Genomic DNA, 68,427 nt, shown 5'->3' with positions numbered 1-68,427 from the left:
TATAAGGTCCCACAGTTGACAATACATGTCAGAGCAAAAACCAAGCCATGAGGTCGAAGGATTTGTCCGTAGAGCTCCAAGACAGGATTGTGTCGAGGCACAGATCTGGGGAAGGGTACCAAAAAATGTCTACAACATTGAAGGTCCCCAAGAACACAGTGGCCTCCATCATACTTAAATAGAAGAAATTTGGAACCACCAAGACTCTTCCTAGAGCTGGCCGCCCGGCCAAACTGAGCAATCGGGGGAGAAGGGCCTTGGTCAGAGAGGTGACCATGAACTCGATGGTCACTCTGACAGAGCTCAAGAGTTCCTCTGTGGAGATGGTTGTCCTTCTGTAAGGTTCTTCCATCTCTGCAGAACTCCACCAATCAGGCCTTTATGGTGGCCAGACAGAAGCCATTCCTCAGTAAAAGGCACGACAGTCCACTTGGAGTTTGTCAAAAGGCCCCTGAAGGACTCTCAGACCATGAGAACCAAGATTCTCTGGTCTGATGAAACCAAGATTGAACTCTTTGGCCTGAATGCCAAGCGTCACGTCTGGACGAAACCTGGCACCATCCCTACGGTGAAGCATGGTGGTGGCAGCATCATGCTGTGGGGATGTTTTTCAGGGGCAGAGACTGGGAGACTAGTTGGGATTGAGGGACAGACGAATGAAACAAAGTACAGAGCGATCCTTAATGAAAACCTGCTCCAGAGCACTCAGGACCTCAGACTGGGGCGAAGGTTCACCTTCCAACAGGACAACGACCCTATGCACACAGCCAAGACAACGCAGGAGGGACTTCGGGACAAGTCTCTGAATGTCCTTGAGTGGCCCAGCAAGAGCCCGGACTTGAACCCGATCGAACATCTCTGGAGAGACCTGAAAATAGCTGTGCAGCGACGCTCCCCATCCAACCTGACAGAGTTAGAGAGGATCTACAGAAAAGAATGGAGAAACTCCCCAAAAACAGATGTGCCAAGCTTGTAGCGTCATACCCAAGAAGACTCGAGGCTGTAATCGCTGTCAAAGGTGCTTCAACAAAATAATGAGTAAAGGGTCTGAATACTTATGTTTCTTTTTAATATGTGCAAACATTTCTACATCTGTTTTTTGCTTTGTCATTATGGGCTATTGTGTATAATTGATGAGGGAAAAAAACAATTTAATCCATTTTAGAATAAGGCTGTAACGTAAAAAAATGTGGAAAAAGTCAAGGGCTCCAAATCAGTGTGCTGAGGAAATATATTTCATCCATATCTCTCTTTTCTCAGAATGGTCAATTATGTAAAACAGGAGAAATGTGCTGGAATGCACTTTGTCTAGACTAGAGCAGTCAGCAACTGTATATTATAATGACATAACTGAGGGTTATATTGGGTAGCTACAGTAACATTACAGTTCCAATAGGTGGCTGCTATCTGGGAAGGTCCAGAGCAGTCTTGCACATGTGTACAATGCACTGTAAAATACTTCAGCGTTCCTATTTAGGAATTTAGCATACTTAATAATACAATACATATGGGAAAAAACAGGTTGGATCAATGTGATTACGTTGAATCAATGTGGAAAACTGATTGGATTTGCCAAAAGTCATCAACATTAGGGCATTTCTGCCTTTTTCACCCAACATTTAACCTAAATCCAATGACGATTGTTTTGTTGATTTCACATTGAATACACGTTAGTTGACAACTCAACCAAATGTAAAAACTAGACATTGAACTGACGTCTGTGCCCAGTGGGATGTCATCTCACTATTTCCCTCAAAACAATTCATAGCTTGATAGAGAGATGGCAACTACAGCACAGCTCCTCATGTAACATGCAATGTATTTCAACCAGGGCTGTCAAATGATAAGAAAATAATTGAGTTAATCGCAGGATTTGCTGTGATTCATCATGATTAATCGCAAATTCAGAATTTGCTCAAATTGAACTGTAATTTATGAATTATTTTTATACAAAAAGCATTACAAGAATATTGACGTCTTGATTTTGTCCAAAGTAACAGTTATCAAAATTAGGTACATTGACAAAGTATAATTTCTTTAACGTCAATGTCAACTTGTTTTGACATCACCTTGTCCTGATTGTTTTAGCTGTATTGATGTACTTTGGATATTTTCAGTGTATTTTGAACGCTTTCAGACAATACGATTAATCACAATAAAAAAAACAGTTTTGCACTAAAATGAACTAGAGTTATTTGATTAACTCTGACAGCCCTAATTTCAACACATTGTAATTGTTGAGTTGCATGGAATTACACTTCCTTTGACAATTGTGGCTCTCAGCACCCATTGTGCCCCACAAAATCAGTGAGATGACTTTCTTCTGCATATAATGACTCATATCACACTCTGTATCACACAGCTCCTGTGGTGTATTTTAATGTGTTTCCTTCCCAACCTCTGTATTGTTATTCTACTGAACATCTATTTTTTCTCAGCCTATTCAGATGCCCTATTTCCTGTTCGCATTTCTTCTTTTTTTATGCATATTTTCACACTCATTCCCCCGTGTCCTCTTTTACCCCCACCTCTCCCTCGTTTAATCTATTCTTCCTGGATCACTCCCCCCTGTTGGTCACTGAAACCCCATTGAGCTTTATGAGTGGTTGAAGACAGAGTGGCTGATGGGGCCTGTCTCCTGTCTTGTCACCTGACCCAGCCTGCATGACTCCACCTAGGAAACTGGGCCTTGGACTGTTTTACCATTTGTTACCTGATATGAAATAAAATAGGAAATAACAATATTAGTATCAAAATCTTCCCACTGCCCAAAAACTGGTTGAATCAACGTTGTTTGCATATAATTTCAACCCCAAAAATCTATTTGATGACATTGATTCAATGTGGGAAACTGATTGGATTTGCAGTCATCAATGTAAGGGAATTTCATCTTTTTTTCACCCAATGTTTAACCTAAATCAAATGTCATGGTGCCATTTTTTGTTGATTTCACATTGAATTAAAATTAGCTGACAACATTACTAAATGTATTTAAAAAATAGACATTGAACTGACTTCTGTGCCCAGTGGGATCCTTAGTAGCATATACAAACCTAACCGTTTATAACCTCAGCCTATACAAACCTAACCGTTTATAACCTAAGCCTATACAAACCTAACCGTTTATAACCTCAGCCTATATAAACCTAACCGTTTATAACCTCAGCCTATACAAACCTAACCGTTTAGAATCTCAGCCTATACAAACCTAACCGTTTATAACCTCAGCCTATACAAACCTAATCGTTTATAACCTCAGCCTATACAAACTTAACCGTTTATAACCTCAGCCTATACAAACCTAACCGTTTATAACCTCAGCCTATACAAACCTAACCCTTCAGAATCTCAGCCTATACAAACCTAACCGTTTATAACCTAAGCCTATACAAACCTAATCGTTTATAACCTCAGCCTATACAAACTTAACCGTATATAACCTCAGCCTATACAAACCTAACCGATTAGAATCTCAGCCTATACAAACCTAACCGTTTAGAATCTCAACCTATACAAACCTAACCGTTTAGAATCTCAGCCTATACAAACCTAACCGTTTATAACCTCAGCCTATACAAACCTAACCGTTTAGAATCTCAGCCTGTACAAACCTAACCGTTTATAACCTCAGCCTGTACAAACTTAACCGTTTATAACCTCAGCCTGTACAAACCTAACCGTTTATAACCTCAGCCTGTACAAACCTAACCGTTTATAACCTCAGCCTGTACAAACTTAACCGTTTAGAATCTCAGCCTATACAAACCTAACCGTTTATAACCTCAGCCTATACAAACTTAACCGTTTATAACCTCAGCCTATACAAACCTAACCGTTTATAACCTCAGCCTATACAAACCTAACCGTTTATAACCTCAGCCTATACAAACCTAACCGTTTATAACCTCAGCCTATACAAACCTAACCGTTTATAACCTCAGCCTATACAAACCTAACCGTTTATAACCTCAGCCTATACAAACTTAACCGTTTATAACCTAAGCCTATACAAACCTAACCGTTTATAACCTCAGCCTATACAAACCTAACCGTTTATAACCTCAGCCTATACAAACCTAATCGTTTATAACCTCAGCCTATACAAACTTAACCGTTTAGAATCTCAACCTATACAAACCTAACCGTTTATAACCTCAGCCTATACAAACCTAACCGTTTATAACCTCAGCCTATACAAACCTAACCGTTTATAACCTCAGCCTATACAAACCTAACCGTTTATAACCTCAGCCTATACAAACCTAACCTTTCAGAATCTCTTGCAATAACTACGAATAGCTGAGACATTCCTTTCATCATCACTCAGTCAGAAGTACAACAAGTATTGCATGGTCATATATCAGTGATGTATCTTTTTTGTACATTTAGCTTTATAAGACTAACCCATCACACCTCTTTTTTCAATCCATTCATGTAACACCCATCTTATGCGGCTTCATATGCCTATGGACAACAATGCAAACTGAACTGGCTTTGTATTAGATGTAAGATGGAGACGGTGGGTAGGGTGAACATCTTCCCACTCGAATTGACTTTTTTAATGTCAATTTTTGCATGAATTATTACTTTGTTTGCTCCTGTATTTCTACTGAGCTCATTTAGTTTTTAGTTTTTTATTCAGATTTTTTACTATTTCTTATTGTTGTCGCATTATCGAGCGGGAACCTGCAAGTAAGCGTTTCATTGGACTGTGTGTATACTACAGTATGTGTATCCTGTGCGTACGACAAATCAACTTTGAACTTGTACTAGTGGTCTGCAGAAGCCCACAGTCAGTTCACTATCCTAGGGCACTGAGCTGGCTTTAGCTGAGCACGAGAACCAACCTTTTATTGGCATTGATGGTAGACTATCACAGCAAACATTCTACTCCATATAAGCTGTGCGGGCCAGATAAACAAGGCATGGATGTCCATTGAATGAGCGTTATCTTAACAACCTTTGAAACTGCTATCATTGCACCACATTTATCCTGACAGAGGTTGCCGTCGAGATTACAGGGCCATAAGACTTTATTTAAGTAACCTCTGCATTTACTGCCACAATTATTCAGCTAGGTAATTTATGATAGCAGGCTTAGAACAAGATAGTAGAATATAATTATTACATTCTATTAGAAGTGACATCCGTAAGAGCAACTATAAGCACAGTGACAAATGACAAGGTAACACTGTTATGGGTATTTCCACTGTCGTACTACAGCACATGGGGTAAAATTGCCATATGCTATAAATATTTAGTTAGCCAATCACCGCTTCATCAGATGTTGGCCTGAGTTCGAAGGTCAAGTTGTTTGATCTGCTCCATCCAGCTGTCCCTATGATTGAGCATTGCTCAGAACCAGCAGGGAAGGTTTTCCCACTAAAACTGAACATATGGCTGAATGGTGACCCCCTCCCTCACTTTTTACTGATTGATCTCCACTGTGACAAGTAGCATTGCAACCGTGCATCTGTTGGAGACCAGGTGACGTCTTCGACTTCAGAAGAGATTTGAATTCCCCTTTTCCCTATAAGTTTATCAACATGTAGAAATAACAGAAGCAAAGCAACAGAAGTTGTATCCACCCTGCACTTGAATAACCTCTTGAATGGTAGGATTCCCACTGGGTACAGACGTCAGTTCAACGTCTAGTTTTGATTACATTTGGTTGAGTTGTCAACTAATGTGAAGTTAACGTGAAATCAACAAAAAAAGTCACCATGTCATTGAATTTGGGTTAAAGGTTGGGTGAAAAAAAGACAAAATTCCCATACGTTGGTGATCAATCAGTTTTCCACTTTGATTTAATGTCATCACATTGGATTATGGGGTTGAAATTATGTGGAAATAATGTTGATTCAACCAGTTTTTTCCCAGATGGGTGTTGGCGATAAGGAGACTTTAGGATGAGATACGGTCACATACAACGGTCACATACAGTGCCTTGCAAAAGTATTCATCCCCCTTGGTGTTTTTCCTATTTTGTTGCATTACAACCTGTAATTTAAATAGAATGACTTGTTTAAAAATGACTTGTTTCAAAACATTCGAAAAAATAAAAAACAGAAAAGTGGTGCATGCATATGTATTCACCCCTTTGCTATGAAGCCCCTAAATAAGATCTGGTGCAACCAATTACCTTCAGAAGTCACATAATTAGCTAAATAAAGTCCCCTGTGTGCAATCTAAGTGTCACATGATCTCAGTATATATACACCTGTTCTGAAAGGCCTCAGAGTCTGCAACACCACTAAGAAAGGGGCACCACCAAGGAAGCGGCACCATGAAGACCCAAGGAGCTCTCCAAACAGGTCAGGGACAAAGTTGTGGAGAAGTACAGATCAGGGTTGGGTTATAAAAAAATATCTGAAACTTTGAACATCCCACGGAGCACCATTAAATCCATTATTCAAAAATGGAAAGAATATGGCACCACAACAAACCTGCCAAGAGAGGGCTACCCACCAAAACTCATAGACCAGGCAAGGAGAGCATTTATCAGAGAGGCAACAAAGAGACCAAAAATAACCCTGAAGGAGCTGCAAAGCTCCACAGCGGAGATTGGAGTAGCTGTCCATAGCACCACTTTAAGCCTTACACTCCACAGAGCTGGGCTTTACAGAAGAGTCGCAAGAAATAAGCTATTGCTTAAAGAAAAAAATAAGCAAACAGTTTTGGTGTTCGCCAAAAGGCATGTGGGAGACTCCTCAAACATATGGAAGAAAGTACTCTGGTCAGATGAGACTAAAATTGAGCTTTTTGGCCATCAAGGAAAACGCTAAACCCAGCACCTCTCATCACCCCAAGAATACCATCCCCACAGTGAAGCATGGTGGTGGCAGCATCATGCTGTGGGGATGTTTTTCATCGGCAGGGACTGGGAAACTGGTCAGAATTGAAGGAATGATGGATGGCGCTAAATACAGGGTTTTTCTTGAGGAAAACTGTTTGTCTTCCAGAGATTTGAGACTGGGACGGAGGTTCAAAGCAACAGTCGAGTGGTTTAAGGGGATACATATAAATGTATTGGAATGGCCTAGTCAAAGCCCAGACCTCAATCCAATTGAGAATCTGTGGTATGACTTAAAGATTGCTGTACACCAGCGGAAACAATCCAACTTGAAGGAGCTGGAACAGTTTTGCCTTGAAGAATGGGCAAAAATCCCAGTGGCTAGACGTGCCAAGCTGATAGAGACATACCCCAAGAGACTTGCAGCTGTAATTGCTGCAAAAGGTGGCTCTACAAAGTATTGACTTTGGGGGGCGGGGGGGGGGGTGAATAGTTATGCATGCTTTTGTTTTGTCTTATTTCTTGTTTGTTTGACAATAAAACTATTTTGCATCTTCAAAGTGGTAAGCATGTCGTGTAAATCAAATGATACAAATCCCCCCAAAATATATTTTAATTCCAGGTTGTAAAGCAACAAAATAGGAAAAATGCCAAGGGGGGTGATTACTTTCACAAGCCACTGTAGGAAGACTGAACCAGGCCAGCATTTGGTAACACGTATCTGTGAAGTGTAAATAATGTAAATAAGGACTCGACCAGAGCAACCTCGGTTCCAACGACTCACAGTGGAGTTCTCTGTATCCTGAACTGATATCTTCTTTGTGTGGAATTTATGGTTGTGAATCAGTGGGTCCAACTATTATCTCCTTCAGATGCCGTTCAACAACACAAAATCGTCCTTCTTGCTATTTTTTTAACCTTTCTTTACAACACTCTCGCACTGGTTCTATGCACACTCCCTAGACTCTACCCACACATACTACACTGTCACTCCAACATACACACGCAACACACACATGCATATTTATGCCACACACATACACACACATCGAGACACTTTCACACTCTTCACATAAGCTGCTGCTACCCTGATTGCCTAATCACTTTTACCCATATCTACATGTACATACTGTATTACCTCAATGACCTCAACTACCTCATACCCCTGCACATTGACTCAGTACTGGTACTCCTTGTGTATATAGCCTCGTTATTTAAATTTTGGGTTACTACACCTGTAGTCTACACCTGTAGTATTTGGCACATGACCCATATATTTGATTTGAATTTATGCATAATTTTTTTTTAAATCAATCTGATTTTTTTAATTCCTTGAAGTCTGAGTACTCGAGATGCAAGCACTTACATTTATAAGCAAGAGATGCTGTTTATTTAGCTGTGTAGATGTTGTTATTTAAGTTCCAAGGCCCGTGTTTGTGTACTAGTGCCTATCACTGCCGGGAATTAGGGGGCATTCACCTAGGACCTCGGCCAAACCACCTACACAATACTTAGTACAGAAAATAAAGATAAAGCAGTGCCCAATTCAGGGGCCAAAATACAGCAATGCAAAATTCATATACTGTTCGAATTGTTTTTGCTATCTAGAACCTTAGGAGAATCCTTTGAAGAACCCTTTTGGGTTCCATGTAGAACCCTTTTTTTTACAGAGGGTTCTACATGGAACCTAAAATGGTTCTACTATGGGAAAAGCTGAAGAACCCTTTGGGAACCTTTTTTTCTAAGAATGTAGATGCCATCTTTCCATTTTGGAAACAATTCGGCAAACTTTGCCACAGATCTTACACAACCGTGACATTGACCATCAGTCATTGACCTTCAGATTTGGCCGATACTAGATCAGGGATATGCTGAAAATACCAGTGGAGGGTTAACATTAGCGCCAATTTTTTTTTTTACAGGCATTAAACAAATAAACACCTACCACACAAACCGAACCAGTCATGCCAACTGGGTGTGAGGCTTGTATTCCATCAGAGTGATCTAGGCTATTTCAAGATCTTTATCTATTTCTCATAGCAACAGAGGACTGCAAAGCCAAGAATTTAATTACTGTGTAGATTAGGCTACTGTGTAGATAACATCTCACGTTCAAGTTCATGGAGGACATATTCAAAGACAGCTACATAATCATAATATTTCTGAAAATGTGATTGGCATTCATGCCTAAATTCTCTGCTGTCTTGACATACAATGTCACGCTGGTATAAAGGATTTGGAGACAGGCGCAGGAATACACAATAGGGGTTTTTAATACACCCAAAACAAACACGAATACAAAAACACTGGGCTGTACCTAAACAAAAGGGCGAGGGTAAACCTCGTTAAACGACACGGGACGATACTCGTAATACACAATATATACAGCACGCAGCTTAACAGCTGCACCAACGCATAGGCACTCACACCACCAACAGACATGGAACCAGGTGTGTGTAATCAGACAAGACAGTCCGGGGTTGATGATAAGGAATCCCGTTCAGTGAAGCCTAGAAAGCCGGTGACGTAGACCTCCGGAACTGGTGAACAGAATGAGCAGCAGTACCGGGGGGATCCGTGACAAACAAGGCCTATAAGCAATTAGCTCATTGATTTGTCTTCTGTAATTTTAGGAGGGTCTCACAGTAGAAATGGCCGGTGGGTGTTTTTTTTGCAGAGAAACTAGGCAATGATGGAAAGTGATGATGACACACAGGAGCATCTTTCAGGTTTTCATTAGGAGCAAAGCCAATGAATAGTCACTGCTCAGCGGCGAAAGCAGAGGATTTCTCTGATTGATTTGCTGCCACCTTATGGTAGATGCATGTGTTGCACTAGGGGCCAAACATACTGCATGTAGCAATACCCTGCAAAAGAAAAACTACATAGACCAGCATACATTTCAAGCTTGTCCATGCTGGTGTATGGTGGTCCATGCTGGTCAGTGCTGGTCAAGTTGGTTGGAACAGCATTGCCTAGCTGGTCAAGCTGGTCTTAACTGGTCAAGCATATGCTGGTCTACGCTGTTTTTTTCAGTAGATATTGTGACAATGTTTTTGAAATCAGATGATACTTTTAAACTATATTATTGTTATTATTGAAAAAGAAGCCCCAATTCATGGATTCAGAAAAGACAAACCAATCTATAGTGTTGCAATGCAGAATATACTGTAACTACAGTAAAAAAGGCATCATTTTGGTGACAAATTAATGGAGGCTAAACTGAGTGCATATACCTTTTGGTTGCTGTCAATAACATAACTTTGCCCACAACAAAGCAGGATGCATTTGTCAAGGAACCACTTCATTGAGAAGATGTTTTATGACAACTGTTTGACACCTCCTCATACCGGAAGGCTCCTATTTTTGTTGCACTGTTGTTGATGTCATGTGGAAGTGGCACTGCAATAATGTATTAATTGCATGCAAATTAGAGCCTTCAATTGTAACTAATCTGGCCTGTGTTTAAGAGAGAAACACTGCCGCTATCTCACTCTCTAACCAAGGCGCATGAATTGAACTAACACTTGGATAAAGGTTGGGTTTTACAGAAAGAGGAAATACATTTTCGAATGGACTACTATGGGCTCAGGGACCAATCACAGTGGTAATACAAAAACGCCTGATGTAATTGGTTACATTGCAGAAATCCGACCAACCATTTGTTACATGGACTGACCAATAGATTGTGGTTACATGTATTTTTCTAAGCTTATTCGTGTTTTATTACATTTTCTGCCAAATGCATTCATGTTTCCAATGAGAATGTGGAAATATGAAAACACTAGCATATTACACTATAAGATTACCTGCTAATGGGATTAAACTGTACTAGCTAGTAAATTACAGTACTGTAAATAATTTGAGGGGTGGTGATTAGGCCCAATGAGAGGTGTCCTCTGCATCACTGTTGTCCAATCTACTAGTACCGTGATATTTCTGAGTGGTAGGCCGGTGCTACGTGGTTGAAATGGAGTGGAGTGATAGGTTTGTGGTGATTGTATGGAGATTGTGACATCCGGTTAAATGGCGTCCCTTGACAAGGCAAGAACAAGATGTAAGTCAGGAGAAGTGCAGTATTATCATAAGGAGACGTATACTTGGAATACGGTGGAGGAATGGAGGGGAAAAGAGAGGCAGAGGAGGTTTAAGAGAGAGAGGGAGGAAGAGGGTGAGCTTGAGTCGGTTAAAAATGGTGGAAAAAAGGGAGATGGTTTGTTAAAGAAGAATGGTAGAAAGTGTAAGCAGAGTGAGTTGAAGACAGGAGGAGAAATGGAAGTGAATGAGGGCGAAGGATCGGAGGTGGTAGGTGTGGTGAAGTTCTCAAAGCCCAAGGCTTGCCCCGAGGGTCAGGATAAAGATTAGTCTGAGACAGTAGGAGTGACGTTTTTGGAAAAAGTGTACTCTTGCCTTTTGGCTGATCCATTTGAGGTTTCAGGGTGGGTGAAAACAGAGTTGGGTGCTGTGGAATTGCTGAGGGTAACCAGAAGTGGTCTTGTGATAATTGTTTGTGTTTCTGCTGGTCAGAAGGAGCAGGCACTCCATGTTAAACGAATGGGGGCAAGACGTGAATTGTTTTGGTCTCAAGAAAAGGGCGCCATTGAAAGGAGTGATTACTGGGGTAGCGGTAAATGTGAAAGCTGACAAACTGAAGGGGAAGATTCCCGGTGTTTGTGATGCTCGTCGTTTGGTGCGATGCAGACAGGGTGGCGTGAGTGGAGAAACAGAAGAGTCATTGTCTGTTCTTTTGAGTTTTGATGTTGAGTCTGCACGACAAAGGGATGTTAGGATATATAAATTAACCTGTCCAAGCTTTTGTGCCAACTACATTACATTGTTACAGGTGTCAAGCTTATGGGCATGTGGCAGCAGTGTGTAGGAGGGAGGTTCCTAGGTTAGAGAAGTGTGCAGAAGGGCATGAGACAAAGGAATGTGTAGCACTGGGGAAAGTAATGGTACAGCATGTGTTAATTGTAGGGGTGATAAATTAAAGGAGAGCCGCACACTCTAGGAGCTCAGATGTAGTAATGTAATAACCTAATATCGGTTAGACAGCTTGTCTGTCGAAATGTTGGATATTAGGTTATTAAATTACTGCATCTCAGCTCCTAGAGTGTGCGGCTCTCCTTTCATTTTTCAAGTGTTCTACTCCGCTAGCCAGCACCTCACCTAAATAGGTGTGCGTTTCTTTCGCCTCTAGATTAATTGTAGGGGTGCCCATGGGGCTGGGGATCAGAAATGCTCGGTGCGAGAGAGGCAGGTTGAGGTTTCCAGGGTTAGAGTAGTACAGAAGTTGTCATATGCTGAGGCAGTGAAGAAAGTAGAGGAAGATGGGTCAAGGGGGAGGGATCCTGAGAGGAGTGTTGTACAGAGGGATAAACCATCAAGTGATATATGTTTCAGTAAGATTGGCTTTTAGGCATTTATAGTAATGGTTATCAACTGTACTGCAGGGATGGAATGTAAGTTGCAAAAAATAGAGGTTATGGTGGCAGCTGCAGAGAGGTATTTGGGTGTGCGAGACTTAAAAATCAAACATTTATTTAACTAGGAAAGTCAGTTAAGAACAAATTCTTATTTACAACGACGGCCTACTCCAGCCAAACCCAGACGCCCTATGGGACTCCCAATCACAGCAGGTTTTGATACAGTCTGGATTCGAACCAGAGTGTCTGTAGTGACGCCTCAAGCACTGAGATGCAGTGCCTTAGACCGCTGCTCCACTCAGGACATCAAAATAATTACAGGGTGTGTTAAGTGGTGGTGTTCCATCCTTTCAGGCTGTTGGCCTGAGGTAGGACTAAATAGATTTAAATAGTGGAGTATGGTATTTATTAATACTTTTTGTGAGTGTAGTGTTAGATGGTAACACTTAGCAAAGTATAAGGGAGTTATACATACCGCACCAACAGGTCCACAGATGATGCAATCTCTATTGCACTCCACACTTCCCTTTCACACCTGGACAAAAGGAACACCTATGTGAGAATGCTATTCATTGACTACAGCTCAGCGTTCAACACCATAGTGCCCTCAAAGCTCATCACTAAGCTAAGGACTCATCCCTAACCCTGGGACTAAACACCTCCCTCTCAAACTGGATCCTGGACTTCATGACGGGCCGCCCCCAGGTGGTAAGGGGAGGTAACAACACATCCGCCACGCCGATCCTCAACAGGGGGGCCCCTCAGGTGTGCATGCTCAGTCCCCTCCTGTACTCCCTGTTCACTCATGACTACAAGGCCAGGCACGACTCCAACACCATCATTAAGTTTGCTGATGACACAACAGTGGTAGGCCTGATCCCCAACAACGATGAGACAGCCTATCGGGAGGAGGTCAGTGACCTGGCTGTGTGGTGCAAGGACAACAACCTCTCCCTCAATGTGATCAAGACAAAAGAGATGATTGTAGACTACAGGAAAAGGAGGACCCATTCTCATCGACAGGGCTGTAGTGGAGCAGGTTGAGAGCTTCAAGTTCCTTGGCGTCCACATCACCAACAAACTAACATGGTTCAAGCACACCAAGACAGTCGTGAAGAGGGCACGACAAAACCTATTCCCTCTCAGGAGACTGAAATGATTTAGCATGGGTCCTCAGATCCTCATAAGGTTTTACGGCTGCACCATCGAGAGCATTCTGATGGGTTGCATCACTGCCTGGTATGGCAACTGTTCGGCCTCCGACCACAAGCCACTACAGAGGGTAGTGCGTATGGCCCAGTACATCACCGCAGCCAAGCTTCCTGCAATCCAGGACCTCTATACCAGGCGGTGTCAGAGGAAGGCCCTAAAAATTGTCAACGACCCCAGCCACCCTAGTCATAGACTGTTCCCTCTGCTACCACACAGCAAGTGGTACCGGAGCACCATGTCTAGGTCCAAGAGGCTTCTAAACAGCTTCTATCCCCAAGCAATAAGACTCCTGAACATCTAATCAAATGGCTACCCAGACTATTTGCATTTCCCCCCCCCATTATCTACACATGCTCACTTTAATAACTCTTGTAAGTTTGTAAGTAAGCATTTCACTGTAAGGTTTACACCTGTTGTATATTCGGCGCACGTGACAAATACAATTTGATTTGATTTGATACAACATATGTAGCGGTAATGCAACATATGTTGGATGTCAACCGCCGTTAATCCTTATTGAAAAGAAGCAGAAGCAGAAGCAAAAGAAGAAGCAGAAGCAGAAGTCTACGTGGTTGCTAGGGCTGTTAGAACGGAAACTGAATAAAGCGTCCCTGGAAGCTCCATCAGCAGATTCTGTTTTAATATGTTGTGGTTGTTTAGGTAGCAGACCCAGTGCAACTATTATACTCATTTGTAAGGGAAAATGTCGATTATAATCGCACTTGATTGATCTTACCCTTACTGGGACAGGAGAAGAACTTGTAGTTAGGTAGGTAAATCGTCAAAATTTTTTGTCCAAGTTTAAAGCTAGCTAATATGCTAACGTTAGCTAAATACAGTAACGTTAGCATGCTAACGTTTTCCTCTGAGATGACACCTCCCTGCCTTGATCTGTCAGGGAACTTAACGTTAGCCAGCTATATAGCTTGTTATTCTAATTTAAACGGCCATCTAGCTAATGTAGCTAACTAGCTCGTTACGTAGCTAAACTGACGTTAGCCAACTACATTCACGTACTAGCTAGCTAAAAAGCAAAGTTAAAACTACTATACTGTGGTTTTAACTCGCTAAATTAGCGAATTAATGTTAACTCCCGCTACCCCCTTTTGTTTTCACTTGAAAACGTTTCCCCTTTTAACTGTGGCAAAGGGTTCTTCATTGTGACCAGATACACTTAGCTAGCTACCCAACTACTATAGCTAACGTTACGTGGATAGAGTTTGCAAAACCCAATAATAGCATAGACCCATATAGGCACTGGTGTAAAGTACTTACATATTGTTTAATATATATATATATATATATATATATATATATTTTACCAAGTAAGTTGACTGAGAACACATTCTCATTTACAGCAACGACCTGGGGAATAGTTACAGTGGAGAGTGGGGGATGATTAGGTGGCCAGATTGGGAATTTAGCCAGGACACCGGGGTTAACACTCCTACGATAAGTGCCATGGGATCTTTAGTGACCACAGAGTCAGGACACCCGTTTAACGTCCCATCAGAAAAACGGCACCCATCACAGGGCAATGTCCCCAATCACTGCCCTGGGGCATTGGGATATTTTTTTAGACCAGATGGAAGGGTGCCTCCTACTGGCCCTCCAACTACTTAAGTCGTTTTTTGGGTAATCTGTACTTTACTATTTATATTTTTGACAACTTTTACTTCACTACATTCCTAAAGAATGCTTAGCAGGACTGGAAAATGGCCAAATTCACACACTTATCAAGATCCCTGGTCACCCATACTGCCTCTGATCTGGCGGACTTATTAAACACAAATGCTTCATTTGTAAAGGAGCTACAGGCAGTTAGATTTGGGTATGTCATTTTAGGCGAAAATTGAAAAAAGGGTCCGATCCTTAAGAGTATATTTAAAACCAAATACCTTTATACTTTTACTCAGGTATTATTTTACTGGGTGACTTTCACTTTTACTTGAGTCATTTTCTATTAAGGTATCTTTACTTTTACTCAAGTATGACAATTGGGTGCTTTTTCCACCACTGCCCATAGGACTGTACACAAATAGAGGTCCCATATGGGATTTGGTTTGTAGTGATGCATGCGCTACTTGCAAATGCAATTCAACCCAGCTAAAATGTTCAAATGGCATCTACAACATGACTATTTCCCCCCCTTAGTAACCATGACAGCAGCTGCTGCTCTACAGATTGGAGACCAGCTGATCCTGGAAGAGGACTACGATGAGAACTATATCCCCTCTCAACAAGGTAGAGAGGAATGATACAGAAGGGGCAGTATGGCAACCTTTCTAGTTGACAGATCAGTAGACTGTACACCGCATTCCTGAAACAGAACTACACAAGCATGGTGCAAATTATTGTAGTGGGCATCAAACACATAGGCACGTCTCAAAACCAAGCAATGCTCTGTTTTACATAGACATGCTGTGCTTCATGACACATTCACTAACTTATTTTGGTTGTGTGAGAAGTCATGTAATGTTAGCTGGATACTTTCCTCACTGCTTTCTTCCCCTCCCCTGTCAGAGATCCACGAGTACGCACGAGAGATTGGCATTGATCCCAATCAGGAGCCGGAGCTCCTATGGCTGGCCAGGGAGGGCATTGTTGCCCCACTGCCTCCCGAATGGAAACCCTGGTAAGCAGGCAGGTGTCTGCCATTATACCAGAAATGGAGTCTGAACCTGGTGGCGTCGGTCGGTAACATCCACTCAAGTGAATTTGAAACCGAATACAAATATTCTCACCTGTGTGGTGAATTTGTGTGTGGATGGTCAACATATTTGTAGAGGGGGGATGCTTTTTGTGCTACGCCAATTAATTGCAGTAAAACAGTACTTTTTATTACATTTTTAACAGTACTTTTTTGATAGTGATTCATTAAGCAAAAATAACACAGATTTGGTCATACTTACTAGTCACAATGTCACCCTTCTCTTGCATGGATCAGTTGTGTCTTGGTCGGGGTCTCGATTCACAGTCTTTTTACTGTAATCTGAGTTTGAAGACACCTGACATTGACTCCATCTCTGGCCCCTAGCTGTGTAACAACAGTGGTAGACTGCCCAGTATTCCCAGACACCATATACACCTACAATCTACCTGTCAAAGGAAAAGTGCTTTCTCCACATCTTTCTTACTCTCTAGATCCTCCCTAGCTGGCCTAGTTCAGTAAGTGGTTTCTTAAATCCCACCTATTAGTGCCACTGTTATTTTAACGTTCACTGGTCTCTTCTCCCTTCTCTGGGTTCTGAGGTGCTGAAGTGACCCCCTCCTCTCCCTCCTCTCGCAGTCAGGACGTGTCGGGGGACGTGTACTACTTCAACTTCTCCTCGGGTCAGTCCACCTGGGACCACCCGTGTGACGAGCAATACCGCAGCCTGGTAAAACAGGAGCGCGAACGAGCCGGCACCCAGCCCCACGGGCCCCCCACCACCGCCACTAAGAAGAAGGAGAAGAAGAAAAAAGACAAAGAGCCAAAGAAGAAGGCGAAAGACCAAGAGCTCCTGAAACCACCAGGAGTGAGTGGGTGTTGTTATGTTCTGAAATACACCAAGCACATGAAGTGAGTCACAGATGTCTCAGAACTCTGCAGTGCTGTTGTGTGTAGATCTATTGGTCTGGAAATAACTTCAACTCTAAATAATGTCAAAGAAGCACGGCTATTCCACATAGTCACTGAGGCGTAGCAGAAAATACTATAAATAGTACAAAGGAAACAAAGTACAAAGATGAGGTCTTTAGAGTGGCTTGGCTGAACCAATACATTATTATATTATTGTCTTGGTTATCAACACAACAGTCACATACTCATGCTTGGTTGCTTCATGGCCCTGAGTTGCTAGGTGATACAGTTGTACCGATATAGGGATTGTCGTAGTGATAATAGAGTTGTAAACAAGTCATTGCCCTAAGTCATTCTCCATTTGCTATGTGTATCCTTTCTTAACAGTCTGTAAACAAAGGGGAAAGTCCTGCATTGAAGGAGAGCCAGACAGAAACAGGGAAGGCCACTCTCGGATTACAGGGACCCTCTGCACCCACCCAGCCCCCTCTCTCCCCCCTGAACGCCCTCTCTAATACAGCACCCCCCAGCTTGGCTCCACTATCCCACCTGTCCACCCTCCCTCCTCTCACCTGGGCTGTATCTCCTCTTTCCCCACTGGGTGGGTCTGTCCGCTGCAGTAAGGCCCTAGCGGACGCCCAAGAGATCCTGGGCCTTTCTCCTGGCTTCTCTAGAGCTTTCTCTGACCCAGTCCCAGAGACTCAGCCTCCACCTGCCTCCTCACACCCTCCCAACACCCCTGGGAGGGGGTTTGAACTGACTTGGGGGCTAGCGCCATACGATGAGGAATGGGACAGGGCAGTGGAGTTTGGCCTAGGGCCCACTGATGACACACAGAGCCAAGCTGATGCAGTTAGTCATGGTAGTATCGAGGGGGGAGCAGAGGGCTTTGTCACTGAGGAGGTGGTGGAATGGAGGGAGGCAGCAGAAGAGGGCAGGGAGAGCAGTAGTGATTTCAGCGACAAGGTGGTCTGTTTGGAAGTGGAGGTAGAGGAAGGAAAGGCTATTGAACCCCAATTGCCATCATGTGGTCATTCTACACCTGGGGCAGTGATGACCGAAACATATGAGGGAAGAGAAAGCCAAGCCAAGCAGAAGGAAAAGTTAATCCCAGGAGTTCACTTACTTGATGCCAGGGACAGTGAGCAGGGCCTCGTCCCCTACCTGGCCCCTCTCTGTCTCTCCCCGGGGCCCATGTCCACTTACTTCTCAGCCGAGAGACATGGAAAGGGAGAGAGCATGGCTGATCCCGCAGGGCAGGGCAGTGCAGGGAGTCGGCAGGTAGGACCACAGATTACAGACAGGCAATAGTAAAACAGGCTCAGAGCGTAAAGGAACTGTTGTAGTCATAGGAGAAGGATTGGTAGAAGCAGGTGAATGATGGGAGCAGTATACCAAATTTGACTCCATGATCCTTGAATATCATGATGATTACTATTAACCTGGCAACTCTATACAACAGATTTGTTCACGTGTGTCTCTCTCTGTCTCTCTCAGCCGTTGAGCTTGACCCTTGGGCCTCTGCAGGCCCCAATGGGGAGCCTGGGGAGCCTTGCTCCACTACGGGGTCTTGATGGCACGGCCTTGAGGGGGTCCCTGGGCAGCTATGGAGGGCTGGAGTCCCTGAAGAGTCCCCTTGGGGTAAGAGCTTTCACCTTGACGAAAAATAATGATAGTTATGTACTGTATTACCTTTATGCTTATAGTGTGCTGTTCAGAGTCCTTAACCTTTTACTTATCTCTTTCTCTCTGTCTCTCCTCGTTCACTTCCTCCCTCCCTCCCCCAAGGGTCCTCTCTCAAGCCTGGGGTCCAGCTTACTGGGAGGGCGACAGGAGGAGCGCGTGTCTTTCTCTCTGCCTGGGTTCGAGGATGACGAGGGTAACATCTCAGAGGATGAGCAGCCGGTACGTCTTTCAACTGGCAACGTGCATACCAGCCCTTTCAGGGCACTGTGAAGCAGAATTTTTGGAGAACAAAAGTGTTTCATTTGTGGAGTATACAGTGCCTTGCAAAAGTATTCATCCCCCTTGGTATTTTTCCTATTTTGTTGCAATACAACCTGTAATTTAAACTGATTTTTATTTGGATTTAATGTAATGGACATACACAAAATAGTAAAAATTGGTGAAGTGAAATGAAAAAAATTACTTGATACATTTTTCTTTTTTTAAGAAATAAATATGGAAAAGTGGTGCGTGCATATGTATTCACCCCCTTTGCTATGAAGCCCCTAAATAAGATCTGGTGCAACCAATTACCTTTAGAAGTCACATAATTAGTTAAATAAAGTCCACCTGTGTGCAATCTAAGTGTCACATGATCTCAGTATATATGCACATGTTCTGTGTGTAACACAGAGTCTGCAACACCACTAAGCAAGGGGCCCCACCAAGCATGTGGCACCATGTAGACCAAGGAGCTCTCCAAACAGATCAGGGACAAAGTTGTGGAGAAGTACAGATCATGGTTGGGTTATAAAAAAATATCCAAAACTTTGAACATCCCACGGAGCACCATTAAATCCATTATTCAAAAATGGAAAGAATATGGCACCACAACAAACCTGCCAAGAGAGTGCTGCCCACCAAAACTCATGGACCAGGCAATGAGGGCATTAGTCAGAGAGGCAACAAAGAGACCAAAGATAACCCTGAAGCAGCTGCAAAGCTCCACTGCGGAGATTGGAGTATTTGTCCATAGGACCACTTTAAGCCGTACACTCCACAAAGCTGGGCTTTACGGAAGAGTGGCCAGAAATAAGCCATTGCTTAAAGAAAAGAATAAGCAAACACGTTTGGTGTTCGCCAAAAGGCTTGTGGGAGACTCCCCAAACATATGGAAGAAGGTACTCTGGTCAGATGAGACTAAAATGTAGCATTTTGGCCATCAAGGAAAAATGTCTCATCAACCCGAGAACATCATCCCCACAGTGAAGCATGGTGCTGTGGGGATGTTTTTCATCGTCAGGGATTGGGAAACTGGACAGTATTGAAGGAATGATGGATGGCGCTAATTACAGGGAAATTCTTGAGGGAAACCTGTTTCAGTCTTCCAGAGATTTGAGACTGGGACGGAGGTTCACCTTCCAGCAGGACAATGACCCTAAGGATACTGATAAAGCACTGGAGTTGTTTAAGGGAAAACACTCGAGTTGTTTAAGGGGAAACATTTAAATGTCTTGGAATGGCCTAGTCAAAGCCCAGACCTCAGTCCAATTGAGAATCTGTGGTATGACTTAAAGATTGCAGGACACCAGCGGAACCCATCAAACTGGAGCAGATTTGCCTTGAAGAATGGGCAAAAATCCCAATGGCTAGATGTGCCAAGCTTATAGAGACATACCCCAAGAGACTTGCAGCTGTAATTGCTGCAAAAGGTGGCTCTTCAAAGTATTGACTTTGAGGGGGTGAATAGTTATGCACGCTGAAGTTTTCTTGTCTTATTTCTTGTTTGTTTCACAATAAAAACTATTTTGCATCTTCAAAGTGGTAGGCATGTTGTATAAATCAAATGATACAACCCCCCCCAAAAATACATTTTAAATCCAGGTTGTAAGGCAACAAAATAGGAAAAATGCCAGGAGGGGTGAATACTTTCGCAAGCCACTGTAAGGTAGATGTGTGACTGTGATGCTGTTTGCAGAGTCCTCGTGGCTCGGCCAGACTGTTACAGAACCTGCACCTGGACTTGGATGCGTTGGGAGGAGGGCTGCAGTATGAGGTACACCACCTTCTTCACCATGCACAACAACACAGCACAAGAACATCAAATAGGGGTCATTTCACACTTATAACAGAACACATACCATGCTCATAATGTTACATAGCACACCTACCACTCACCTTCAACTGTGAACCATTTCACTGAAAATGTCTATTTTATAGCATAACCCCCTTGGGATTTTTCACCTACTTTCAACTCCATCAGTGATACCAGTGCAGACAAGCCCGTGTCATTATTACATTAGAAAACCTCTCTGGGTGTGTTGTGTGGCTAACAGGACAGCGAGGCCAGTGGAGTGGCCCCACCAGAGGAGAGGACAGAAGCAGAGCTACGGGACCTGGCCCTGTCTGGAGAGCACAGCCCTGAGCCCACTCCTCAACAGGTAACACCAACACTACTGATGCGCCTCAATCTATTACGTCTCTCGCTTTCTCTCTTTTCATCCCACTGTCAATCCTGTGGTGTATGTCCGTTGTAGGACTTTCTAGTAGTTTAAACTATACACTTAAATATATTGAACCGTCTCAAACTCATGACTATGCTATCAGATCTGTCTGAAGAGAGATCACAAGATGCAGACCTAGATACAGTGAGGGAAAAAAGTATTTGATCCCCTGCTGGTTTTGTACGTTTGCCCACTGACAAAGAAATGATCAGTCTATAATTTTAATGGTAGGTTTATCTGAACAGTGAGAGACAGAATAACAACAAAAAAATCCAGAAAAATGCATGTCAAAAATGTTATAAATTGATTTGCGTTTTAATGAGGGAAATAAGTATTTGACCCCCTCTCAATCAGAAAGATTTCTGGCTCCCAGGTGTCTTTTATACAAGTAACGAGCTGAGATTAGGAGCACACTCTTAAAGGGAGTGCTCCTAATCTCAGCTTGTTACCTGTATAAAAGACACCTGTCCACAGAAGCAATCAATCAATCAGATTCCAAACTCTCCACCATGGCCAAGACCAAAGAGCTCTCCAAGGATGTCAGGGACAAGATTGTAGACCTACACAAGGCTGGAATGGGCTACAAGACCATCGCCAAGCAGCTTGGTGAGAAGGTGACAACAGTTGGTGCGATTATTCGCATATGGAAGAAACACAAAAGAACTGTCAATCTCCCTCGGCCTGGGGCTCCATGCAAGATCTCACCTCGTGGAGTTGCAATGATCATGAGAACGGTGAGGAATCAGCCCAGAACTACACGGGAGGATCTTGTCAATGATCTCAAGGCAGCTGGGACCATAGGCACCAAGAAAACAATTGGTAACACACTACGCCGTTAAGGACTGAAATCCTGCAGCGCCCGCAAGGTCCCCCTGCTCAAGAAAGCACATATACATGCCCGTCTGAAATTTGCCAATAAACATCTGAATGATTCAGAGGACAACTGGGTGAAGTGTTGTGGTCAGATGAGACCGAAATGGAGCTCTTTGGCATCAACTCAACTCGCCGTGTTTGGAGGAGGAAGAATTCTGCCTATGACCCGAAGAAGACCATCCCCACCGTCAAACATGGAGATGGAAACATTATGCTTTGGGGGTGTTTTTCTGCTAAGGGACAGGACAACTTCACCGCATCAAAGGGACGATGGACGGGGCCATGTACCGTCAAATCTTGGGTGAGAACCTCCTTCCCTCAGCCAGGGCATTGAAAATGGATCGTGGATGGGTATTCTAGCATGACAATGACCCAAAACACACGGCCAAGGCAACAAAGGTGTGGCTCAAGAAGAAGCACATTAAGGTCCTGGAGTGGCCTAGCCAGTCTCCAGACCTTAATCCCATAGAAAATCTGTGGAGGGAGCTGAAGGTTCGAGTTGCCAAACGTCAGCCTCGAAACCTTAATGACTTGGAGAAGATCTGCAAAGAGGAGTGGGACAAAATCCCTCCTGAGATGTGTGCAAACCTGGTGGCCAACTACAAGAAACGTCTGACTTCTGTGGTTGCCAACAAGGGTTTTGCCACCAAGTACTAAGTCATGTTTTGCAGAGGGGTCAAATACTTATTTCCCTCATTAAAATGCAAATCAATTTATAACATTTTTGACATGCATTTGTCTGGATTTTTTTGTTGTTATTCTGTCTCTCACTGTTAAAATAAACCTACCATTAAAATTATAGACTGATCATTTCTTTGTCAGTGGTTATACGTACAAAATCAGCAGGGGATCAAATCCTTTCTTCCCTCACTGTAGAACTGCTCTTGTGTACTAGATTGATTGCCTTGAACCAAAACCAACACTTGAGGGATGGAAACTGTAAGCTATCATTGGGAAACTGTGTATGCCTATTCATTCATTGAGACATAACATCTTTATCACTTATCAACTCTCATAAGTGTGTGTGTGTGACTCTAAACACGTGTTTCGGTTCTTGTCTCGATCTCTTCCTGGTTGTGTAGCTGCTGTGTCAGTGGGAGCTGTGCTATGGTCACGGCTGCCACTGTTTCTTTCTGTTGGTCCTCTTGTCCTCATACTGTCACTGTTATTGCTTTGCCGTCTGAGTCGTTCATTTGATCACCCCTCCCCTTTGGTCTTAGGTCTTTCTGTGTGTGTGTGTGTTTAACTGTGTACTTCCTCTGATTTGGTCACACTTCTCTGTGTTGTTTGTTGTTGTTGAGATGACTGCTCTCTTTCGATTACCTCTACCTATGGAATGCGTGAGTGGTTTGCATGCTGGTCAGGTCCCTGTGTCTTCTCCTTGTCACAATATTTTGTCCCCCCCCTACTTTCTTTTTGTGTTTGTCTATGCACGCCTTCCCTCTCTTTCTCTCCGGGTGCCACCATCCTCCTCTTCCAACCAAGGACTCCCTTCGTGGACGCCACCTCCCCTCCTGTCCACCATGCGGAGGCAGCAGGGACTGCAGTAGTGCTGGGGTCTGCCCCCCTACCCCAGACCCCCAGCATGCTAAAACTAGAGACAGTGGAGAGGAAGAGGAGGAGGAGGAAGATTATGAGGAGGGGTGGGGAGAGGACGGAGAGAGTGTGGCTGAGGAGGAAGGAGGTGAAGAGGAGAACCAGGGAGAAGAGGGACAAGTGAGTGAGAAGAAGAAAGGAGAGGAGGAGGAGGACAAGGACGTTGAGACTGAGGCCAGTGAGGAGCTAGAGGGTGTAGAAAAGTTGGAGGGAGAGGAGCAAAGTGATGAGGTCATAAAGAGGTGTGTAAAAAGTGAGGAAGGGGAGGAAGATGTCAATAAAAAGGAGGAAGAACAAGGAAGTGATGAAAAGATAGAGAGATATCTTGGAGAGCAAGAAGAGAGGGATGGGGTAGTAGAGCAATGTGTTAAAAATGAAGAACTTGATAAACAGGTAGAGGAAAGAAATGAGCTGGCTGAGAGCAGTGTTAAAAGTGAGGGAGAACAAAAAGCAGAAGAGAGTGATGAGGGAGTTGACAGACGCAATACAAGTGAGGAAGAAGGAGAGGGAAAAAAGGGGGAACAGGAGGAAGAGAGTGATGAGGTAGTAGAGAGATATATGAAAGAGATGGAGGGAGGCGATGAAGAGGTAAGTGAGATAGTGGGGGAGAGATATTTGAAAAGCAAGCATGTGGAAAGGAAGGAAGAGACTGTCAGAGACAGTGTAGAGGAGAAGAAAGAGGAGGAAGATGAGGCAAAGGGAGATGAGGATAGTGATGAAGTGTTTGAGAGGTGGTTGAAAGAGGAGGCTGAGGAGGGTGAGAGTGAGGTGGTAGAGAGATGTGAGGAAGAGGAGGGTGAGAGTGAGGTGGTAGAGAGGTGTGTGAAAAGTGATGAAGCGGTGGACGAGGAGGGTGAGAGTGAGGTGGTAGAGAGGTGTGTGATAAGTGAGGAAGTGGAGGAGGGTAAAGATGAACCTGAGGAGGTGTTGGAGAGATGTGTGAAAAGCGAGGAAGTGGAGGAGGGTAAAGATGAACCTGAGGAGGTGTTGGAGAGATGTGTGATAAGTGAGGAAGTGGAGGAGGTTAAAGATGAACCTGAAGAGGTGTTGGAGAGATGTGTGAAAAGCGAGGAAGTGGAGGAGGGTAAAGATGAACCTGAGGAGGTGTTGGAGAGATGTGTGAAAAGCGAGGAAGTGGAGGAGGGTAAAGATGAACCTGAGGAGGTGCTGGAGAAGTGTGTCAAAAGCGAGGAAGTGGAGGAAAGTGACAAAGTCTTCGAGAGATGCTCGCTGAGTGAAAAAGGAGCTAGTGAAGGAGAGGAGAGCAGTGAGGAGGAGGTGGAGGGGTGCGTCAAAAGCAAACGAAAAGAAAAGGAAGGAGACAAACTTGAAGAAGACAGCGATGAGGTGGTGGAAGAAGTGCAAGCCTCACCGAAACCCAAAACATCCACAAGCTCAGGCGAAGTAATCGAGAGATATGAACCACACACGGTCCAAGTTAGGTCACTGGGGCAGAAGAAGAAGATAGCGGACCTTAAACGAAGTGACAACATGGAGGTGTATGTGGGGAAGAAGAAGAATGTGCCCAAACAAAGCCCTGTACCAGCAGAGGTAGGGGTTTGGTGTGCTTTGACCATGTCGTGGCCCCTGCCCTGTGTGCTCCCCCTCTGCATGCACCTCCGCCCCTCTCTCAGCCAAAGGAGACACCAATCCACTCCCTGAGGGGCTGTGTGTGTCCCAAGTCCCATCCCTGGTGAATCCAGCTCCCATGGTCTCCCTCGCACATCACATTGGTGTCTTTGGTCTTTACACACATTTTTGCCAGTCCAGTAAACCTCCAGCCATTGGGCTTCTAACACTTCAGCCCCTGAGGACTGGATTGGAATATTCTGGTCCCCTTGTTGCCAGTTTTGCCTCCATCCCTCTTCCTCCAGAGCTGAGCTCTGCAGCCCCATCCTGTCAGCCAGCCCCAAAAGCAGCCCCATCCTCTTCTCCAGCCCCAAAGGCAGCTTTATCCTCTAAGACAAACCTCTAGGCAGCCCTATCCTCTCAGACAAACCTTTAGGCAGCCCTATCCTCTAAGACAAACCTCTAGGCAGCCCTATCCTCTCAGACAAACCTTTAGGCAGCCCTATCCTCTCAGACAAACCTCTAGGCAGCCCTATCCTCTCAGACAAACCTTTAGGCAGCCCTATCCTCTCAGACAAACCTTTAGGCAGCCCTATCCTCTCAGACAAACCTCTAGGCAGCCCTATCCTCTCAGACAAACCTTTAGGCAGCCCTATCCTCTCAGACAAACCTTTAGGCAGCCCTATCCTCTCAGACAAACCTTTAGGCAGCCCTATCCTCTCAGACAAACCTCTAGGCAGCCCTATCCTCTCAGACAAACCTTTAGGCAGCCCTATCCTCTCAGACAAACCTCTAGGCAGCCCTATCCTCTCAGACAAACCTTTAGGCAGCCCTATCCTCTAAGACAAACCTCTAGGCAGCCCTATCCTCTCAGACAAACCTTTAGGCAGCCCTATCCTCTCAGACAAACCTCTAGGCAGCCCTATCCTCTCAGACAAACCTTTAGGCAGCCCTATCCTCTCAGACAAACCTTTAGGCAGCCCTATCCTCTCAGACAAACCTCTAGGCAGCCCTATCCTCTCAGACAAACCTTTAGGCAGCCCTATCCTCTCAGACAAACCTTTAGGCAGCCCTATCCTCTCAGACAAACCTTTAGGCAGCCCTATCCTCTCAGACAAACCTCTAGGCAGCCCTATCCTCTCAGACAAACCTTTAGGCAGCCCTATCCTCTCAGACAAACCTTTAGGCAGCCCTATCCTCTCAGACAAACCTTTAGGCAGCCCTATCCTCTCAGACAAACCTCTAGGCAGCCCTATCCTCTCAGACAAACCTTTAGGCAGCCCTATCCTCTCAGACAAACCTTTAGGCAGCCCTATCCTCTCAGACAAACCTCTAGGCAGCCCTATCCTTTCAGCCACACCCAAGGCAGCCCCATCTTCTCAGTCAGCCCCCTAGCAAGCCCTATCGTCTCAAACAGCCCCCTATGTGGCCCCATCCTCTAAGTCTACCACCAAGGCACTCTTATGCTTTCATCCAGCCCCCAAGGCATCCCAATCCTCTCTGGCAGCCCCACCCCCTCTGACAGCCCCCAAGACAGCCCCACCCCCTCTGACAGCCCCACCCCCTCTGACAGCCCCCAAGACAGCCCCACCCCCTCTGACGGCCCCCCAAGACAGCCCCACCCCCTCTGACAGCCCCCATGACAGCTCCATCCCCTCTGACAGCCCCCAAGGCAGCCCCACCCCCTCTGACAGCCCCCAAGGCAGCCCCACCCTCTCAGACGGCCCCCCAAGGCACCCCCACCCTGTCAGACAGCCCCCAAGGCACCCCCACCCTCTCAAACAGCCCCCAAGGCAGCCCCACCCTCTCAGACAGCCCCCAAGGCACCCCCACCCTCTCAGACAGCCCCCAAGGCAGCCCCACCCTCTCAGACAGCCCCCAATGCGGCCCCGTCCTCTCATTCCAAACTTGCAGTACTGTAGCCTTTGTTTCTCTGTCTCTACTACCTGCTTGACCAGCCATGTGTTTGCGTGGTATGGGCATTTTGTCTGCCTCTTTGCCTCTTGTCTGCCCAAGCTTTGCTCATCAAGCCATGGGATGGCTGCTCTGTGCTGTTGACTAGTGTATTGTCCCTTTGCTGCTGTACTTGCTTTGCCCTACTACGAGAACCTTCATAGTTGCTGTGTGTCCTCCTGTGTGACTGGGTGTGTATCGCTGAGAATGGCAGCATACGTACATACATACATACATACATACATGCAGCGAGCACTGCTCTGTGCTGTTGACTAGTGTATTGTCCCTTTGCTGCTGTACTTGCTTTGCCCTACTACGAGAGCCTTCATAGTTGCTGTGTGTCCTCCTGTGTGACTGGGTGTGTATCGCTGAGAATGGCAGCATACGTACATACATACATACATGCATGCATGCATGCATGCCTGCCTGCCTGCCTGCCTGCCTGCCTGCCTGCCTGCCTGCCTGTCTGTCTGTCTGTCTGTCTGTCTGTCTGTCTGTCTGTCTGTCTGCAGTGTTGAGGTGATACGGTGGCACTATGCTTCTTGTCAGTGACTGAGTGTGTGTTTACATCAGCAGTCCGAGGCCAGCGAGCACATTGAGGTGACATCCTCCTCCACCAAGGACCTCAGGGTACTTTTTATGGCTTGACAACATGCTTTATAATGTACATTTAAACAGATATTATCAAGGGGTGTGTTTAGTAAAGACTAACAGTGTTGTGTTCCATTTTCCCTTTAGTCTGGTTTTGGCTCCAAGTTGTCAGAGAACGTCCTGGACCTGAAGGATCTCTCCCCTGCTGTTAGTCCACTCTTACAGGTACCACACTTTCTCCTCCTCTTCCTCTCCTTTCTTTTTCTCCCTCGCTCGCCCCTCTTCACCCTGGCTCTCCTCTTCACCTCCTTCCTCCTCAGCTACAGTCTCTCCTTCCTCACTTGGATGTTCTCAGTCACAGTGGTTCTCTGGCTGTAGAGTCTGTAGGCACAGTTTGTACCGTTGTTTTATTTTGAGAGTAACACTCACATCATGCCACGTAGAGTTAGATGTTAGCATTTGCTATTCATATAAAAAATATATATTTTCCGCAGGAAAAAGAGGGCAAAGTGAAAGTCAGTGCGGCAGAGGAGAAGGAACGGAGGAAGAGGGCAGAAGCTGCAGAGAGGTTGGCAGACTTTCTGATTCTGATAAATGCCCATACTTCAGTGGAATGTCTCTGAATTTGAAACACACATTGTGATACAAGCCTATTGTCACTGTCACTGGTGCAGTAGTATGTCTCTCGCACAGATCTGCAGTCTAGAGCTGAGCCAAATCATTTATCTGACTTCCCTCCCTCGCTCTCTCTTTCTCTCTCCCCTCCCTCCCTCCCTCCCTCCCTCCCTCCCTCCCTCCCTCCCTCCCTCCCTCCCTCCCTCCCCTGGCCCCCACTCTGCAGCCGTCTTCAAGCTGCAGGCAGGGAGGATCCAGCAATGGAGGACAGGCACCCCAGCCAGTCCAGTGAATCCCAACAGGACACAGGGTCCTCCCATTCTGAGCCGGAGCCCCGGCCGCGGGCCGAGGGGGTCAGCACCAGCGCCAGCCTAGGGGTGTCGGGGGTCCAGGGGGTCAAGCGGCCTGACACCTCCAGAGGCCGCCTGGTTAGGAGCCCCCACGCCCACTACAAGGAGGAAGCCCCCAGACAGGGGGAGGACAGCAGAAGGGCCCTGGAGGAGGAGAGGGACAAGGAGAGGAGGGAGACTGAGAGGGAGATAGAGGAGGAAAAGGAGCGTGCGCTGCGGGAGAGGCAGGAGAAGGTGCGCCTACTTCAGGAGGAGCTGCGGCGGGAGGAGGAAGAGGAGGAACAGAGGCTGAAGGAGGAGAGCGAGGAGAGGGTCAGGTAGGCATCCGGGCAGCAGGCCACGGAGTGGTCAACCTCCCTTAATCTCCATTCATGTCCACTTTTATAGTAGTATTTGTGAGCTGTGATGCTCCCTGTGATTGTGACAGGATATGACACTATGTTGATGCTTAGGGCTGTGTGACAGTGCTGGTTATCTCACCCGCTGCTGTGTGTGTGTGTGTGTGTGTGTGTGTGTGTGTGTGTGTGTGTGTGTGTCCTGGTCCTGACCGATCTTCCAGGAGCCTGAGGGAGAGGCTCCAGTGTAAGGGGAGGGAAGAGGAGAGCAGGCTGAGTGTGGAGTCTGAAAGCAGGCTACTGGAGCTGAGGGAGCTGGCCCGGAGGGAGAGAGAGAACCAGCAACGCAACGTCAGGTGACTCATCTCATTTCTCTCTACAATTCATCCATCTGCTTAAGCACACACACACGCGCGCACACACACACACACACTTATTCGCATGACAGCAATCGCCCTGGAGTGCTCCAGTGATCCATAGATCACATGCCCAGCGACCATAGCCGTATTAATATGACACTACTTCACATAACTATGCTGTGCTAAGGCAATACTATTCTCACTACACATACAGTAGGTATATCATATCGCTTGGCAACTGGAGAAAAACAAGACCAAAAAATATTTTTGTAAGAAATGATTGTGTTTGCTACGTTCGCGTGTGTGTGTTGTTTTTATCAGGGAGGAGGGCGAGGCGATGCTGAGGCAGCTGCGTGCCACCCTGGAGGCGGAGAGAGAGGCGGAGCGAGAGAGGATAGAGGCCCAGAAGAGGCGGGATCTAGAGCAACTGAGGGAGGAGTCAGAGGAGGAGCTACGTGTGGAGAAGCAGAGACTGCTTGGGGAGCGGGAGGAGCAACTCGACTCCCTCAGACAGGAGGTGGGGGAAGGGGAGGTGGGAGAGTGGCGATGGGGGTCGGAGAAGGGAGAGGTGGAGGTATAGGAGAGGGGCCTTCCAATACACACGTGTCCTTGAAACAACTGAATATGTACTGTCTGGACTCATGTGTTTGGGTTTTTGTGTGGAGAATACGTGGAGGGAGTCTAGGATAGTGTGGTGTGTGTGTGTGTGTGTGTGTGTGTGTGTGTCACACAGATGATGGTTGAAGACAGTGTGTTGTTGTCTTAGGGGAGAAGCAGTGCCAGTGAGAGGCGGAGGGAGTTGAAGAGCCCTCGTAGCCCAGAGCAGCATCTAGCAGAGTACCAAAGAGAGGTGATAGAGAATCCACACACACTACTTCCCACCTTTGGTACACAAAACCTTAGCCCCTCATCTCACTGACTACATATTACCATAACAGTATCAGTCTAAACCCTATAGGGTGTTGTGACATTATGTATCCCTCCCACTCACTGTCTTGGTCCAGTTGGGAGACGTGCTCCAGGAAGTGAGGGAGGAAGTGCAGCGTGACCACGGCAGGAAGCTGAAGCAGCTCAAAGACGACCACCGCAGAGAACTCAACTCAATCAGAGACAATCATCTGGACCAGGTGAGACACAGTTCAAAGGTCACAGCTTCTTGCAACAGACCTGCTGCTAACTCATTATCTATTTGTGTCTGTTTGTGTGTGTGTGTGTGTGTGTGTGTCTGTATGTCTGTGTGCGTCTGGATGTGTCTGCATGTGTGTGTGTTTGTCCTCCAGGAGGCTGTCCAAAGGGAGCAGTTGCTGTGTGCCCTGCAGGAGGAGAGAGATGGCCTGCTGGCCACCCACAGCGCCCAGCTGGAGAGACTCCGTACACAGCTAGACTCCCAGCTCTCCAAGACCCGCCAGACACACACACGCAAGGTGAGGACAGAGACACACACGTGCGGCACGAACACACACACACATACCGTGTATCATCTCCAAACACCTATGTCATCCCTTAGGAGGCAAAGATTCAGGAGCTGGGGGACAAGCTGGAGCTGAGGGCCAGAGAACTGAAGACCCAGGAGGCAATACTGAAGACCCAGGTAGTCAATCAATCACTGTGGTACTGATATGTGTATTCATGACTACCTGGAAGGGATGGCCTAGGCTATGGCATGAACTGTATGTGTGTGGTTGGGCACTATGGAATGAACTGTATGTGTGTGGTTGGGCACTATGGAATGAACTGTATGTGTGTGGTTGGGCACTATGGAATGAACTGTATGTGTGTGGTTGGGCACTATGGAATGAACTGTATGTGTGTGGTTGGCACTATGGAATGAACTATATGTGTGTGGTTGGGCACTATGGAATGAACTGTATGTGTGTGGTTGGGCACTATGGAATGAACTGTATGTGTGTGGTTGGCACTATGGAATGAACTGTATGTGTGTGGTTGGGCGCTATGGAATGAACTGTATGTGTGTGGTTGGCACTATGGAATGAACTGTATGTGTGTGGTTGGGCACTATGGAATGAACTGTATGTGTGTGGTTGGGCACTATGGAATGAACTGTATGTGTGTGGTTGGGCACTATGGAATGAACTGTATGTGTGGTTGGCACTATGGAATGAACTGTATGTGTGTGGTTGGGCACTATGGAATGAACTGTATGTGTGGTTGGCACTATGGAATGTAATGAACTGTATGTGTGTGGTTGGGCACTATGGAATGAACTGTATGTGTGTGGTTGGGCACTATGGAATGAACTGTATGTGTGTGGTTGGGCACTATGGAATGGAATGAACTGTATGTGTGTGGTTGGGCACTGTTGATTAAAGGACATACACGTTTGGCACTTTTCAGGCAGCGAATTTGAAGAAGAGGCGGCAGCAGCTTGGGGATGAAGAGGATGAGATAGACAGAGGAATAGAGGTGAGGATTCATCATCATCGTCACCACCTCTGTCTTCGTCATGCTGTAGATTTTAAGCCTGTGATCTTTTCAGGCTCTGCCTGGAGTCATGCAGGAGAGAGATGGACTGAGAGAGGATCTGGAGAGGGTGGAAGGACAGAGGGACAGGGCGAGGCAGGAGGCGGAGAGAGCGAGGGAGGAGAGGACCAAAGTGAGAGACGAGTTGGAGAGAATTAGGGAGGAGAGGGACAAAGCGACGGAGGAGAGCAGGAGGATGAAGGAGGAGCGGGACCGGCTGGAGAGCAAGGTGGAGCTGCTGCAGGAGCGCTGTGATCAGCTGTGCCGCAGAGTCAGGTACACACACACACCTGGCCTGTTAGTTGGGGTCAACCTCCGTTCACTCCTGTTTCATTGTCAACTTGCAGCTGACAGTAGCATGTCTTTCAGACTTAGTGGGAGACTTCATGTCAAGCTTGCCAGACTACTGAGCTATTTGTCAAGCGGTTGATCTAGTCATCAAATCTAATTGCATTAGTCACATGCGCCGAATACAACAGGTGTAGACCTTTCAGTGAAATGCTTACTTACAAGCCCCTAACCAACAATGCAGTTTCAAAAATATTAATAAAAATAAGAAATTAAAGGAACAAATAATTACAGAGCAGCAGTAAAATAACAATAGAGAGACAGGGGGGTCCCGGTACAGAGTCAATGTGCGGGGGCACCGGTTAATCGAGGTAATATGTACATGTAGGTAGAGTTATTAAAGTTACTATGCATAGATAATAACAGAGTAGCAGCGAGGGTGGGGTGGGCAATGCAAATAGTCTGAATAGCCATTTGATTAGATGTTCAGGAGTCTTATGGCTTGGGGGTAGAAGCTGTTTAGAAGCCTCTTGGACCTAGACTTGTTGCTCCGGTACCGCTTGCCGTGCGGTAGCAGAGAGAACAGTCTATGACTAGGGTGACTGGAGTCTTTGACACTTTTTAGGGTCTTCCTCTGACACCGCCTGGTATAGAGGTCCTGGATGGCAGGAAGCTTGGCCCCAGTGCTGTACTGGTCCGTACACACTACCCTCTGTAGTGCCTTACGGTCAGAGGTCGAGCAGTTGCCATACCAGGCAGTGATGCAACCCGTCAGGATGCTCTCGATGGTGCAGCTGTAAAACCTTTTGAGGATCTGAGGACCCATGCCAAATCTTTTCAGTCTCCTGAGGTTTTGTTGTGCCCTCTTCACAAATGTCTTAGTATGTTTGGACCATGTTAGTTTGTTGGTGATGTGGACACCAAGGATCTTGAAGCTCTCAACCTGCTCTACGACAGCCCCGTCGATGAGAATGGGGGCGTGCTTGGTCCTCCTTTTCCTGTAGTCCACAATCATCTCCTTTGTCTTGATCCCGTTGAGGGCGAGGTTGTTGTCCTGGCACCACATGGCCAGGTCACTGACCTCCTCCCTATAGGCTGTCTCGTCATTGTCGGTGATCAGGCACTGTTGTGTCATCGGCAAACTTAATGATGGTGTTGGTGTCGTGCCTGGCCGTGCAGTCATGAGTGAACAGGGAGTACAGGAGGGGACTGAGCACGCACCCCTGAGATGCCCCTGTGTTGAGGATCAGTGTGGTGGGTGTCGTTACCCACCCTTGTGTTGTTACCCACCCCTACACTTACCACCTGGGGGCGGCCCGTCATGAAGTCCAGGATCCAGTTGCAGAGGGAGGTGTTTAGTCCCAGGTAGAGGTTGACCAATTAATTAGGTCCGATTTCAAGTTTTCATAACAATCTGTAATCTGCATTTTTGGACACCGATTACATTGCATTCCACGAGGAAACTGTGGCTGACCACAGGCTGACCACCTGTTACGCGAGTGCAGCAAGGAGCCACGGTAAGTTGCTAGCTAGCATTAAACTTACCTTATAAAAATAAAAAAATCTTCACATAATCACTAGTTAACTACACATGGTTGATGATATTACTAGGTTAACTAGCTTGTCCTGCGTTGCATATAATCAATGCGATGCATGTTAATTTATCATCGAATCACAGCCTACTTCGCCAAATCGGTGATGATTTAACAAAAGCACAATCGTTGCACGAATGTACAGTTGAAGTCGGAAGTTTACATACACCTTAGCCAAATACATTTACACTCAGTTTTTCACAATTCCTGACATTTAATCCTAGTAAAAATTCCCTGCCTTAGGTCAGTTAGGATCACCACTTTATTTTAAGAATGTGAAACGTCAGAATAATAGTTGAGAGAATGATTTATTTCATCACATTCCCAGTGGGTCAGAAGTTTACATACACTCAATTAGTATTTGGTAGCATTGCCTTTAAATTGTTTAACTTGGGTCAAATGTTTTGGGTAACCTTCTACAAGCTTCCCACAATAAGTTGGGTGAATTTTGGCCCATTCTTCCTGACAGAGCTGGTGTAACTGAGTCAGTTTGTAGGCCTCCTTGCTCGCACATGCTTTTTTAGTTCTGCCCACAACTTTTCTATAGGATTGAGATTAGGGCTTTGTGATGGCCACTCCAATACCTTGATTTTGTTGTCCTTAAGCCATTTTGCCACAACTTTGGAAGCATGCTTGGGGTAATTGTCCATTTGAAAGACACATTTGCGACCAAGCTTTAACTTCCTGAAGGATGTCTTGAGATGTTGCTTCAATATATCCACATAAATTTCCTGCCTCATGATGCCATCTATTTTGTGAAGTGCTCCACCCCTCCTGCAGCAAAGCACCCCCACAACATGATGCTGCCACCCCCGTGCTTCACGGTTGAGATGGTGTTCTTCGGCTTGCAAGCATCCCCCTTTTTCCTCCAAAAATAACGATGGTCATTATGGCCAAACAGTTCTATTTTTGTTTCATCAGACCACAGGACATTTCTCCAAGAAGTACAATCTTTGTCCCCATTTGCAGTTGCAAAACTTAGTCTGTTTTTTTTAAGGCGGTTTTGGACCAGTGGCTTCTTCCTTGCTGAGCAACCTTTCAGGTTATGTCGATATAGGACTTGTTTTACTGTGGATATAGATACTTTTGAACCTGTTTCCTCCAGCATCTTCACAAGGTCCTTTGCTGCTGTTCTGGGATTGATTTGCACTTTTCGCACCGAAGTACGTTCATCTCTAGGAGACAGAATGCGTCTCCTTCCTGAGTGGTATGGCGGCTGCGACGTCCCATGGTGTTTATACTTGCGTACTATTGTTTGTACAGATGAACGTGGTACCTTCAGGCATTTGGAAATTGCTTCCAAGGATGAACCAGACTTGTGGAGGTCTATCATTTTTTTTCTGTCTTGGCTGATTTCTTTTGATTTTCCCATTATTTCAAGCAAAGAGGCGCTGAGTTTGAAGGTAGGCCTTGAAATACATCCACAGGTTCACCTCCAATTGACTCAAATGATGTCAATTAGCCTATCAGAAGCTTCTAAAGCCATGTCATCATTTTCTGGAATTTTCCAAGCTGTTTAAAGGCACAGTCAACTTCATGCATGTAAACTTCTGACCCACTGGAATTGTGATACAGGGAATTTTAAGTGAAATAATCTGTCTGTAAACATTTGTTTGAAAAATGACTCGTCATGCACAAAGTAGATGTCCTAACCGACTTGCCAAAACTATAATTTGTTGACAAGAAATTTGTGGAGTGGTTGAAAAACAAGTTTTAATGACTCCAACCTAAGTGTATGTAAACTTCCGATTTCAACTGTACCTAACAATAAACATTCATGCCTTTCTTAAAATAAATACACAGAAGTATATATTTTTAAACCTGCATATTTAGTTAAAATAAATTCATGTTAGCAGGCAATGTTTACTAGGGAAATTGTGTCATTTCTCTTGCGTTCATTGCACGCAGAGTCAGGGTATATGCAACAGTTTGGGCCGCCTGGCTCGTTACGAACTAATTTGCCAGAATTTTACGTAATAATGACATGACATTGAAGGTTGTGCAATGTAACAGAAATATTTAGATTTAGGGTTGCCACCCGTTCGATAAAATACAGAACGGTTCCGTATTTCACTGAAAGAATAAACATTTTGTTTTCAAAATGATAGTTTCCGGATTTAACTATATTAATGACCAAAGGCTCGTATGTCTGTGTTTTTTATAATTAAGTTTATGATTTGATATTTGATAGAGCAGTCTGACTGTGCGGTGGTAGGCAGCAGCAGGCTCGTAAGCATTCATTCACACTTTACTGCGTTTGCCAGCCGCTCTTATAGATGCTTGATGCACAGCGCTGTTTATGACTTCAAGCCTATCAACTCCCTAGATTAGGCTGGCAATAATATAGTGCCTATAAGAACATCCAATAGTCAAAGGTATATGATATACAAATGGTATAGAGAGAAATAGTCGACGCGTCATAATTCCTATAATAACTACAACCTATAACTTCTTAACTGGGAATATTGAACCACCAGCTTTCATATGTTCTCATGTTCTGAGCAAGGAACTTAAAGGTTAGCTTTTTTACATGGCACATATTGCACTTTTACTTTCTTCTCCAACACTGTGTTTTTGCATTATTTAAACCAAATAGAGCATGTTTCATTATTTATTTGAGACTAAATAGATTTTATTTATGTATTATATTAAGTTAAAATAAAAGTGTTAATTCAGTATTGTTGTAATTGTCATTATTACATATATACAACTAAATCTGACTATTTCATCGGTATCAGCTTTTTTTGGTCCTCCAATAATCTGTATCGGTGTTGAAAAATCATAATCGGTCGACCTCTAGTTCCAGGGTCCTTAGCGTATTGATGAGCTTTGAGGGCACAATGGTGTTGAACGCTGAGCTGTAGTCAATGAATAGCATTCTTACAAAAATGTTCCTTTTGTCCAGATGGGAAAGGGCGGTGTTTAGTGCAATAGAGATTGCATCATCTGTGGATCTGTTGGGGCGGTATGCAAATTGGAGTGAGTCTAGGGTTTCTGGGACAATGGTGTTGATGTGAGCCATGACCATCCTTTCGAAGCACTTCATGGCTACAGACGTGATTGCTACGAGTCGGTGGTCATTTAGGCAGGTCACCTTAGTCATACTAAAGGTTCAATGTTATTTCAATGCCAGTACAATTTCAGTTACTAACATATGATTTTATTGCAGTGATCTGGAGCAGAGTGAGATCAAGAGGCCTACTACTAGACTGGACCGAACAGAAGAGGAGGAGAGGAAGGAGGAGAAGGATAGCGAGGCACCGCCCTCTACTGCTGGACGGGAGAAAGTGCTGCATGTGGAAGATCTGAAAGAACCTCCTGTCTTGGACGAGTATGTGTGTGTGTGTGTGTGTGTGTGTGTGAGAGCATGCAGGTTGCACCCTTCTATCCTGACTAACTTCTATATGTGTGTGTGTGCCTGTGTGTGTGTCTCTCTCTCTCTCTTCCCTCTCCCAGCTTGCGTCAGTATATCTCCTCTGAGGGGCTGTCCCTGCAGAAAGCCCGGCGCTTCCTGGAGAGGGAGAGTGGTCGTCTGAGTGAGCGACAGGCAGCGCTGCAGGCAGCTCAGGCCCAGTCCAGCTCCTCTCAGTACCCCAACACAACCAGCCACGCCCAGGCCACACAGGAGATGTACAGGAACCTGCAGCAGGTACATGTAAGTGTGACTCCCTTCCTTATCCCTTATAGACTCCTACACTCGGCCCTAGTGCCCTTATGTTGAACATTCATGAAGTGAGAGAGTATGCATGACCTCCGTATGTAACTGTCCCTGGATCATCTTTCTCTCTCTCTTTCCCCCCCTCTCTGTCGTTTCCTCTTTTCTTCCTCAGGAGGCCAGTGACGTGGAGGAGTTGAGGGTGACTGTGCAGAGGGGGAACTCGCTGCTACGCAGGAAGGAGGAGAGACTGCAACAGCTAGAGAGCTCCGTAGCTGAAGAGGTGAATATACCACAGATCCTGCCCTCCCTGTACACCACCTGTACTACATACCATGCCCATAACGTTAGACATACTGGAATAGCTAATAAACACACTATACACTGAGTGGACAAAACATTAAGAACTCTCTTTCTGCTCTTTCCATCACATAGACTGACCAAGTGAATCCAGGTAAAAGCTATGATCCCTTATTGATATCACCTGTTAAATCCACTTCAATCAGTGTAGATGAAGGGGAGGAGACAGGTTAAAGAAGGATTTTTAAGCCTTTAGACAATTGAGACATGGATTGTGTATGTGTGTCATTCAGGGGGTGAATGGGCAAGACAAATATTTAGGTGCCTTTGAACAGGGTGTGGTAGTAGGGGCCGGGCGCACCGGTTTGTGTCTGCCAAGAACTGTATTTTTCACACTCAACAATTTCCCGTGTGTATCAAGAATGGTCCACCACCCAAAGGACATCCCGCCAACTTGACAGAACTGTGCGAAGCATTGGAGTCAACATGGGCCAGTATCCCTGTGAAACGTTTTCCATGCCCCGAGGAATTGAGGCTGTTCTGAGGGCAAAAGGGTGGTGCAACTCAATATTAGGAAGGTGTTCCTAATGTTTTGTAACACTCACTGTATGTATGCTTTTACGTAACATTTTGTTCATTTAGCAGACACTCCTATCCAGAGAAACTTAGTCAGTGCATTCAACTTAAGGTAGTTAGGTAAGACAATCGCATGCCACGGTCATTGTAAGTAAAACGTTCCTCAATTAAGCAATGATCAGCTAAATCAATGATAGTAAAAGAAAACAAGTGTTAGCGTTAGAGGCAAGTACAAATAGTTAGTTTTTTCTCTTGCTTTATCTTGCCCAGGTCTCCCCTCATCACTACTATGATGACCAGGACAGACTGGCGGCTGATAGGAAGGTGGCCTTTGATGTGACTGAATCAGATATGAGCAGCGTCAGCAATGGCCTTGATGGCCCCGGTGAGAGGGACAGACATACTGGAATATTCATTCCTTACACACGCATAGCAGGCCTGTACTCCTCCTCTGCCAAATTATCATACTCTCCCACTTTATCATTCCTCCTTTTTTACCCTTTCGCCCACTCCTTCCTCTCCTTCACACCTCATCCCTTGCTTTTTCCCTTTTCATGTTTTCTGACATTGCCTCCCTTTCTCTCTTGTGCTGTCTTTCCCTCTCTATCTCTCCTCTCCAGGTGGGGACCCCACAGTGCCAGCTAAGGTGCAGCACTTAGCCGAGTCGCTCCAGCACATCTCTGGCCAGCTCAGCACAGTCCTGGGGGCCCTGGGCTCCCTGACCCAACGCCAGACCCCTTACCAGCCTCTCCCCCTACCCCTGCCCCTCTCCCAGCCCCGAACCCCCACCTCAATGCCTCTTTCACAGCTCTCCATGCCTCTGTCTGGGCCCTCCTGGGCGTGGGCCCCTCACAGCACCTCCATGCAGCCACGGGGTTCTGAGGACCTGCTTAACAGCCGCTGGGCCAAGCTCTTCCCTGGTACATCTCAACCAAAGAGATTCAATATATATGTTATATTAAATATGCGTTCTATTTTATTATGTGGTCTGAAGAACTCTGTTCAGTGTAGTTTCAGGTAGGGTGAGTTGTTAGTTTATTGGTTTAACAAGACTTCACTTCTCTTTGTCCCTTCTTCCCTAGGGGCTCCTATTGAGTCCATAACCACCAGTTCCTTGAGGACGCATGCGCTTTATTCAGGGTACAGTCCTGCAAGGTAAATATGAAAATGATTTGTTATAACCGTCGCTCATCCCTTTCACAGTAGTCTGTCTTGTTGAATGAAGGTACTAAAGAAATGTGTGTTAGTGAGCAGGCTCGTAGTCTGTCCTCCATGCAGCCTAAGCCAGTGGAGATGGATGGACAGAGGCTACAGGGTCTAATTGACGGCAACAAGAGATGGCTGGAGACACGCAGGAAAGACCCCAGTGTGTATCCTTCTGTAAAAATGCTCACACATTACCACATTGCACAACTTATAATGGAGCTTGGTTCAGTCTTGTAAATGTCCTTAACAGGTTTTCATCAGACCTCTGTTCACGCGTTATCGGACCCCCCCCAACTGTGAGTGGACTGGTCCAGCTGAGCCTGGATGACAACAACCAGATTAAAGTGTACCATTACTAAAGGGGGGTGGGTGAAGTTACATACGGAGCAAGGATCAACACAAGCAGATAAAGATGTACTGTTACTGAAAAAGAGCTAACGATAGGGGTGGGTTTTTAAAATGAACTTTGAGTAATGCAGGGATCCCTCTAGCTCTGGTCCAGGGAGTTACTAGAGGAACCCCCTCGACTATGTGTGGACCAAAGGAATGCCCTGGACCAGAGCTAGGATTCCTCTACAACCAGATTTACATATCAGATTTCTGTAAGAAATATTTTTAAGACGTCTGTCCTCTGGTGAACTCCGGTTTAGCTGTGATTGTGTTACAGAAGAGTGAGGGGACACGGGACCGTTTCAGTGGACTCTGATTTTATTCCATTGGCATGCAAGGGTGAATAGCTTGGGAGTATGGAGACAATAGTCCCGTAGTCAACAAATCAGTTTATTTCCCAATTTTTTGGCCTCTAGCTATTTAAATGTTTCAAAAGCAGATTGCATAGCTGTTACATATACAATAGGTGCTTCACTTTATTAGGACATCTCGAGGTTGGAGTGAGATACTGTTGATAGCTGACATAAGCCTCATAACTGAGGTGATAAGTGACTAAAAATCATTGTCATGGTATCAGGTTGTATGAAATGTTCAAGCCATACCATAACCACTACAAGGGCAAGACAATGACTTGTGAGGGATTCAGTCTTTATGAAATTCTGGTAAGAGGGACTCTCTTCCAGTGTGTTTTACTGTGCAGATAGACGTGTGAGATTTTTACCATATTTTTATAAGAAACGTTTTAATAAATGTAAAGTGGTATATATTCATAATGCCAATGTCAAGCTTTCATTCTTTTTCATGATTCAGCATTTCATTTGTCTACATTAAAAAATAATCACCAGGGTTGTATTCATTGGGACACCCAACAGAAAGTGTTGTAACTTTTTGCAACTAAAATTAGAATTTCTTGGACAAGTTCAGGTAGTCTCTCCCTGATTGTCAGTTACCTTCTGTTTTGGTGCCTAATGAACACAACCCAGGTCCTTACAAGTCTGGATTTCCTCTTCATCCTGCTTGTCAGTTACTTAAAATGCAAAACCTAGAGACAGATTGTACTAATGCTAAGACTACACCTTTATCATCGTGGACACACACTTTATTCAGTAGTCACATCACATAGTGCAAAATCTATTTTCCTCACCAGCTAAGGACGTAGTTAGTAATTAAAATACAATCGTTTATCTCTCTGGGACAGATCCATCCGGTATCAGACAGCCATAGAAATACAAACCACGCACATGATCAGAACATTAAAGGCCAGACAGACTGGACATGGAGTGTTCTCACTCCCCCACACACACACACACTATACACATTTAAATGCATTGACGGTGTTGCAGGTCAATAATGATGCAATATAAATTCAATTCAAACGGTTATCAGCAATAAGAAAACACAACGACCACAGTAATATTGGATGGCAGTAAGGAGAAATGTCAGCATGTCCTGGTGAACCAGACTCATTGATTGGCACGCCAAGTGTCCATACAGATTCCAACTCTGGGGAGGGCGCACCGTCCTTCCCTTAGCTCTTTGATTGGCTGAGAGATGCCCAGCCCGCCTGCAGTCAGGGAGACATGCCATTGGGTGTCTCAGTTTCCACTGTGTCACTATTGGCCAGCAAGAAACGTTAAGGTGGAGCCAGAGACTTGCTTTTTCAGAAGACGAAAATCTTGTCTCTCTGGACATTGTCCAAGTCATCGTCCATGGTGAGGAGAACCTGGCAGAGAAAGCAGAGGAGTCAGTCACTATATAAGATGTTACTATCTGGGTATGTATGGGTCAGGAATGGGACGTCTTCATCAAAGCTCAGCCACTTATGATCTTCTATTGCTGAATGACGTGTGCAGTAACCATGTCCTCGGTGTGAAATCTGTATTCCCCTCCAATTTATAATACTATGAAATGAGTGTCACATGGCCCTCCCCAGAGGTGTGCACACACACACACACACACTCACCAGGAAGGAACCAAACATGGCAATGGAGGACAGGAAGTGCCAGATGTCGTGGTCGTCGAAGAAGGAGAGCACGATGCAATCACGGTTGTGTTCCCGGGACTCGGCAGGGGTTTTCTACGGCAGGGGGTGAGGGGACAAAGCAGTCAGCGCCACAGTGACGTGAGAATGTTGGGGTTATGTGACCATGACATGTGGTGTGTGAGCATGTGATGTTTTCAATGTGGTACTACAGATACCATGAATCCCTTTGGAGTTGGAGTTCCCAAACCTCTCGTCGGAGACCCCTAGAACTTTCACTATTTTATTGTAGACCTGAACTAGCATACCTGAATCAAATTACCTACACAGCCAAGGGCTTCATGACTAGTTGAATCAGGTGTGCTGGCTCTGGAACAGTTTGAATACATGGAACGGCTGGGGGTCCCCCGAGGAGAGGTCTGAAAACATCCTGCCATGGGGGTGTGTAAGGCTGACGTGTGGTGGAAGCCACTGATCTGTAAGGTCATTGTGTGTGTTGTGCTGACCTGCCAGGTACTGAGGCCCTGGAAGAAGAAGAAGAGAGCGAAGCCCCACACCACGGCCGTGAAGAGGATACACACCATGGCCATGCACTGGATCCTCTCACCGCTGCGGAGCTACACACACATTCACAGAAACACATTCACAGAAACACATTCACAGAAACACAACATCATCTGTGATTGTACACGCGGAACATGTTCTACGTCGTTTCATGTGTCAGACGTGCACTTTCTATGTCCAATAAAAGTATGTGGCGTCCGAAACGTATTATGACTCGTCTATAGACGGAACTCTCACGAACACAATGGCGTTCTCCGTTTTGCTCTACGGCGCCCACAAGCCGGCTGTGAAGGTCACTGGTAACAGTTAAAAATCAATAGTGGAAGTATGTACAGTATGGGGATAGTTTAGTGCCTAAAATATGGGGATAAATACATGCCTTTTTGTTTTTTATAGGACAGACACTTCTAACATATGGAATTGTTTTAAGATGGTCATACCAATAATCATTTAGCTATTTGATTTGGAGCTTTAAGACCACGGATAGTCCCCCAAAAAATCTAAAGGAAGTTTGAAGAAAACAATTCCATATGTTAGCTTAGACTCCCTCCCCCAGCTTAGACAGGGTTTAGACTCTAGAGGGTTAATGAATTAAAATAGATTGTGGCATGTCTTTTTTGAGTGAGATTTGTCTATGGAAAGTGAACACACACACACACACACACACACACCCCTACCTTCATGATGATGTAGAAGGCAAAGTAGAGTAGCAGGTTGCAAATGGCGATGGCCAGCAGGTAAGAGGCAAAGTCATTGGGTGTCTTTAGGAGCCCATAGGCAGCCCTGGACAGACAGAACAACAACCACACAATGTATGTCAGTGATGAGTTGTCTACTCTCCACCCATGGTTGTGGGTGAGTAATGACTATTCTACAGACTAAATGGATACCTTGCCTCATCAGGCTGAGTGGGTCGCAATAAATCACCTTGACAGAAAGGGACTTACATTAATCACTTAAAGTAGGTGTGAAAGACCTTTGATAAAAAATATATTTTTTAAAACACTGCATGATGATGTCAAACAATGTACAGATCTGCCATCTTATTTGACCCCGTTTCTCACAGCAGGAAAACAAATCCTGCAGCAACAGGAAATGTGAATTATTATGTGGATTATATTAAATGGACATTTTTGTAGGGGTTGATACAGTTTCCGTTAGGGCAAATCAAGTCTGATATTTTAAAATGGAAATGACAAACTTTAGAAGCCTTTTTAAACCCTAATACACTACAATTAGCATTTCATGATGCGCAGGAAAATTCTCTGCGACAACAGAGTGATCAAATTAAGATATCAGATATCACATATATAGAACATTGCAGTAAAGGCAGTCCAGTCTGAATAAGATAGTGAGTGAATGAAATACTCACAGAGACCAGTTCACTATGTTTCCCATCACTAGCAGAACCATTCGGTCCTAACACACAGAGAGAGAAAGAGAGAGAGAGAGAAACATTTACTTGTGGATTTATGAATCTTTCGCGACATTAGAGTGAGTCTCCATACAGTATGTGTATGTATAGTCTACCAATGACTGTATATATGAATGGACAAAGCCATCGATCACGTATTCATTTCCTTGAAGACTCAATAGCGTATTGAAGCCAAATGAAGTCTGTTAAGATGGCGTCTCATGGAAACATAAAATACACAATTTGAGCTTTATGAAGTGATATTGCAGCCTAGCTCAGTACTGCCCCCTCAAAGAGAGTAAATCAAGTTGAAGGCTGACCTGGGGTACTGCAGGCTGCCATTAGCAACTAAATTATCCTTATAACTTCTTACGTGTGCGATTAAAAAATAATTGGTTCAAGGACACCCGGGGTACATCGGGTGTATTAAAATAAATTATTGGTGCCATGATTGCCTTCTAAACATTTTTTTATTTTATTTAATTTACACAAAGATTTATATTTTTCCATTCACTATAATGGGGGATCCTGTTTATGCAAACAATGTCTGCAGTACCGCGGTCAACCTTGAACCTTTGGGGTTTCAATGAGTGGGCAGTAGTTCTCCCCTGATGTATACTCACAATATACATGGGGCCACTGCACTGGCGGATACAGTCAGTGTAGATCACATACACAATCCTGCGCAGGATGCCAGAATCTGAAACACAGACAAATAGAATAGACTGACACCTGTCCATAGCCCCTGTAACATTACAAGGTAAAACCTAACCCTGACCCCAGGCCTGTTCCTAGCCCTTACTCCTAGGTTTCTTCCTTCTAAGTTGTTTTTCCTAGCTACTGTGCTTCTGCATTGCTTGCTCTTGGGGTTTTGGGTTGGTATCTCTAAAGCACTTTGTGACAACTGCCAATGTAAAAAAAGGGCTTTTAAAAATAAATACATGTGATTGATTGATTGACTCCTTACCCAGTCTCCAGCGACCCATGTAGTAGAGCTGGGTGCTGAGCAGCATGGTGGCCAGGATGTGGAGGACAGAGAAGACGATCCAGAACACCATGTTGCCCTTCCCAAACACCTGGACACAACACACACACACACACACACACACACACACGTAGACACACACACACACACACACAGGTAGACACACACACACACACAGGTAGACACACACACGTAGACACACACAGGTAGACACACACACACACACAGGTAGACACACACACACACACACACACACAGGTACACACACACACACACAGGTAGACACACACACACACAGGTACACACACACACACACACACACAGGTACACACACACACACACACACACACACACACACACACACAGGTAGACACACAAACAGGTAGACACACACACACACACGTAGGTAGACACACAGGTAGGTAGACACACACACACACACACACACACACACACACAGGTAGACACACACACACACACACACACACACACACACACACACACAGGTACACACACAGGTAGACACACAGGTAGACACACACACAGGTAGACACACACAGGTAGACACACACAGGTAGACACACACAGGTAGACACACACAGGTAGACACACACAGGTAGACACACACACACACACACGTAGGTAGACACACAGGTAGGTAGACACACACACACACACAGGTAGACACACACACACACACACACACAGGTAGACACACACACACACACAGGTAGACACACACACACACACACACAGGTAGACACACACACATCCGGATACATCAGGAATTTTACACTTGCTGAATGATGATTCTACGGGTGGGTTGCACCAACATGGTTTAAATGAATCTAGGATTAGCTAACGTTAGCTACTGTAGCTAGCTAGTTTATAAACCAAGCTAGCTAGCATACAATATTATTTATTATTGCCATTACTTAACGTTATTTAGCCATTTATTATTTGTCCAATAGCCACCTGATCCTGGCACGTCAAAGACGATCAAATTTCTCTGCTTATGAAAAAAAAAAGTTGTCGTGGCTGATGGAGGAATTTAGTAACGTATTGCAGGATAAAAAGACAGACAACACAGATGTCAAAAAGAAGGAAGACACCTGGGCCATTTTATGCGACAAATGTAATGGATCGACATGGATTAAAGATTGACCCAAATCGGATAAAAAGCATGCTGGAAAAAAACTTCAAATAGAAAGTCAAAAAAGATGCGGCAGAGGAGAGGCGGGGCCATTTCAGAGCGGAGCCGGGCCTCCGTCCATGGAAATTCATCCTACCACCCAGAAGATATACGAGATGATTCCCCAGCAGTTTGCCCCTCTCCATAACCCCTATGATGACGACAGACAACTTGACCCACCAATACTTTGTAAGCATAAATAACTGTTAAATATCAATGCCTATAATGCTACTTCACTACAATGTTACCGTTACCAGGCCTGTTACAGCACGTTGCGTAAAATATCATGAACCCCAATTCAATTGTTGTACAAAATGGGCACGTAAATAGCCTACTAATAATGAGTTAATTATCATAAAACTCAACAGGATTCAACCCGTCTGTAATTATTCTCTGAGGAACTCATTTTGGTCTTGCCACAGTAGATATGCTGCCATTTTATCAGTTAAACCACCTCAAGTGGCAGTTTAGAATTCATCTCCAATCGAAATGTTTATTTTTTATTAATTGAGCAACAGACTTAAAATTCATCTAGGTTTAAAGTGAAAACTAAACTTAGATTAGAGGAAGGATTTCATTTAACTAGGATTCATTTAAAACGAGGTTTAAAATTGGGTGCAACAAGATGAATAGATAAACCTTGATTTAGCCCAGTTTAAGAGTTAATCCATGTTGATGCAGCCCACCCTATAGGTTGTGTACGTCAGAGTCTACTGTTGGGTGTTTGTTGTGTTTCTGTCTTGGTCTCTGTGTGGTGAGTGGTGTGTGGTGAGTGTGTCCCTTGTCACTCACCACTCCTAGCACAGAGAAGAAGATGACAGCAGCCAGACAGGCGTAGGCAGTGTAAGCGCTGGCATTGATATCTGGGTGCCTCTTCTGGTACAGTTTTAACACACACAGCCCAGCGATCATATACATGAAGGAGGTGTCTGACCGACAGGGAGATCGAGGAGGAAAGGGTGACATTAATGACATTTCTTACAGTACAGAATATCTTCCAGTACAGTTATTGGGAAGTAGCCAGAGTCCCAGATCCGTTTTTGCCGTCCGGCAGTCAAAGCAATGCATTTGGCATGACAATATGAACCGATCTGGGACTGATTGAGAAACCCATCTGCTGAGGATCTGTGTTACAGTATCTTCAGGATCTCCCAATTAGCCAACCATGACATTAGTCTCACCGAACTGGAAGTTGGTGTAGTTGGGGCAGACGTGGTAGCAGGCACTCAGCAGTCCCTCCATCATCAGAGCTGTGCCCATGGCGTAGAACAGCCCAAAGTGCTTAGGGATGCCACACTCCTGGAGACCAGCAGAGAGGGAGAGACAGAGGCTCCAAATTATATCAATGAAATTGTCACTAGCTAGGTTTCCACCCAATTGGTGACAGATTTTCATGCAAATATTCAATATGCGCATTTTCCCACCAGAGATCGGTATCCATCAAATTGACTTGTTGTGGATAAAAGGCTTTGTATGATAATGTAGTGAAAAGAGGAAAAATATTCACATCCCATGTTCATGCCTCTAGAGGTTATTTAAGTAGGTGTGTTTCACAGTGGTGTATGACCTGACAAAGATCCCACTGGGATCGAAACTTTGTCTTTATTGTGCGTCTGATTAACTCACCCTAGGAGCACTCCAGAGTTGTGGACCTTCCTTTTTTCTTTGATAATGTAGTACACATGAAAATTACTTTTGCGGTTAAATTCCCATGTACAGAATAAAAAATACAAGTTAAAATGGCTTCCCATTGCATTTTCAACCATACTGATGGTTTTGTCACAAAAAATGTTTGTGTTATATAGCGAATGTGTCCACTCTGGTCTTGGCACGATCGCTGTAGCCAACAGCTTGCAGATACAGTGCGGGCATAGCCTACATGTGATTTTATGGACAAAAGAGTGATCATTTGTATTTGTCAAATGGCAGCCAAGCATCGATCATCATGTCACGAGAATAAGATATTTATTGGAAAGGAGCCTCAAGCTCATCACCGTGCACTTTCACCACCCTGTGAAGTTCATAACTTATTTAACCCGTAGCCTAATAAACCACATGCTTTCCCTAATCACAGCGGGACGACCACACAAGATATCATTGCATCACTCCAAGTTTACTTCGATATGATGTAAACTTCTACCGCAATTTCCCCCCGCATAATTCATTTTACCTACATAAAACCACCACAAAACTCACCTTATCTAGCGTATTTACAGTGGAAGTCGGAAGTTTACATACACCTTAGCCAAATACATTTAAACTCTGTTTTTCAAAATTCCCTGTCTTAGGTCAGTTAGGATCAACACTTTATTTTAAGAATGTGAAATGTCAGAATAATAGTAGAGAGATTTATTTCAACTTTTATTTCTTTCATCACATTTCCAGTGGGTCAGAAGTTTACATACACTCAATTAGTATTTGGTAGCATTGCCTTTAAATTGTTTAACTTGGGTCAAACGTGTCGGGTAGCCTTCCACAAGGTTCCCATAATAAGTTGTGTATTTTGGCCCATTCCTCCTGACAGAGCTGGTGTAACTGAGTCAGGTTTGTAGGCCTTCTTGCTCGCACACGCTTTTCAGTTCTGCCTACAAATTTTCGATGGGATTGAGGTCAGGGCTTTGTGATGCCCACTCCGATACCTTGACTTTGATGTCCTTAAGCCATTTTGCCACAACTTTGGAAGTATGCTTGGGGTCATTGTGCATTTGGAAGACCTATTTGCGACCAAGCTTTAACTTCCTGACTGATGCCTTGAGATGTTGCTTCAATATATCCACACAATTATCCTACCTCATGAGGCCATCTATTTTGTGAAGTGCACCACTCCCTCCTGCAGCAAAGCATCCCCACAACATGATGCTGCCACCCCTGTGCATCACGGTTGGGATGGTGTTCTTCGGGTTGCAAGCCTCCCCCTTTTTCCTCCAAACATAACAATGGTCATTATGGCCAAACAGTTCTATTTTTGTTTCATCAGACCAGAGGACATTTGTCCAAAAAGTACGATCTTTGTCCCCATTTGCAGTTGTAAACCGTATTCTGGCTTTTTTATGGCGGTTTTGGAGCAGTGGCTTCTTCCTTGCTGAGCAACCTTTCAGGTTATATCGATATAGGACTCGTTTTACTGTGGATATAGATACTTTTTTTCACCAGTTTCCTCCAGCATCTTCACAAGGTCCTTTGCTGTTGTTCTGGGATTGATTTGCACTTTTCGCACCAAAGTACATTCATCTCTAGGAGACAGAACACGTCTCCTACCTGAGCGGTATGACGGCTGCATGGTACCATGGTGTTTATACTTGCGTACTATTGTTTGTACAGATGAACGTGGTACCTTCAGGCGTTTGGAAATTGCTCCCGTGGATGAACCAGACTGAGGTCTTGGCTGATTTCTTTTGATTTTCCTATGATGTCAAGCAAAGAGGCACTGAGTTTGAAGGTAGGTCTTGAAATACATCCACAGGTTCACCTCCAATTGACTCAAATTATGTCAATTAGCCTATCAGAAGCTTCTAAAGTCATTACATAATTTTCTGGAATTTTCCAAGCTGTTTAAAGGCACAGTCAACTTAGTGTATGTAAACTTCTGACCCACTGGAATTGTGATACAGTGAATTATAAGTTAAGTAATCTGTCTGTAAACAATTGTTGGAAAAATTACTTGGGTCATGCACAAAGCAGATGTCCTAACCGACTTGCCAAAACTATAGTTTGTTAACAAGAAATTTGTGGAGTGGTTGAAAAATGTGTTAATGACTCCAACCTAAGTGTATGTAAACTTCCGACTTCAACTGTAGTTTTGTCAACGTTTGGAATGTTTACTGACAAATTTGCGGTTTACATCAGGCATCTCATGAAATGTTTTATACCACATGTACTTAAGTTTGGATGGAAACCTGCTCACTGGTATGGAACGTTCTTTAGTGTATAGGAAATATCATTTTGGACAAAACCCTCACGTCAACATCATGGGAGGTGATATGAATTCCATACAGGGAAATACCAATATGAGCATTTCATGTTCTATTGTTTATCCCACTGCTATAATACCCTATCTGTACCAGGAGTTGGTTGCCTCCCCTGGAACACATATTGCCCCTGGAGGTAGCGGTTCGATCCCCCAGTCCCGACACTCACACTCTGTATTTCATCACATACTCTAATCTACACCTGTCAATAAAATAATCTAGGATTATTGCCGCCATAGGTGTGTTCTACGCCCTCCTTGTCATCCAAAAAAACTACAAAATACCCCCCAAAATATGGAAAAACAAAAGCACCATCTCAGTTTGATCTCTCACCAGTGCGTTGAGGTCGTTGCGGTCCAGCGCTCTGCTGTGGATGATGTCTCTCTGCAGCACGATGAGCAAGAAGAGGAGGCCCAGCATCACGTAACCAAGGTTACTCAGTATGTTGTTGAAGGCACTGCACGCCAGAGGGTAGAGAATGGATGTCATGAATGATACAAGTCATACATTACACGCACAGCCATAGGTGTTTCCCCTTATGACACACACACACCTCAGATTCCCCAGGGGGTGTGCACACAGGAAGTTGTAGTAGCAGATGTCCTGATTTCCTGTCACGTTGACAACCTGGAGGAGAGAGGAAAATGTCAACAACAACACACTATCCACCCACCCACCACGTGTGGATTCTACAGTCATATCTACTCACTCGAAGCCAATTCCTTTACACACTACAAATGCACTCGTTATAACTCTGTAATAATGTAGTAAATCCGCAGTGTGAGTGAGAGTAGCACACAGTACCGTTTGATAAGTGATGACCAGCTGGATGACAGGGAGGGCGTAGAACACACCTATGGTGGCAATATTCCTGAGGAGAGGAACACTGACATTAACTGCCATGACACTGACAGTTGTATGATTACTGTACAATCCGACTGATACAAAACAAACCTACACCCTGTCCAAAGAAGCAATTGTTATCATGCATTTGACTAAAGTACTGATAGAGTGAAGGGTGCCATAGGGTTATAGCCCCAGCATTGATGTACAGATTTTGAGGCAACTCTCCGTCCCACTCACCAGAAGTAGATCTGGTACTTTTTACTCAGAACCCTCTTGTCCTTGCGAGCGAGGTCCGACACACACAGGTACTTCTGCAAAAGGACAAGCGACCACAAGAGTTTCATTGGGAGGGAAAAACGAAATAAAAACAACAGAGGATAAAGATAATATTGAGTGATACACAGGGGAGGCGAGGTAGAGGGGGATGGATGGATGAGAAGTAGAGGGGGAAGGGAGGGATGGATGAGAGGTAGAGGGGGAAGGGATGGATGAGAGGTAGAGGGGTAGGGGATGGATGAGAGGTAGAGGGGGAGGGGATGGATGAGAGGTAGAGGGGAAGGGATGGATGGATGAGAAGTAGAGGGGAAGGGATGGATGGATGAGAAGTAGAGGGGAAGGGATGGATGAGAGGTAGAGGGGGAGGGATGGATGAGAGGTAGAGGGGGAGGGGATGGATGAGAGGTAGAGGGGAAGGGATGGATGAGAGGTAGAGGGGAAGGATGAGAGGTAGAGGGGGATGGATGGATGAGAAGTAGAGGGGGAGGGATGGATGAGAGGTAGAGGGGAAGGGATGGATGAGAGGTAGAGGGGGAAGGGATGGATGAGAGGTAGAGGGGGAAGGGATGGATGAGAGGTAGAGGGGGAAGGGATGGATGAGAGGTAGAGGGGGAAGGGATGGATGAGAGGTAGAGGGCGAGGGAGGGATGGATGGATGAGAGGTAGAGGGCGAGGGAGGGATGGATGGATGAGAGGTAGAGGGGGAGGGAGGGATGGATGAGAGGTAGAGGGGGAGGGAGGGATGGATGAGAGGTAGAGGGGGAGGGAGGGAGGGATGGATGAGAGGTAGAGGGGGAGGGATGGAGGAGGGATGGGCCAGACCTTGGTGCGGACGATGTTCTTGTCCGAGTCGATGTCGGCCAACGTGTCATAGTCATCCTCCTCTATTGAGCTCAGAGACTCCTGTCGACTACGACCCGTAACGCTCTCCAACGAACGCTCTGAGAGAGGAAACAGTAACTACCTTTACAGTATGTCAGCGACTGAGGGTTATATTTCTCGATTTGATCGTTTTTGTTGGTTTTACGGCTTGGATTTTTTTTATATGATTTGGGACGTATTCAATAGATTTGTGGTTCTGGCCAATGACGCATTCCTGATAATCACAAAATGTATCATTGAAATTGTTCTCGACATTCAATCATTATCTCTGCGTACAGTCAAACATGATTGTTGACCATATGTGATCGTTTTGGTCTCCGTCTGTGGTCATCAGAGCATTAAATGACATCAAAAGGCGGATAGATCTTGAACACATTCCGAAGTGATTGACATGGTGCTGATTTATACAGTGAAGGGATGCGATTGGCTGGCTGATTAAGGCAGTGAGTGTCACCAATGCAGATGGCTACGTGGTGGATGGCAGTTAGGAATGGTCTGCGTTTCAAAGTCTCCTGTCCTGATAAACAAACACAAATAAACCAATAAGAAACAAGAGCACTCCGCAGCCCTCCATTCAAGAGCCAGTTTGGTGGTGAAATGCTGTGCAACATTACTCGAAGACTGATTTTGTGCCATGTGGACCCCATTGTGTGTATTTGCACATCTGTGTTTGTACAGTATTGGAGTGTATATGTGTAATTATGCGTCTGTATTTGGTCATCTTGCTCCATACCCATGTATCCGTAGTTGGCATCTGATGCTATGCTGTCTGTGATGGCCTCTGAGCTCAACGTGCTGGCGTTGTCCGCTGTAGAAACAATAGCAGAGAGAAACAACATTAAAGAGTTCTTGAAGTGGTGTAAGTATTCACTACGGCTGTGTCCCAATTCTCTCTCCTTCCTCCCAAAGTGTTCACTTCCCTTCACTGATTTAAAGGAAATGACTGGTAAAAGAAATATGGTGAAAAGTGCAACTAGTCCATGACTCCCCCAATCCAACGCTTTTAGATTTGTGGGAAGGAGTGAAGGAGTGCACATTCACGAGGAGACACACAACAGAACTGGAACAGTACAAGCCCCGTCTTCCCCAGCTGTCAATATTTAACTCAAAACCTTTCAAACATCGTCACACTTGTAATGTAAATGAGCACACACATACACACTCACCAAAGGAGCCGTATTCATAGGGGGAGACTGGAGTCACACTTGGCTTTCCTGTGGTAACAGGTAGAGATAATGTCAAAAACACACACCAAACACATGCCACCATAGCCGTTAGTAGTGTACACACAACCACAGCATCTAGATGAATGGTTAGTTAGAGAGGACACACCATGCCCTGTGGGTTCAGAGACGAGGTTGAAACGTGAAGCAAGGGTTAATGCACGGGTGCTAATCAGTACCCTAGGGTGTGAGTCCAACGGGAGAAAAATAAGTCAATTTCAGTCAAACTCCCATTGGAACCAAACCATAATATCATCCAACGCATGGCGACGGGCATGGCAGAATCATATTAGTCATCCCCCACCATGACAGGTGTTTGTGACTGGACAATGCTGTGAAGTCAGGCAACTCAGGAAGTAAACCGAAATTCCAATTCAATAATTGAAAAAGGGGTTTCTATTTTCAATGACTCCTCAATAAAACTGCAAAGGAGAATATATTTATTTCAAATGTTTTTTCCATATTTTAAACCGAAATCACTTCCTGATTTCAAATTGACACCCAACTTTGGTGAAGGTCATTCATTAGACATGTATGATTCCTCATCCACCCAGATCATACTGGTGATAATGACTGCGAGATGGGTGTAACAGTCTATATAGCGTGCACGAAGGGTAATAAGTAGTGTGACATTGTGAGAGAAGCTCTGACACATGCAATATCTCACTACTCCAACTCCATTCTTACCCAGTAGAGAGGCTGAGCCAAAGAGTAGCATGGGGAGAAAGCATGAGGAGAAAGCGAGACAAATTCAATACACAAAGACATAGAAAACCTAGAGAAATAGATCAGTAATCCTTCATCTGATGCGGAAACTGTTCATGGTTCGCATCCATCTTAAACTCGTTTTAAATCTTAAAACACAGAGTTAGTTCTCTTCACTGTACACCTCTCTGAAAACAAAATACAACGGAGTGTGCCGTTGTAGTGGGTTGCTGGGATACCTGTCTCCGCGGGCGACATGTCCGCTGGGTTCAGAAGCCCCTCCCTCCTCCTGTGCATCCTGACCAGAGAAAAGACCCAGAGAGAGAGGGAGACACTTGAGTTCCAAAGCTTCTATATGACAGTGTATGAAATAATGTACTTACTGTATACGACAGTGACGCGATCGACAGACCTCTTGTTCTCCACACAGGCCACCAGGAAGGTGAGCAGGTAGAAGGAGAGGAAGATGCCCAGGCAGAACAGCATGCCCATCACGTACACATCCGCTGAGACGGAGAGGGGGGGTGTAGAGGGAGGGAGAGGAGGGAGAAAGGAAGGAGAGAGAGGTGTTAGAGAGAAACAGAGACAAATAGAACACTTCTCTCTGCTACATTGGGAATGATGTACTGTCTGGTCCGCCTGGCTGAGTGACTCACAGTTGATGGCGGGCGAGACGACCACGTCCAGAGTTTTACTGCGGTTGCCGGCATCAATGAGTTCATCTGGACGGAGGGGGTAGAAGCGCAGGGGACCCCCACATGCCTCGTCCTCCGTCTTCACCACCACCACCACATAGAAACTGTTACTGGGGAAGTCCTTCCTCTGAGAGCCACGAGCGAAAAGGGGAGAGGGGAACAAGAGAGAGAGAGTAGACGAAATGGTTGCCCATTGTGGCAAATGAGTTGTAAACATTTATTTATTGATCAATTACCTGATCTCTCCAGTGCGTGCGTGTGTGTATTCTACCTGGACAGTGATGGCAGCTGTCTTGGTCATGGTTTGATACATTCCAATGAAGGCCACGTTGTTATCCAAGTCATACACTGGGCACTGATAAGGTAGAACACAGCATTTAGCAATCAGAGAGGAATGAGTGTCTGTCTGTGTGTGTGTGTCTGCCTGAGCAAAGAACAGGTGCAGCCACGGCTAATGTGGTTTCCACGGCAACGGGCACCTCTGCACTCCCCATCAAGTGTGTGGAATGGAGATTTCTATATTGGCCTACATTTCAGGGACACCCCCAATGTGAGCTATTACACACCAGACAGAGCTTTACATAGCGTTTTAGTAACACCTCTCTTTCACAGCTTTAAGCTGCTTTAGGGTAGATCCTGTGCATTTCCCAAGTTCATTCACAGCTGTCTAGTGGTTGCTGGGGTGCTCAGAATGAACTCAACACTGCCCTTGTGTGGTGAATCGAAGGCTAGCCATTGGAGACAGGCTGAGGGACCACAGTTCAGTGATGTCATGTGAGGTCAGTGGATGCAGGTAGATGTAAGGTCATGGCTGTATTCATTAGGGTACACCATAGCAAAACGTTTTGCAACAGAAAACTTAAACAACTGTTTATTTTAGCGTTTCTGAACAGTCCCTCCCTGTTTCAGTTCGCTTACTTCCGATTGGTGTCTAACAGAGTTGTGGACTCGAAGTCACATGACTTGAGACTCTATATAATGTAAAATAACTTGAGACTTGACTTGGAGCCTCAAGACTCGACTTTGACTTGAGACTGATGACTTGAATTTTTCTGGCCAGGTTTTGTATTGTTTTGTCTGTCACTCATTTTGTGGAAGAGAGTCTACTTCGATTATTCCACACGCAGCCAGAGACAGTACCCGCAGCATCGCCCTCGCAAAAAACCCTGCCACAGATTGGCTAAGAAAACGCACACTCGGCACTCTGACTGGATCAGCAAACTGTCAATCAACACAGGTTGGGTGAGCTAGCAGAAATATTGCTGATTTGCTGTACAAGCTATAGGATCGGGTGCAGCGCAAACATCAAACTGTAAATAAATAAATCTGCAGCTGCAAAAATTGTTCGGTGATCAAGAATATGAACTGTTTACATTGCAAGATAATCAGCAATGGGGCAACAATTACTAGCATAAGCCTACAGGTCTTTAGGTATGTAACAATTGCTTTAACTTATGAAGATTGCATTTGGAATTTGTTGTTAAAATTAATTATTACTGTGGCGAAGACGCACCATAGGAGCGGCTCTTCACTTACGCTCTCCAAACTCGCGCCAGTGGAGGGTACTTTTTTCCCCCTGTTGTTGAAATGTTTGCTCTGGCTTTCACACGTCTAAATGCATAGGCCCTACAATAATTGCTAGCGTTTCATCATTAAATCCCCGTAGCGTTGATTACAACACGTAGACATTTTTTTCATGTTTATTTATTTACATTTTTCATTTAACCTTTATTTAACTAGGCAAGTCAGTTAAGAACAAATTCTTATTTACTTATAATGACGGCCTATGTTTGATAGGACTACGATACATTTTCATTTAGCCAACCATTTCTTACCCTCAGTGGAGTGATGTTTATTTAATTCAATGTATGGTTTCCTTTGTTCATATTTTTCCCGGTTATGTCGGAGTTCCGTGTCTGTGTCCTATGGCCGCGTTCAAAACAATTGGGAACTCGGAACTCTCCGACTTCAGTGCGTTCAAGACAATTGGGAACTCGGAACTCTCCGACTTCAGTGCATTCAAGACAATTGGGAACTCGGGCCTGTTTCACTGACGTCATGATTTGACCTCAAATTTTTTCGAGTTGTCTTGAAAGCACCATTAGTCTCTGTCATTCTGGTTGTGCATAATATGAGCGTGCAGGCCTCATAAAATAGGCTTTGGAGTCAGAACGTTGAATAAGATCAAATGATTGTTCCATGTATGCGTGGTGTTGAAATATCATTAACTCTGATTAAGAGGAATGTAGCAATGTGGAAATGGATGTGGAAATTGCCTTTTACATTGTAGAACCAGTTTATTGGTTGTAATTGCCAATTGGGTAATTGTATGGTCCTGGGGGCCAAGTGCTTATATTATTTATGCAGGCCTACCCGTTTGAGCTCCTGTTAGACAGAATCGACTTGGTTTCTCAAGGGGAGGCTGTACAGTCTCCACCTGTGTCCGTTCAGATATCAGGCTTAACCTGTCTACAGAGGCTGTTTCTTTTGGACTATTGCCCATGTATATTTGGCCAATCTACTTGTATATTTTGTATCATATGGTACTTTCACCACAGGATCACCAAGATCTGTAAATAAATGTACACTGTGAACACGTCAACCTGCCTTGCCTTCTGCTGATGGCATGCCCTCACGACTGCTACAAGGTCTCAATTTTGCAATGACATGGGATTATTAAAATGTGTCGCAGACACAATAATGAAAAGGGCTGTCTGGTAGCCTCAATAAATATACACATATTTGTAGCTGAACAAGTCATGGCATGTATAGATTTTTTTTTACTTGACTTGAGATTTGAAAACGTATGACTTGACTTGCTCTTAGAACGCACGACTTGGACTTGACTCGAGACTTGACCCGTTCTACTTGGGACTCGACTTGAGACTCGGATCTTGTGACTTGGTCCCACCTCTGGTGCCTAATGAACAGGTTTGGTCAAGTTAGTTTACCTGGATGTCCTGGATGGACATGACAGAGCACGGAAAGGTCATCTCAGAGTTGACCTTGACGATGGCCGTGTCCACTCCGTCAGGGAACACATATTTGAAATACTGAGAGAGGAAAAACAAAGTTAGAATAAAAAAAGGATCACATATTTATTGGAACTAAGTCCTAAATCAGCCAAGTGAAAGAAATATATATTTTTTTTAAAGAATTCAAGCAATCTTCCTAACAATACTATTCTATTATGTTGATAGATGTACCGTTTTGAAAGGGCAAATCTTGCGGCAAATCTTGCGTCGAATACAAACGCACAACATGTGCACACACAAAATGTATGACGTAACAATATCCATTTTCTCCTGTCTCTTTCTCTCCATCTCTGTCAAGCAACAGCTCAACAGATCAGGCACACACATTTGTTCTTTAATATCACTCCCCTTCTTGGCCCTGGCCTTTAGACTTAGGCACAGTAAAGAGGTAGTACCCAACTGTCTTCTCCACCCACGCACACCTCATGGTCACGTGCAGTATAAGGGTTTCACGGGAAATATGCTATGTGCGTATGTACGCACGTGTGCATCGGTGTGAGTGGCTATGTTTCTTACCTGGGGTTGGGATGGTGAGGCAGTGAAGCTGAACTTTTTGTCTGTACTGTAATGAAGAAGACAAGAAACACTCAACAAATACAACAGCCATATTAGCCAGTCAGGTCACACATACAGTATGCCATCTCTACTCTATAAGTGATGCTGCTACACAGGGTGTGTCTTGGCCTTGCTGTACAAATAGGCAGTCACGATTGTGTGTATGCAAAAAGGCCGCATTCAATGCAAATTAGACCAGTTCTGCACAGTTGCATAATAGTGATATAAAATATGATGACTCGGAGTATTGAATACGAACTGCTGTGGGAGGCTGTGTAAGGCATGTAGCTCTACAACCAGATATCAGGTATCATGTATTTGCTCGGCTAGCTAGCTAGCATGAAGGTAATGATCCCTGATGAAGATGACTCACTGCAGGGTGAAGCTGTCCACGCGGCTGATCCTCAGCTGGTAGTGGGTGCCCAAGCTGGACAGGGTGGACACGTCCACAAAGAAGTACTGGGTCTCGGTGAGGGTGCGGGTGGGGGGCTGGCAAAGCGTTCGGCCCACGTGGGCATAGGGGTACTTCCTCTGGTACCTGTGGCGGGGGGGAAGAGATATCATTTCTCCACTCATTTTCATTGAGGTCAGAAGACCTCTTTTATAAGGGAGACCTGGCCAAGAGGGTAGCTCAATATACAAATCATGATCACATGGGCTCATAGAACATAAAAGGCCTGTATTAGACTAGGGGCACATCCAAAATTGCACCCTAATCCCTAAGTAGTACCATAATTGCACTACTTTTGAGCAGGGTCCATAGGGAATGTAGGGTGCCATTTCATAAGCCATTTTAAGGTTGAACTAAACAACCATGACCATTGCAGACCGCTCATAACATGGCGGTAACTGATGATAAGAACAGGATGATAAGAATGAACCACGGCTAAAAAAAGGTATTGAATTGGCCTGTTGAATTGTGTCAACTACAGTCCCACAAAAAACGGTGTTAATGACAGAAAAACCAACAGTCTGCAACTTCCCAAAACACAACAACCTAACTAGTACTGTAATTATGGCTAGTGTCTATGGGAAATTAGGCCTATGCTTTATGTTTATGTGGAAGTGAAAGCTCAAGGTTCAACGATGACTCACTCTCAACTAGATGGCTTTACCACCCGACACAGGTGTTCTGGTATTGTGCAAGTCCGTGGATTATGTTACACCATGAAAGACAGGCTACTGTAGTGTTCTCCAAACACAGTCCTCGCGACCCCAAGGGGTGCACGTTTCTTCTTTTTTACATTTTTTTTAACAAAATGTGCACCACTTGGGGTCCAGAGGACCGAGTTCGTAAAAAAACCTGGGCTACTGTATAATAGAACAAATTATACACTGATCCAACAGGTAGGTTGTGTGTGCAGGCTAAACACTTAGACCTAGGCTATATCATATAATAATTAGGGAATGCTTATATAGTCCTGTTTGACTGTATGTACAAGTGGGTAACCTGTACAGGTGTGAAGTGGAAAAGTGTTTTTTGCAGATCCCACTGAGACACTCTCGGAGAGCGGGGTCACGGCCAGGGATCAGCCATTATTGACGGCAACTCTGGAGCAATTAGGGTTTAAGTGCTTTGCTCAAGGGAAGGATGACTGATTTTACCTTGTCGGCTCGGGGATTCAAACAGCAACCTTTCGGTTACAGGGGGAAACAGGATTTGTGGTTTTCTTTTCATGTCTTATTGCCCTGCCATCACTCCCTTCAGTTAACCCATTCAGTACTTCTACTACACATCTCTCTGTACGGTTTATAATATAGTGAGCTCCAAAAGTTTAGGGACAGTGACACTTTTTTGTTTTGGCTCAGTACTCCAGCAATTTGTAAATGATACATTGATTATGATGGTAAAGTGCAGACTGTCAGCTTTAATTGTAGGGTATTTTCATCCATATTGGGTGAACCGTTTAGAAATTACGGCACTTTTTGTACATAGTCCCCCCCATTTGAGGGGACCAAAAGTATTGGTATAAATTCACTAATGTATTAAAGTAGAAAAAAAGTGTAGTATTTGGTCCCATTTTCCAAGCACACAATGATTACATCCAGCTTGTGACTCTACAAACTTGTTGGATGCATTTGCGTTTTGTGTTGGTTGTGTTTCAGATTATTTTCTGCCCAATAGAAATGAATGTTAATAATGTGTCATTTGAGTCACTTTTAAGAATAGAATATGTTTTTAAACACTTCTACATTAATGTGAATGCGACCATGATTACGGATTAACCTGAATGAATCGTGAATACGGATGAGTGAGACACACAAATATCATACTCCCAAGACATGATAACCTCTCCCCATTACAATAACAGGGGGGTTAGCATTTTATATCATATTCCCAAGACATGATAACCTCTCCCCATTACAATAACAGGGGAGGTTAGCATTTTATATCATACTCCCAAGACATGCTAACCTCTCATCATTACAATAACAGGGGAGGTTAGCATTTTATATCATACTCCCAAGACATGCTAACCTCTCCCCATTACAATAACAGGGGAGGTTAGCATTTTATATCATACTCCCAAGACATGCTAACCTCTCCCCATTACAATAACAGAGGAGGTTAGCATTTTATATCATACTCCCAAGACATGATAACCTCTCATCATTACAATAACAGGGGAGGTTAGCATTTTATATCATACTCCCAAGACATGATAACCTCTCATCATTACAATAACAGGGGAGGTTAGCATTTTATATCATACTCCCAAGACATGATAACCTCTCATCATTACAATAACAGAGGAGGTTAGCATTTTATATCATACTCCCAAGACATGATAACCTCTCATCATTACAATAACAGGGGAGGTTAGCATTTTATATCATACTCCCAAGACATGATAACCTCTCATCATTACAATAACAGGGGAGGTTAGCATTTTATATCATACTCCCAAGACATGATAACCTCTCATCATTACAATAACAGGGGCGGTTAGCATTTTATATCATACTCCCAAGACATGCTAACCTCTCCCCATTACAATAACAGGGAGGTTAGCATTTTATATCATACTCCCAAGACATGATAACCTCTCACCATTACAATAACAGGGGAGGTTAGCATTTTATATAATACTCCCAAGACATGATAACCTCTCATCATTACAATAACAGAGGAGGTTAGCATTTTATATCATACTCCCAAGACATGATAACCTCTCATCATTACAATAACAGGGGCGGTTAGCATTTTATATCATACTCCCAAGACATGCTAACCTCTCCCCATTACAATAACAGGGAGGTTAGCATTTTATATCATACTCCCAAGACATGATAACCTCTCATCATTACAATAACAGAGGAGGTTAGCATTTTATATCATACTCCCAAGACATGCTAACCTCTCCCCATTACAATAACAGGGGAGGTTAGCATTTTATATCATACTCCCAAGACATGATAACCTCTCATCATTACAATAACAGGGGCGGTTAGCATTTTATATAATACTCCCAAGACATGATAACCTCTCACCATTACAATAACAGGGGAGGTTAGCATTTTATATAATACTCCCAAGACATGATAACCTCTCATCATTACAATAACAGAGGAGGTTAGCATTTTATATCATACTCCCAAGACATGATAACCTCTCATCATTACAATAACAGAGGAGGTTAGCATTTTATATAATACTCCCAAGACATGATAACCTCTCATCATTACAATAACAGGGGAGGTTAGCATTTTATATCATACTCCCAAGACATGATAACCTCTCATCATTACAATAACAGGGGAGGTTAGCATTTTATATCATACTCCCAAGACATGCTAACCTCTCCCCATTACAATAACAGAGGAGGTTAGCATTTTATATCATACTCCCAAGACATGATAACCTCTCATCATTACAATAACAGAGGAGGTTAGCATTTTATATCATACTCCCAAGACATGATAACCTCTCACCATTACAATAACAGAGGAGGTTAGCATTTTATATCATACTCCCAAGACATGATAACCTCTCATCATTACAATAACAGAGGAGGTTAGCATTTTATATCATACTCCCAAGACATGATAACCTCTCATCATTACAATAACAGAGGAGGTTAGCATTTTATATCATACTCCCAAGACATGATAACCTCTCATCATTACAATAACAGAGGAGGTTAGCATTTTATATCATACTCCCAAGACATGATAACCTCTCATCATTACAATAACAGGGGAGGTTAGCATTTTATATCATACTCCCAAGACATGATAACCTCTCATCATTACAATAACAGAGGAGGTTAGCATTTTATATCATACTCCCAAGACATGCTAACCTCTCCCCATTACAATAACAGAGGAGGTTAGCATTTTATATCATACTCCCAAGACATGATAACCTCTCATCATTACAATAACAGGGGAGGTTAGCATTTTATATCATACTCCCAAGACATGATAACCTCTCATCATTACAATAACAGAGGAGGTTAGCATTTTATATCATACTCCCAAGACATGATAACCTCTCATCATTACAATAACAGGGGAGGTTAGCATTTTATATCATATTCCCAAGACATGATAACCTCTCATCATTACAATAACAGAGGAGGTTAGCATTTTATATCATACTCCCAAGACATGATAACCTCTCATCATTACAATAACAGAGGAGGTTAGCATTTTATATCATACTCCCAAGACATGCTAACCTCTCCCCATTACAATAACAGAGGAGGTTAGCATTTTATATCATACTCCCAAGACATGATAACCTCTCATCATTACAATAACAGAGGAGGTTAGCATTTTATATCATACTCCCAAGACATGATAACCTCTCATCATTACAATAACAGAGGAGGTTAGCATTTTATATCATACTCCCAAGACATGATAACCTCTCATCATTACAATAACAGAGGAGGTTAGCATTTTATATCATATTCCCAAGACATGATAACCTCTCATCATTACAATAACAGAGGAGGTTAGCATTTTATATCATACTCCCAAGACATGCTAACCTCTCCCCATTACAATAACAGAGGAGGTTAGCATTTTATATCATACTCCCAAGACATGATAACCTCTCCCCATTACAATAACAGAGGAGGTTAGCATTTTATATCATACTCCCAAGACATGATAACCTCTCATCATTACAATAACAGAGGAGGTTAGCATTTTATATCATACTCCCAAGACATGATAACCTCTCACCATTACAATAACAGAGGAGGTTAGCATTTTATATCATACTCCCAAGACATGCTAACCTCTCATCATTACAATAACAGAGGAGGTTAGCATTTTATATCATACTCCCAAGACATGATAACCTCTCATCATTACAATAACAGAGGAGGTTAGCATTTTATATCATACTCCCAAGACATGCTAACCTCTAACCATTACAATAACAGAGGCGGTTAGCATTTTATATCATACTCCCAAGACATGCTAACCTCTAACCATTACAATAACAGGGGAGGTTAGCATTTTATATCATACTCCCAAGACATGATAACCTCTCATCATTACAATAACAGGGGCGGTTAGCATTTTATATCATACTCCCAAGACATGATAACCTCTCACCATTACAATAACAGAGGAGGTTAGCATTTTATATCATACTCCCAAGACATGATAACCTCTCCCCATTACAATAACAGGGGAGGTTAGCATTTTATATCATACTCCCAAGACATGATAACCTCTAACCATTACAATAACAGGGGAGGTTAGCATTTTATATCATACTCCCAAGACATGCTAACCTCTCCCCATTACAATAACAGAGGAGGTTAGCATTTTATATCATACTCCCAAGACATGCTAACCTCTCCCCATTACAATAACAGAGGCGGTTAGCATTTTATATCATACTCCCAAGACATGCTAACCTCTCCCCATTACAATAACAGAGGAGGTTAGCATTTTATATCATACTCCCAAGACATGCTAACCTCTCCCCATTACAATAACAGAGGAGGTTAGCATTTTATATCATACTCCCAAGACATGATAACCTCTCATCATTACAATAACAGAGGAGGTTAGCATTTTATATCATACTCCCAAGACATGCTAACCTCTCATCATTACAATAACAGAGGAGGTTAGCATTTTATATCATACTCCCAAGACATGATAACCTCTCCCCATTACAATAACAGAGGAGGTTAGCATTTTATATCATACTCCCAAGACATGCTAACCTCTCACCATTACAATAACAGAGGAGGTTAGCATTTTATATCATACTCCCAAGACATGATAACCTCTCATCATTACAATAACAGAGGAGGTTAGCATTTTATATCATACTCCCAAGACATGCTAACCTCTCCCCATTACAATAACAGAGGAGGTTAGCATTTTATATCATACTCCCAAGACATGATAACCTCTCATCATTACAATAACAGAGGAGGTTAGCATTTTATATCATACTCCCAAGACATGATAACCTCTCATCATTACAATAACAGAGGAGGTTAGCATTTTTTGGGGGGGTATGATATTTGTGCATCATCATTATTCACAATTCATTCAAGATTATCTGTAATCATGGTATCAGCCACACTAATGTAATGTTTAGAAACATATTATATTCTTATTTACAATAAAACTGACTCCAAAATGACACAATACATTATTTACCATTCATTTCTATTGGGCACAAAATAATCTGAAAACAAATCGCAAATGCATTCAACAAGTTTGTAGACTCACAAGCTGGATGTAATCATTGCGTGCTTGGAAAATGGGACCAAATACAAAACTTTTAACTACTTTAATAGTGAATTTAAGTGAATTTATCCCAATACTTACAATGGGGGGACTATGGGAAAAAAGGGCCGTCCTTTTTGTAAAGGGTTCACCTGATATGGATGAAAACACACTCAAATTAAAGCTGACAGTCTGAACTTCATGTATCATTTCAAATCCAAAGTGCTGGAGTACAGAGCCAAAACAAACAAAAAACGTGTCACTGTCCCAATACTTTTGGAGCTCATTGTATCTTCACCCGTGACTAAGCCAATATCTAGCCTACATAATGAAGAGAAACACAGCAAAAACAGACCCAAGGAGAAACAAAACCTCTACAATATCTAGGCTACATAACTTCAGTTGTTTTCTTTGACTGAACAATTTAATACCAAAACATAACCACGTATATCGCTTCCTTTCCACTCTAGATGAATATGGCCAGCAGTATATTGACATAATAAAATGAAGTGACATAATACAGGGACAGGAACAGGATGTGCCAGGGTTGTGTTCAGTAGGGCACAACGTTGTGGAACGTTGCAGATAGAAATGTCCTGTATAGAGCCAACTTGAGTCCTTATTCTACATGTCAACGATGCATGTTTGTTCTACATAACACATTGCTTCTGTCTGAACGTTCCACGACATTGTGTCCTACTGAACGCGCCCCCAGGTGTGCCAGCAGGTTAGGCTACTCACAGTCCACGCAGTATGAGGGGGACCTGGAAGGACAGCACGGCCTGCTTCTGTCTGACCACAAACAGGATGGGACTGCTCTCTGCCCCCTCCGACAGTACGTCCACAGTCACACGGACCCCCTCCGTCTGCCAGGGCAGGGAGAGAGGGGAGAGGGTTAGAGAAACTCACAGAATCTAAGTAAAACGACATACAGTACATACACACCCATCACAAACATAAACCTGCACACTCAAGTTTGTATTGATCACTTTTTGCAATCCTATTTTACCATAAAACCAAATTAGGCTACTCATAGCAAGACAGTTGTTCAGTGTTCTTCAATCCTAGTACTGGGGACGGAATGCGCAGGTTTAATTCCAGCCCAGTACTAACATGATTAGTTGAAACAGGTGTATTAGCTGTGGGGTCTGTGCAAAAGCAGGTTCGAAGAACAAAGTGGGATTTGTGACCTGAACTATGTACTCACCTTGTTTCGGGAGACGGTGTGATTGAAGGCGTAGATGGTTTGGTTGTCACTCGTAACTGTATCGTTGTAGGTAACATCAAACTCTGCATCCTTTTGGACCACCGTTTTAGTTTCTGCCCGTGCGAACCGCAAGTGGGTCACACATAACAACAACAGGGCCACATAACCAAGCTGGAACAAGACTAAAACGGGGCCAAATTTACAACGGCTCCTCAAAACCATTTCCTTGCGGTTTGTCAACAATAGCTGTGCTAGCTGATCAAAACGACCTAAATGCACTTACTGGCACGTTGGATGATAATAATAGCAATGAATGGCAAACCTACCTACCCAGCTAACTAGACTAGAGAGCTCAGTTGTAATGTATCATTCACAACAACAGAACAGTTGATAGCGAACGACTAGCTAGTAAAATAATCTAGCCAGCTAGCTACATTTGCTTGCCAATGATTAATGTATTACATTCACACCGCTCCTCCCGTTTCACCATCACCAGCTGGCAAGCTAACCACTCCTCGGTACTGCGACGTAAACTGACGTTAGCTAGACGATAACAACACAGCTACTACTCGCTAGATAGATCCCGAATGATTTAATATCCGCGGTTTTTACAGCTAATGTCATTCGCATTTTATCATTTAGGTTGACATCTGCCTGTATAGTGTTGATCATATGAAGTATCGTAAAGTGAACGTTGTTTGCATCTGTTGAATCGACTGACCACGTTTGAGGGGTTAAATCTGTGTCACCCACTCTCTCCCTCTGCACGCAGAAAACAAACCAGGCACGGCGTAGTGAGGTCATTCTTTACGGCGCAGATTTATTTATTTATTTATTATTTAACCTTTATTTAACTAGGCATGTCAGTTAAGAACAAATTCTTATTCACAATGACGGCCTACCAAAAAGCAAAAGGCCTCCTGCGGGGACGGTGCCTGGGATTAAAAAAATAAATGCAATATACATATATACATAAATGCAATATACATCACAACAAGACAGACACAACACTACATAAAGAGAGACCTAAGACAACAACATAACAAGGCAGCAACACATGACAACACAACATGGTAGCAGCACAAAAACGTGATACAAACATTATTGGGCAAAGTCAACAGCACAAAGGTCAAGAAGGTAGACACAACAATACATCAGCCACAACTGTCAGTAAGAGTGTCCATGATTGAGTCTTTGAATGAAGAGATTGAGATAAAACTGTCCAGTTTGAGTGTTTGTTGCAGCTCGTTCCAGTCGCTAGATGCAGTGAACTGAAAAGAGGAGTGACCCAGGGATGTGTGCGCTTTGGGGACCTTAAACAGCATGTGACTGGCAGAACGGGTGTTGTATGTGGAGAATGAGGGCTGCAGTAGATATCTCAGATAGGGGGAGTGAGGTCTAAGAGGGTTTTATAAATAAGCATCAACCAGTGGATCTTGTGACGGGTATACAGAGATGACCAGTTTACAGAGGAGTATAGTGTGCAGTGATGTGTCCTATAAGGAGCATTGGTGGCAAATCTGATGGCCGAATGGTAAAGAACATCTAGCCGCTCGAGAGCACTCTTACCTGCCAATCTATAAATGATGTCTCTGTAATCTGGCATGGGTAGGATGGTCATCTGAATTAGGGTTAGTTTGGCAGCTGGGGTGAAAGAGAAGCGATTACGATAGAGGAAACCAAGTCTGGATTTAACTTTAGCCTGCAGCTTTGATATGTGCTGAGAGAAGGGACAGTGCAATCTCTAGCCATACTCCAAAGTACTTGTATGCGGTGACTACCTCAAGCTCAAACCCTCAGAGGTAGTAATAATACCTGTGGGAAGAGGGGCATTCTTCTTACCAAACTACATGACCTTTGTTTTGGAGGTGTTCAGAACAAGGTTAAGGGTAGAGAAAGCTTGTTTGACACTAAAAAAGCTTTGTTGTAGAGCATTTAACACAAAATCCGGGGAGGGGCCAGCTGAGTATAAGACTGTATCATCTGCATATAAATGGATGAGAGAGCTTCCTACTGCCTGAGCTATGTTGCTGATGTAAATTGAGAAGAGCGTGGGACCTAGAATTGATCCTTGAGGTACTCCCTTGGTGACAGGCAGTGGCTGAGAAAGCAGATTTTCTGACTTTATACACTACACGCAGAGAGGTAGTTAGCAAACCAGGCCAAAGACCCCTCAGAGACACCAATACGCCTTAGCCGGCCCACAAGAATGGAATGGTCTGCTGTATCAAAAGCTTTGGCCAAATCAATAAAAATAGCAGCACAATATTGCTTAGAATCAAGGGCAATAGTGACATCAT

The 68,427-nt window shown here is 44.1% G+C and overlaps 2 protein-coding genes across 12 annotated transcripts; one reads left to right on the top strand and one right to left on the bottom strand.

Annotated features, from left to right (window-relative positions):
- The first annotated feature begins 13,896 nt into the window (after window positions 1–13,896).
- Window positions 13,897–40,661, top strand: LOC115163132 (centrosomal protein of 164 kDa). 8 transcript variants are annotated; one of them, XM_029714772.1, is made up of 30 exons: window positions 13,897–14,200; window positions 15,586–15,675; window positions 15,955–16,066; window positions 16,721–16,949; window positions 17,381–18,274; window positions 18,491–18,634; window positions 18,782–18,898; window positions 20,637–20,714; window positions 20,995–21,099; window positions 23,521–25,182; window positions 27,727–27,783; window positions 27,892–27,969; window positions 28,239–28,312; window positions 28,586–29,026; window positions 29,269–29,400; window positions 29,725–29,920; window positions 30,170–30,253; window positions 30,408–30,530; window positions 30,684–30,827; window positions 30,911–30,994; window positions 31,759–31,827; window positions 31,901–32,160; window positions 36,934–37,095; window positions 37,221–37,419; window positions 37,595–37,702; window positions 38,566–38,680; window positions 38,916–39,215; window positions 39,378–39,450; window positions 39,558–39,665; window positions 39,763–40,661. In XM_029714772.1, exons 2-30 carry the CDS (start codon window positions 15,591–15,593, stop codon window positions 39,827–39,829), a joined length of 6,300 nt encoding a protein of 2,099 aa, XP_029570632.1. In that variant the 5' UTR covers window positions 13,897–14,200; window positions 15,586–15,590; the 3' UTR covers window positions 39,830–40,661. The 8 variants fall into 8 exon arrangements, with proteins under 8 accessions (XP_029570632.1, XP_029570634.1, XP_029570631.1 ...); XM_029714774.1 differs by having other exon boundaries at window positions 39,550–39,665; XM_029714771.1 differs by having other exon boundaries at window positions 39,543–39,665.
- A 307-nt stretch (window positions 40,662–40,968) lies between these two features.
- Window positions 40,969–66,895, bottom strand: LOC115163133 (SID1 transmembrane family member 2). 4 transcript variants are annotated; one of them, XM_029714780.1, is made up of 27 exons: window positions 66,128–66,895; window positions 65,662–65,786; window positions 58,586–58,750; window positions 58,174–58,219; window positions 57,574–57,675; window positions 54,894–54,977; window positions 54,584–54,749; window positions 54,340–54,433; window positions 54,167–54,225; window positions 53,910–53,921; window positions 53,166–53,213; window positions 52,733–52,807; window positions 52,454–52,516; window positions 51,940–52,058; window positions 51,079–51,152; window positions 50,800–50,866; window positions 50,549–50,622; window positions 50,329–50,452; window positions 47,209–47,326; window positions 46,820–46,956; window positions 44,818–44,926; window positions 44,474–44,550; window positions 43,809–43,855; window positions 43,114–43,219; window positions 42,379–42,489; window positions 41,855–41,968; window positions 40,969–41,614 (listed from the first exon to the last, which is right to left on the bottom strand). In XM_029714780.1, the coding sequence occupies exons 1-27, from the start codon at window positions 66,347–66,349 to the stop codon at window positions 41,552–41,554; spliced, it is 2,601 nt and encodes an 866-aa protein (XP_029570640.1). In that variant the 5' UTR covers window positions 66,350–66,895; the 3' UTR covers window positions 40,969–41,551. The 4 variants fall into 4 exon arrangements, with proteins under 4 accessions (XP_029570640.1, XP_029570643.1, XP_029570641.1 ...); XM_029714783.1 differs by lacking the exon at window positions 52,454–52,516 and having other exon boundaries at window positions 41,552–41,614; XM_029714781.1 differs by lacking the exon at window positions 53,910–53,921 and having other exon boundaries at window positions 41,552–41,614.
- Between the last annotated feature and the right edge of the window lie 1,532 nt (window positions 66,896–68,427).

Source organism: Salmo trutta, chromosome 26, assembly GCF_901001165.1.
Source record: "Salmo trutta chromosome 26, fSalTru1.1, whole genome shotgun sequence".
In the NCBI taxonomy this organism is placed as follows: domain Eukaryota; kingdom Metazoa; phylum Chordata; class Actinopteri; order Salmoniformes; family Salmonidae; genus Salmo; species Salmo trutta.
This window is presented reverse-complemented; position numbering and strand designations above follow the sequence as displayed.

Excerpts from the sequence above, each read along its gene's own strand:
- LOC115163133 (XM_029714780.1), bottom strand. The coding sequence starts at position 66,349 with ATGGTTTTGAGGAGCCGTTGTAAATTTGGCCCCGTTTTAGTCTTGTTC. Across the intron at positions 58,751-65,661 it reads CCCCTCATACTGCGTGGACT|GTACCAGAGGAAGTACCCCT; the intron begins GTGAGTAGCCTA and ends CCCCCGCCACAG. Across the intron at positions 41,969-42,378 it reads AGGGCCTCAGTACCTGGCAG|AAAACCCCTGCCGAGTCCCG; the intron begins GTCAGCACAACA and ends CCCCTGCCGTAG.
- LOC115163132 (XM_029714771.1), top strand. The coding sequence starts at position 15,591 with ATGACAGCAGCTGCTGCTCTACAGATTGGAGACCAGCTGATCCTGGAA. Across the intron at positions 27,784-27,891 it reads CCTCCACCAAGGACCTCAGG|TCTGGTTTTGGCTCCAAGTT; the intron begins GTACTTTTTATG and ends TTTTCCCTTTAG. Across the intron at positions 29,027-29,268 it reads GAGAGCGAGGAGAGGGTCAG|GAGCCTGAGGGAGAGGCTCC; the intron begins GTAGGCATCCGG and ends CCGATCTTCCAG.